The sequence below is a fragment of the Podarcis gaigeae genome (assembly GCF_964106915.1).
Source record: "Podarcis gaigeae genome assembly, chromosome: 12".
NCBI classification, from domain to species: domain Eukaryota; kingdom Metazoa; phylum Chordata; class Lepidosauria; order Squamata; family Lacertidae; genus Podarcis; species Podarcis gaigeae.
Window position 1 is genome coordinate 36,115,272 of NC_139688.1, and position 70,844 is coordinate 36,186,115.

General features: G+C 44.0%; 3 protein-coding genes and 1 long non-coding RNA gene across 6 annotated transcripts; 1 reads left to right on the plus strand and 3 right to left on the minus strand.

Annotated features, from left to right (window-relative positions):
- The first annotated feature begins 19,041 nt into the window (after window positions 1-19,041).
- LOC310828500 lies at window positions 19,042-24,944 on the plus strand. 2 transcript variants are annotated; one of them, XR_014556974.1, is made up of 3 exons: window positions 19,042-19,336; window positions 20,971-21,034; window positions 24,762-24,944. It is a non-coding gene; the product is annotated as an uncharacterized lncRNA (long non-coding RNA). The 2 variants fall into 2 exon arrangements; XR_014556975.1 differs by lacking the exon at window positions 20,971-21,034 and having other exon boundaries at window positions 24,718-24,944.
- A 3,848-nt stretch (window positions 24,945-28,792) lies between these two features.
- CYCS (cytochrome c, somatic) lies at window positions 28,793-32,383 on the minus strand. Of its 2 annotated transcripts, none has more exons than XM_083706145.1 (3): window positions 32,227-32,383; window positions 30,314-30,490; window positions 28,793-29,219 (listed from the first exon to the last, which is right to left on the minus strand). In XM_083706145.1, the coding sequence occupies exons 2-3, from the start codon at window positions 30,480-30,482 to the stop codon at window positions 29,071-29,073; spliced, it is 318 nt and encodes a 105-aa protein (XP_083562271.1). In that variant the 5' UTR covers window positions 30,483-30,490; window positions 32,227-32,383; the 3' UTR covers window positions 28,793-29,070. The 2 variants fall into 2 exon arrangements, with proteins under 2 accessions (XP_083562271.1, XP_083562272.1); XM_083706146.1 differs by having other exon boundaries at window positions 30,314-30,487; window positions 32,227-32,342.
- A 3,239-nt stretch (window positions 32,384-35,622) lies between these two features.
- Window positions 35,623-53,763, minus strand: SPMIP4 (sperm microtubule inner protein 4). Its single transcript, XM_083705946.1, has 9 exons — window positions 53,648-53,763; window positions 50,996-51,138; window positions 47,974-48,135; window positions 44,364-44,393; window positions 43,408-43,517; window positions 39,576-39,637; window positions 38,656-38,821; window positions 37,842-37,933; window positions 35,623-36,535 (listed from the first exon to the last, which is right to left on the minus strand). Exons 2-9 carry the CDS (start codon window positions 51,127-51,129, stop codon window positions 35,747-35,749), a joined length of 1,545 nt encoding a protein of 514 aa, XP_083562072.1. The 5' UTR covers window positions 51,130-51,138; window positions 53,648-53,763; the 3' UTR covers window positions 35,623-35,746.
- Window positions 53,764-55,224: 1,461 nt separating this feature from the next.
- NPVF (neuropeptide VF precursor) lies at window positions 55,225-58,450 on the minus strand. The gene is made up of 3 exons (XM_083706165.1): window positions 58,283-58,450; window positions 56,323-56,705; window positions 55,225-55,567 (listed from the first exon to the last, which is right to left on the minus strand). The coding sequence occupies exons 1-3, from the start codon at window positions 58,409-58,411 to the stop codon at window positions 55,480-55,482; spliced, it is 600 nt and encodes a 199-aa protein (XP_083562291.1). The 5' UTR covers window positions 58,412-58,450; the 3' UTR covers window positions 55,225-55,479.
- Window positions 58,451-70,844: the final 12,394 nt, after the last annotated feature.

The following is a 70,844-nucleotide window of genomic DNA, read 5'->3' on the forward strand; positions in this document are numbered from 1 at the left end:
TTGATCAGGTTCCTAAATTAAATGGGCTTAGATTTTCAAATGTTTCATGCCAGGCAGAAAGAACCTTGGCAAGAGGTTTTTCTCCTAAGACAAGGGGGCCCCATTGATTTATAGTAGAAAAACAATTCTCAAAGTCATAAAAAAGGGAGAATTACATATGCTGCCCCAAGGCTGAGAAAACACAATTAAAGGCAAGGGTAAATAGTAAAATAATACCAATGTGCCTCTCAGTAAAATGAGCCAGATCTTCTTTCCAAGGTTGAAAGGCCAAGAGCAGTGAAAAAGGCAACTGGCTTGGCTAGAAGAAAAAAGAGCATTTTTGGGAAATTTTCTAAAGCTGTTGGGAAGAGCTAATGGGAGAAGCATCTAGCTGGCTGGGAAAGGAGGGGGAAAGGGGGGAGGTGTAAACTGAAGAGGCTTCTTTTTAAAAGCTGTTTTTTACTGAGTTCCTTTTTACTTTACAAAGGCTTTATTCTTTTAAAAGGCTACCTATGATAAGTGAATGAAATATATTAGCTTAAATATATTGGCTTAAATGTAATTATGCAAAGGATTTAAGGAATGCTAGATTCTTATTTCATATGGTTGTAAGAGTTGTATTTATCCTGAAATTAAGTCAGCCACCAGCCTAGCCCCCCTGCTAGACAGAAGACGCCATCCAAGCACTCTTGATATATATATGGTTGACAGGCATTTGTTTAGAAACTTTCAAATGAAGGAAATCTTTCAATATTGATGTGAAACTCAAGATCCTTGACATCTGTTGAACATAAAAATGTAAGATTAAACATTTGTTTTAGAAGGCAATAGGGCAAGGAGGGCAAGGAGGGCAAGAGGTGAGCTGGTAATTAAGATTCCATGTAAGATATATTATTACTTATTTGTCATTTATATATAGCTCTTTGTCTCCCTTATAAGGGCAAGGAAGTGGGTGTATCTTTTGTGGGTGTATCTTTTGTGATTGGTTCTACCAAACAGCCAATAGGAATTTCAACCAGGCTGATTGGACAGAGGCAGCCACAGGAGGAGCAAAGGGGGCTGGATTAAGGGAATATAAGTGCTGGCCAGGATGGCAAGAGGCCAGGCCAGAGCTTGGTAACCATATACCACTGAGCCTCTCATTTATTTGTCTGACAAATAAATTATTATTTTAATTTCTCTATTGCTGCGTTGAATATTTCATTCCAGCTAAGCGTTAACCACAAGCAGGGTGCTACATTTTATGGTGCCACTGTGACTCGGATAAGTGGTCTGCTGGAACGCAGCCCCTTCGCCCTACTGGGCAGGGTACAAGAGAGAGGACCACTGCTTACCCAGCGCGCACTGGTAAATTTTTCCAGGGGGAACGCAGAAGACTCGTCTGTCTGATACCCTGCTCACTGGCGGCGACGGACCGGGGGAAACAGGGAACCAACCAAGGGTAAGTGCACAAAGGGATTTTTGGCCCTCCAATTAATTGGGAGGAAGAGAAGTCTTGATCAAACTTCTGCGTCTCAGTAAGGGGAAACTGAGTACGCTAGGTGGTTGGGTACATCAGATGTTGGTCTGGTGGAGGAAAAGGGAAAATTGGGAGGTAGAGTGTGGTGAAGTATCTAGCGCATTGTATGTGTGAGAAAGTACAGAGCAATCTGTAGCTGACCTGAGTGTGGAGTGGGCAGTACTTCGGTTCTTAGTAAGGCGACTTCACTAGGCAAGGAAACCCACAAAGCGTGTGTGTGAGTGACTGAGTGGATACTTCACAGGGCCATACAATGGGAGTTGGGGGTTCAAAGGGGGAAAATACACCTCTTGAGTGTATGTTAAATAATTTTAAGAAAGCCTTCTCAGGGGCATATGGAGTCAAAATGACGCCAGAGCGCTTGAGAACGTTATGTGAACTAGAATGGCCGAAACAAAATACTGAATGGCCATCTCAGGGAACTTTTGATATAAATTTAGTAAGCAAACTTTGGTCTAATATCGCCAAAGAAACTGGAGGGTGCCCAGAACAATTTCCATATATAGATTCCTGGCTGAGCACATTAAATAAAAATCCTCCATGGATAAGGGAATGCAAAGTCAAACGATGCAAATTATTGGCTGTAAAAGCTGAAGCTAGGAAAGGAATCTTGCCAAATAAACTCAAACCCATTTTTGAGGGACCAGAGGAAGAGGTGCTTCCACCTCCACCCTATGCTCCACATCGAAGGGAGCTTAATTCAAACACTCCGCCAGTTGTAACCCCAAGGCAAGAAAGTGGAATGAATAATGGGAGTGGAGTCACAGAGCTTGATTCCTTGATAGATTATGATAAATATCTTCAGGAGGCATTGGAGTCCTATAATAAAGCCCAAGCAGAAGTGGTTATTCCACCTGTGACTCCTAATAGACCTGCATCTACAGTCTCCTTTAGTGGAACAACTGATTGCCCACCCCAAACCCCTGTACATCCAAGTCCTAGAGAATTATTACAGAAGTTACAGGGAGACCTTAATCGGTCAGCAAGCAATACAGCCAGGCGTATAAAGCTGCTAAAAGAACGCCTTGGGACAAATACCATCCCCTATGATTTGAGGCCCCTAGAGCAAAGCGAAGAGAAAGATCACGTAGTAGCCCCTCTTAGAAGAGTATTTGATGCACTTGAGGAGCCTGCGCTGGTTAACGGGCAACCCGGACCACGGCCACCTCGAACTTCGACCCTGCAATATATTCCATTCACAACTACAGATTTGATGAATTGGAAAACACACACCCCATCTTTTGCAGAAAAACCTCAGGCTATGATGGACTTGGTGACTTCAATAGTAAATACTCATAGCCCTACTTGGACAGATTGTCGCCAGCTCCTAAATACTCTTTTCACCACTGAGGAAAGGAGAGACATAATTGAAAAGGCACAGATATATTTGCGTGAGCAGGCCAGAGTGGGAAATATTTTTAATATTGACCGTCATCTCCAAGATAACTTTCCCTTGGAAGATCCTAATTGGGATCCAAACAATGGAATTCATCTGGCCAGACTTACCACCTACCGCCAGACGCTTGTGCAAGGTATCCGCAGGGCATGCCAGAAGCCCACTAATATGTCTAAAGTCTCAGAAGTAGAACAGAAACCAAATGAGAGTCCAGGAGACTTTTTAGAGAGGCTGCAAGAAGCCTATCGTATATGGACTCCTTTTGACCCTGAAGCCCCTGAAAACAGCAGAATGATTACTGCTACATTTGTGGCCCAGTGCGCTTCTGATATTCGTAAGAAAATTCAGAAATCAGAAGGATGGGAAGGGATGCTGATGAGCCAAATTATGGCCATTGCACGCCGAGTTTATCGGAATAGGGATGAGGCTGAGAAGCAAGAGAAGAAGAAGTGGCAGAAGGAAAAGATGGTAATGCTAGCCACAGCAGTGAAGCAAGACCACCGCCCCTTAAATGGAGGGAGAGGGCGAGGAAGGAATCCACCACTGGGAAGGAATCAATGTGCAAATTGCAAGAAGGAGGGTCATTGGAAGCGGGAGTGTCCTGAACCCCTGAGGTTGGAAGAAGTACGCCCAGGCCCAGGCCCAGGCCCAGGCTCCGGCCCAAGAAACCAGGGACGGGGACGGGGAATGATCCGAAATGGAAGATATCAGAGACCAGGACAAGGACAGAATAGAGACAATTTCATTGGACTGGCAGAAGAGGATTTTACTCAAGACTAGGAACGACCGGACTCCATAAAGTTAGGCTTCCAGGAGCCCACGGTCACGATTCAATTAGGGAGCCATTTAATAGACTTTATGATTGATACTGGGGCTGAATACTCAGTACTCCCAGAACTATTGCAGAAAAAGGCATCCAAAAGTGTAGTCATTAAAAGTGCCACTGGACAGTCAGCTAAGAGGTCTTTCCTCCAACCTTTGGAATGCCAGATTGGGGGACATCGTTTAACCCATCAGTTTTTGTATATACCTGAGTGTCCAATACCTCTCTTAGGCAGAGATATGCTGTCCAAATTGCAGGCCCAAATCACCTTCACTCCTCGAGGTCCAGAAATGAAACTGCCATCAAAAGCAGCAGGAATAATTACCCTCTCAGTACCTAAGGAACAATCATGGCGCCTAATGTCAGCCCTGCAAGTCCAACCCACATTGGATACAGAATTAAACAAGCTCCTCCGAACTCTACAAGTGCCACCAGGAGTATGGGCCGAAAATAGCCCACCAGGAATGGCTAAGAATATAGCTCCAATTGTAGTAACCCTAAAACCTATGGCTACCCCCGTATCTGTAAAGCAATATCCCTTACCCCGGCGAGCAGCAGAGGGCATCCAGAAACATTTGGACCGCCTATTAAAATATGGTCTGCTTAAGCCTTGCCAATCAGAATGGAACACACCCCTTTTGCCTGTTCGAAAACCTGGGACAGATGAATACAGGCCAGTGCAGGACTTGAGGCTCGTAAACCAGGCTATCGAGACCTTGCACCCAAATGTACCAAACCCATATACCTTGTTGAGTTTGATCCCACCAGAAGCAACATTTTTTACTGTATTGGACTTGAAAGATGCATTCTTCTGTTGCCGGCTGGCACCACAGAGCCAACCTATATTTGCCTTCCAGTGGGAAGACCCTTTGACAGGAACAAAAGGCCAGCTAACCTGGACAAGATTGCCCCAGGGATTTAAAAATTCCCCAACTTTATTTGGCACTGCCTTGGCGAGGGATCTAACAAGTTACCCCTCAATACCGGGAGAAAAGGTGGTTCTGCAATATGTAGATGATCTTATACTAGCGGCAAAGGATTTTAATACCTGTAAAGAAGGGACAGAGGAACTGCTCCACTTGCTCTGGGAAGCTGGCTACCGAGTTTCCCAGAAAAAGGCACAGTTATGTTTAGAAAAGGTCAAATATTTGGGCTTTGACATCTCACACCAACAACGAGCATTGAGACCAGAGAGGAAAGAAGCTATTTGCCTTATCAAGGAACCTACCACAAGAAAACAACTTAGAGGATTCCTGGGAACAGCAGGGTTTTGTAGACTATGGATACCTGATTTCAGCAGTCTGGCCAAGCCCTTACATGAAAGCACTCGAGGTGCAGAAAAGGACCCATTCGTATGGGGACCTGAGCAGAAACAAGCCTTTTTAGTTATCAAACAACGACTTATGGAGGCCCCAGCCCTTGGATTGCCTAATTCGGAAAAACCCTTTCAGCTGTATGTACATGAACAGAATGGGATTGCAGCTGCAGTCCTGACCCAGAGATTAGGAAGTTGGAACCGCCCAGTAGCTTATTTGTCTAAACAATTGGACTCAGTAGCAAAAGGATGGCCTCCATGCCTAAGGGCAGTAGCGGCCACTGCAAGCCTTGTCAAAGAAGCTGATAAATTTACCTTCGGCCAGACGATGTATGTGAATGTACCTCATGCTGTTCTGACACTCATGGAATATAAGGGTAGTTATTGGCTAACGAACCCAAGGATGGCTAGATACCAAGGCCTATTGTGTGAAAATCCCAGGATTCATCTACGAGTAGTGAATATGCTCAATCCAGCGACTTTGCTGCCCCTACCAGAGGTAGATGATGAGGAATCACATGATTGTCTCCAAGTAATGGATGAAGTTTATTCCAGTAGACCTGATCTGAAAGATGAACCATTGAAAAATCCAGATGTTGTATATTATACGGATGGTAGCAGTTACCTTCATGAAGGTGCCAGACGAGCAGGATATGCTGTGGTCACCAATGAGGAAGTTGTGGAAGCTGAAGCTTTGCCTGCTGGCACATCAGCACAAAAAGCTGAACTTATAGGCTTAACTAGAGCTCTGCAATTGGCAGCTGGATGTAAGGCAAACATCTATACTGATTCTAAATATGCCTTCTTAACCCTGCATGCACATGGAGCTCTATGGAAAGAAAGAGGTCTAATAGGAGCCCACGGGAAGGCCTTGAAATATGGACCTGAAGTAGAAATCCTGTTAGAAGCAGTATGGGCTCCAGAACAGATTGCTGTAATGCACTGCAAAGGTCATGGACGAGGAAGGGATCCAATAACCAGAGGAAATCATGCTGCTGACAAAGCAGCCCGAGAGGCAGCCCAAAAGCCTGTGGGAGGATTTATAGCAGCCCTCATACCAGAGGTAGTTCCAGAAGAAGTTAAACCTCACTATACCCCAGAAGAGAGGAAGTGGGCTGAACAGGAAGGAGCGGTTGTGAAGGACGGTTGGATGATCCTGCCGGACAATAGGATTTATGTACCTCATCATCTAGCAGGCACAATTGTAAGAAATTATCATGAATCTACTCACCTTGGCGGTACTGCAACCAGAGAGAGTCTCAGTCGGAAGTTGTATATTATTAATCTATCACAATTAGCAACTTGCATTTCACAGAAATGTGTTCTTTGTGCTAAAAACAATCCCAGGCAGGGACCAGTACAACCTCCTGGAATTCAACATGTGGGATATGTCCCCATGGAAAGTCTAATTGTGGACTTCACAGAGCTGGTCCCTTCTAAGGGATTCAAGTATCTCCTTGTGTTTGTAGATACTCTTACCGGATGGGTTGAAGCTTTTCCCACCCGAACTGAAAAGGCACGAGAGGTAACTAAGAGACTCCTCACTGAATTGATCCCAAGGTTTGGATTACCTAGATGCATTGGAAGTGATAATGGGCCAGCGTTCATTGATCAAGTAGTACAAGATGTATGTCGAGTCCTACAAGTAAAATGGAGACTGCATGCAGCATATAGGCCTCAGAGTTCAGGGAAAACTGAAAGAATGAATCGGACTCTGAAAACCCAATTGGCAAAATTAACCCAGGAAACGGGATTGGGATGGGTAGATGTGTTACCCATAACACTGTTTCGTGTTCGGTGTGCACCCACAAAAAGACTTAAGTTGTCACCTTTTGAGCTCCTGTATGGGAGACCGCCCTCCTTTGTTCAGGATATTCCAGCTGACCTTAAACAAATAGGAGATCATGTGACACAGGGACAAGTGCAATCTCTCTCCCGTGTTTTTGTTTCTCTTAACAGGTGGGCCCTCGAACGCACGCCGTGCAGCATTGCCGAGCCGATTCATCAGTTCCAGGCTGGCGATAGCGTATGGGTGAAAGAGTGGAAACGTGATCCACTTGCACCAAAGTGGCGTGGACCTTACACCGTCTTGCTCTCTACTCCAACAGCGGTGAAGGTAGCTGAGGTGACCCCCTGGATTCATCACTCTCGTTTGAAGAAGTCCGAAGGCAGTTGGACGTGCAAAGGTGACCCCTCTAATCCTTTAAAACTAACTCTCTCCAAAAACCCCTGTATCTAGCCCTACCGGGAACGGGCTAGGTCACGGGCAACATTTGACGACCGGCCTGCTGCAGCCACAACCTGGAAGCTGGCTGACCTGCGCACGCCTGAAGCTTGAGGAGCGTCTGAACCAGCGACTGTGAACGGAAAGATTCTCTAATACAATTGATTGACTGCCCCCTTGTGGAACAATTATCAGAGATATTACTCATTGGGGATCCTCGGGATATATGTTTTGGTCTTGGTGGTACCCCATTTCTGTCACTGGGGGAATTATATTGGGGCTAATAATTATTTGCTATCACAATAAGGTAATCTTTTGTGGAAGGAATGCATATACTAGACATCAACATGATTTTATTATTAATCCTGATCCCTTGGGAAGGGGAAGGGTCCTTGAATCTGACCAAATTGGCTAAATATGGATTCAGCCATGACCACAATATGTGGGTAGGCTTAGCTGAGATGGTAGCCAATGTTGCAAATAGGACCAATTGCCTTGTTTGCTCTCTTGGGCCAGATGATTCAGAGGGAGGTATGCCCTTATTACCGATACCATTAGATGCCATTGGTATGGTAAGCGAAATGCCACACCAAACAGAAATACAGAATTTCCCCGGATGGAACTCAACTAAACCATTACGAGTTATACCTGTACAAGGGGAATTCTGTGTACATAAATCATCAGATGCAGCTGATTCTCCCATGATAGGCTCTTCTCATTGTCACTATACTTGGGATTATATTAAGAATAGTCATACCTGGGCACACGGTACTACCTATCGAACTCGGAATACCTTGCCCTGTGCACCTCCTTTTATTCACGCATGGAAAGTGGTGTGGAACATAACTGTGACAGAAAAAGGCAATCTAACATACTGCACTGTGAACTCTCTACCTCTTTTGGTATTTCGCCTTCTGTACTCCACGTACCAAAAACCTCAGACCCGATGGTTGTGGTGGATATGTGGAGAATGGGCATACAAAAAGCTCCCTTCCAAATGGAGTGGGACTTGTTTCTTGGGTTGGGTATTACCACCAATGTGGATTATGCCCACTAGTTCGGCCAGGCGAACACGAAGGAATGCTGATATTTCTCATATAGCAGGAGGAAGTACCCAAAGTTGGAGCGGTACTGATGATTGGCCACCAGAGCGCATTATAGCCTATTATGATCCTGCCTCCTGGAATCCTGGTGAGCTCATACAAGGGGCACGGGATCCTATTTATAATCTAAACAGAATAATTCGATTGCAAGCAGTAGTGGAACTTGTAACCAATGCAACGGCCCAGAGTTTGAGACTTATTGCACAACAGTTGGATGAAAGTAGAGCCGCCATTTTGCAGCTGAAAATGGGAATGGATTATGTACTTGCCAGGCAGGGAGGCCTATGTGGAGTCTTGAACTTGACAGGGAATGCCTGTTGCTTTAACATTTCAGATAATGGTGAGGCAATCCGTGTGTTGGCCACAAAGATGGAGAATATAGCACATGTCCCAGTACAAACATGGGAAGGATGGGATATGGGATGGCTCACCAATTGGTTACCTAATGTCACAGGACTCAAAGGGATACTATTGTCTTGCTTGTTTTTCTTGACAGTAGTGGTAATGGTTTTGTGTATGATGCCATGTATCATTTCATGTTTTAGAAGTACAATTAGCAAGATGGTTTCAAATGAAACTCTACCTCATATCATGGCCCTATACAGAGCTTTACCTCAGGAATATGATGAAGGTCAAGCTATCAAGGACACTTGGGATGAAGGTCCTTGAGCTTGAAAGGGGGGAATGTGGCATTTGAATATAGACTGCATTTTTAATCAAGACTTATATTGGCTTATATCTTGATCAGGTTCCTAAATTAAATGGGCTTAGATTTTCAAATGTTTCATGCCAGGCAGAAAGAACCTTGGCAAGAGGTTTTTCTCCTAAGACAAGGGGGCCCCATTGATTTATAGTAGAAAAACAATTCTCAAAGTCATAAAAAAGGGAGAATTACATATGCTGCCCCAAGGCTGAGAAAACACAATTAAAGGCAAGGGTAAATAGTAAAATAATACCAATGTGCCTCTCAGTAAAATGAGCCAGATCTTCTTTCCAAGGTTGAAAGGCCAAGAGCAGTGAAAAAGGCAACTGGCTTGGCTAGAAGAAAAAAGAGCATTTTTGGGAAATTTTCTAAAGCTGTTGGGAAGAGCTAATGGGAGAAGCATCTAGCTGGCTGGGAAAGGAGGGGGAAAGGGGGGAGGTGTAAACTGAAGAGGCTTCTTTTTAAAAGCTGTTTTTTACTGAGTTCCTTTTTACTTTACAAAGGCTTTATTCTTTTAAAAGGCTACCTATGATAAGTGAATGAAATATATTAGCTTAAATATATTGGCTTAAATGTAATTATGCAAAGGATTTAAGGAATGCTAGATTCTTATTTCATATGGTTGTAAGAGTTGTATTTATCCTGAAATTAAGTCAGCCACCAGCCTAGCCCCCCTGCTAGACAGAAGACGCCATCCAAGCACTCTTGATATATATATGGTTGACAGGCATTTGTTTAGAAACTTTCAAATGAAGGAAATCTTTCAATATTGATGTGAAACTCAAGATCCTTGACATCTGTTGAACATAAAAATGTAAGATTAAACATTTGTTTTAGAAGGCAATAGGGCAAGGAGGGCAAGGAGGGCAAGAGGTGAGCTGGTAATTAAGATTCCATGTAAGATATATTATTACTTATTTGTCATTTATATATAGCTCTTTGTCTCCCTTATAAGGGCAAGGAAGTGGGTGTATCTTTTGTGGGTGTATCTTTTGTGATTGGTTCTACCAAACAGCCAATAGGAATTTCAACCAGGCTGATTGGACAGAGGCAGCCACAGGAGGAGCAAAGGGGGCTGGATTAAGGGAATATAAGTGCTGGCCAGGATGGCAAGAGGCCAGGCCAGAGCTTGGTAACCATATACCACTGAGCCTCTCATTTATTTGTCTGACAAATAAATTATTATTTTAATTTCTCTATTGCTGCGTTGAATATTTCATTCCAGCTAAGCGTTAACCACAAGCAGGGTGCTACAGTCTCAAGGTGGTTCACAGAATAAAATCAAAATATAAAACCATAAAATACATAATCAAAATAAAAGCAATAATCCCCCCTCCAAAGAAAGCTAATATCAGGGGTCAGCAAACTTTTTCAGCAGGGGGCCGGTCCACTGTCCCTCAGACCTTGTGGGAGACTGGACTATATTTTTTTTTGGGGGGGGGGATGAACAAATTCCTATGCCCCACAAATAACCCAGAGATGCATTCTTAATAAAAGAACACATTCTACTCATTCTACATGCTGATTTCCGGACTGTCCGCGGCCGGATTTAGAAGGCGGATCCGGCCCCCGGGCCTTAGTTTTTCTACCCTTGGCTAATATAGTAATATCTCTTTAGAATTCTTTTTTTCTGAAGCATTTGAAAATGGCTTAATACATAGTGGCAGCCAAGTCCCTCTGAACTCATTTGGGCTTACTTCCAAGTAAACATATTTAGGATCCAGCTATCAGAGTCCATTTAATGTTATGTTGGTGTGTGGAACTGTTGAAGGTAGCTGGCAGGCTAATGCCTAGCATATTTCTTGGGAGTCAGTTGCACTGATTTTAATAGGTCTTAGATCCTAGTAAGTAAGATTAGGAGGAGACTGGGATGCCAGTCTAAAGAGACAGAATCCTGGCTTAAAATAATGGAAATTCTGTGCTAAAACCTTGCAAGTGACATTTTGAAGTGCATGACCATCTTATGACCTCAGAAATTATCATTAAAGATGTTGTTTGAGATTTCTGGAGGTGAGAATATGTAAATATTCTAAAAGAATGCAAAAGGACTTCTGTTAAGTAACTGCGAACATTAGTAAAACTTTTTCTTTTCTATTTCAGCAGGGACCTCCTCTGTTTTCATTAAGGCTAATCCTCCTTGTTCTCTCTGGCATTCCACTTATGAACCCTGGGTGTGCACTGCAATACATGAGGGACCTTCTTTTCTCATTTTTCTTTGGAGTAATCAAACCATTGCTTGGGACTCGGACACCTGTGGCACAAAGCAGTCAAGCACCAAGGCAACCGTCCTTTCTCAATATTTGTCCAAAAGCCTCATACCAAATGAAGTTCTGATTATGGAGCTCAAATATAATTTGTCCCATATATAATTCAGCTATTCTCTCCCAGCTACCACTCCTGCCCCCAAAACCATGGGAATTGACCATGGGGATTTAGAACAGGAGTACCTTGTATGGTACGGGACGCGGGTGGCGCTGTGGGTAAATCCTCAGCGCCTAGGACTTGCCGATCATCAGGTCGGCGGTTCAAATCCCTGCGGCGGGGTGCGCTCCCATTACTCGGTCCCAGCGCCTGCCAACCTAGCAGTTCGAAAGCACCCTCGGGTGCAAGTAGATAAATAGGGACCGCTTACTAGCGGGAAGGTAAACAGCGTTTCCGTGTGCTGTGCTGGCTCGCCAGATGCAGCTTGTCACGCTGGCCACGTGACCCGGAAGTGTCTTCGGACAGCGCTGGCCCCCGGCCTCTTAAGCGAGATGGGCACGCAACCCCAGAGTCGGACACGACTGGCCCGTACGGGCAGGGGTACCTTTACCTTTACCTTGTATGGTGCCATCCAGAGATTGGAATTCTGGAAACCAGAGGAAGGAAGAGTGAGTGATGCTGTGCTCAGGTCCTGTTTGCCGGTTTCCCACAGGCATCTGATTGGTCAATGTGTGAATAGGATGCTGGACTAGATGGGCCAATGGCCTGATCCTGGAAGCTCTCCCTGCCTCACACTCCCACACTCATCATCCCTGAACATTGGCTAGCTGGGACTAGGTATGGACAAATCTGACAATATGTTTTTCATTTTTTTCCAGTTTTAAGTTTCATTCTCTACATTTCCACATCCTATTTTTCCTATATATATATATATATATATATATATTTGCTTTCGTAGATTTTCACGGGTACAGGAATGCAGGTTTTGGTGTCCTCGGGTGTCTTCCCGTGTAAAAGTTGGGGTGTCTAGGCGACGTTTCGACGAGGTCTCACTCGTCATCTTCAGGCTGGTGCTTCAGCCGAAAGCACCAGCCTGAAGATGACGAGTGAGACCTCGTCGAAACGTCGCCTAGACACCCCAACTTTTACACGGGAAGACACCCGAGGACACCAAAACCTGCATATATATATATATATATATATATATATAATTATTTATTTGGTTTTTCAGATTAAAGTTTTACAGTCACATATCCAACATACAACACAGAAACAAGATTCCAAGGAATCTCCTGGACTTCCCTCCTTCCCTTTGCGGGTCCTATTGCCAATCATTTCCTCCTGCATCTTTTGTAATAATCCAGATATTTTACCTCTCCACTGTGTCCAAAATTCATCATTAAACTACAGTGGTACCTTGGTTTACGAACTTAATCCATCCCGTAAGTCCATTCTTAAACTGAAACTGTTCTTAAACCAAGGCGTGCTTTCCCTAATGAGGCCTTCCGCCTCCGGTGCCCTTCCACCATTCGGATTGCATTCTTAGACCGAGGTAAAGTTCACAAACCAGGACACTATTTCCAGTTTTGCGGAGTTTGCAAACCGAATAGTTCTTAAACAGGACTGTTCTTAAACTGAGGTACCACTGTACAAGTGTTATTCCAATCCTACTAATGATTTTAACTGTTTACAATGGCTTTTAAGATAAATTATAAATTTTCTCCATTCCTTATTAAAATTTTGGTCTTCCTGATTCCTGATTCTTCCGGCCATTTTAGCCATTTCAGCACAATCCATCAACTTGATCTGCCATTCTTCTCTGGTATGGACTTTATCTTATTTCCATCTCTGGGACTATAACATCTGCTCAGCTGCGGTCGCTTACATAAATAGTCTGTTCTGCTCCCTTGGGATTTCCACATCCTATTTTTCATTCATTTGGTAGGTTCGTATTTAAATGAGGACAGAACTGAATTTCTATCTCATCCCTAGCTGATAGTGGGGTTGTGTAATACTGTACTGCTTTTGAGTGCTTTCTTTCTTTGGTGCACAGTCAACAATTCTCAGTCCCAGCCACCTCTCCAGATCCCCTAATTTATCAGCCTTTCAAAATTAAAAATGAGGACGGAATGAGGACAGAAACCTGACATCTAGTCACTGATGCTTGTCCTTAAAGGATGATTGCTGTCCAAAGGGCCCTCAGTCTAGGATTTTAGGGCAGAAGCCCAGGGCCTCGCTCAACAGATGGTGCAAGCAGAGTAGGGACCTCTTACCACATGTTGAAGCAAGTTAAATACTACATAGGTAAAGGTAAAGGGACCCCTGACCCAGTGGCGTAGCGTGGGTTGTCAGCACCCGGGGCAAGGCAAGTAATTTGCGCCCCTAACCCGTGGATTTGCGCCCCCTAACCCTAACCCCCAGATGTTGCGCCCGGTGCGGCTGGCCCCCCTGCACCCCCCACGCTACGCCACTGCCCTGACCGTTAGGTCCAGTCGCGGACGACTCTGGGGTTGTGGCGCTCATCTCTCTTTAATGGCCGAGGGAGCCAGCGTACAGCTTCCGGGTCATGTGGCCAGCATGACTAAGCCACTTCTGGCAAACCAGAGCAGTGTACGGAAACACCGTTTACCTTCCCGCTGGAGCAGTACCTATTTATCTACTTGCACCTTGACGTGCTTTCGAACTGCTAGGTTGGCAGGAGCAGGGACAGAGCAACAGGAGCTCACCCCATTGCGGGGATTCGAACCGCCAACCTTCTGATCGGCAAGCCCAAGAGGCTCAGTGGTTTAACCCACAGCGCTACCAGCGTCCCTTTAAATACTACATAACGCCATCCTAAAAGGTGAGGCAGTGTCTGATTTCATTTTGACTAGTCGGAAGGGAAACCTCACAATCTGTGCTGGCTTTGTGCAGCATCACAAAGGCAACCTTGATAGGAACCCAAGGACTGCATTTCAGACTAGCAAAAAAATGCCCTTTTGCCCTTTGAGCCCAACACCCGGTAGTCATCATAGAAGGGTGCCACAATCACTAATCTTCAAAGTGGACAGAGCAGCCTTGGAGGGAGCTTGCACTTTGTTGGGGCTGGAGAGAGTTGAGCCGGGAGGCCAGACAGCACTGCAGCAAAGAAGAGGAAGGAATTATATAAGCAGTTTGCAAAGAGAAGCCAGTAACGGTACTTTGATCAGGGTAGAGGGAGGTCTATCCATAGCAATGCCTGAGAAGTACAGCAATCTACCAGCAAATGAGGCTCCTCCTGATTGGTGCTTTTTATGGGCGCATTATGCAACATGTCGTTGATGCATTGATAGCCCATTAGTGGTGGGTTTATCCTGGACTGATCACATGCAATCCATCTTTATTTGTTGTTCTGCAATGCTTCTTGAGTGTGGCTACTTGAATGCCCTCTGGAGGGGCGCTCTGACACTATCGCACAACAAAAGTGGGACACATACAACAATCCAGAGCATTTGTGGGATGAGAAGGTACAGGATTTCAGCAGGAAGCTATGGGGCATGCACCAGCTGGAAACGAAGCAGTATGTCCACCCTGAGAGCCTTGCAAATGCAAACAGTATTGAAAGCGTGATTGTATTTATTAACATCCTGAAAGCATCATGAGTCTAAGTCATCATGAATGTCCAGCAGAAAGGACATCTGGAGAGGCCTTCAGGCAGGCTGAAGTTCATTGGCTGCAAATGGCTCTAAGTGCATTTCTCTCAAGTGCATTTGACTGGGAATTTTGTCTTTCTCTTCATCTTTATTGCTGCATCCCAACATTGAAATGTTTGGACTTTTCTCATGTGTGGTATTAGAAAGCCCACCCAAATAAACTCTATATTTTCTCTATACTGGAGCTCTAACATGAAAGAGGTGAATGAAACGATGGTTTCAAGATGATGCCACCCCTTTTGTCATTTTTTTTTTAAATAACCAGCAGCTCATTGACATTTGCCAATCTCATTCTTGCCTTCCTGTAAATACTAACTTTTTAATGCCTTGAAATGAAGTAATGCCTTGCTAATGCACTTTCAATCTGATTCTCCAGCCAACTTTGTCTTCCAGTGGAATCTATATCTTTCTGTTCCAACACTGTGCTTAAATTTTAGATCAGTCATTAAACCCGAATGCCGCAGAGTGCCCTAGGAAAACAGCAATAGTGTGTTCCTTCTATTTAATTGCAAGTGCCATTATTCCTGATATACTTGACAGAGGAGCAGAGGGCATTAAGCACCACTCAAGTCCAAGTTATTTTTCAAATGTGCTGGGAAGGAAGTTTGCTAAACTGGAGTAAAGGATTCTAAATGGAGTGACAGCAGGAGGGTACCAAGTGATTCATGCATCAAGCACGTTGCTTCTCAAAGCCAACTTAACAGTAGCCACTTTGGAGTAAAAGTGCAGACTTTTTATTGTTAAAAATTTAAATATCGACTTTTGTCATTAGCATATTAAATCCTGATCTTCAACACACCTAAAGGAGAAGATGGAATGCCAACCAGGGTCACAGAAAAGATTTTTATTTTTGCAAAGTCAGGATTCATAGATGGCTATTTTAGGGATGCTACCCTTTGATAGCAGAACTCACCTACACAAACAGAAATTTCCATGAGATTGAGTCACTTTCATGAGTCCTATGGAAGTGTCACAGAGGGGATGATCTGATCCCAAGAAAGTAGATAAATAGGTACCACTGCGGCAGGAAGGTAAATGGCATTTCTGTGTGCTCTGGTTTCCGTCATGGTGTTCTGTTGCTCCAGAAGCAGTTTAGTCATGCTGGCCACATGACCTGGAAAGCTGTCTGTGGACAAACGCCGGCTCCCTTGGCCTGAAACGAGATGAGCGCTGCAACCCCATTTGACTGGACTTAACCATCCAGGTGTCCTTCTTTTACCTTAACTCACCAGGGCAAACAAAACCATGTATCATGATCTATCGGGCGCTCACTCCTTTGTTTTTGCTCCTTGCTTGGCACTATAGAATAGGAGGTTCTTTGGACACCTGGCAAGCCCACGGTACATGAATCGTGGACTCTGCATTCACCATTGCAGGTCACATCTTGCACAGGCATAGAGATTTCACAGGATAGGTAACACTGTGTTTTTAAAAAGTCATTTTATTGGCTTTTTAAAAATGCCAATAAAATGTCATTCATTGTGAATTAAAAAACCCAAAGCAGACTTTCTATTCATCACTCCTTTTTATTTGTTCTTTTGTGACACTTCCCCAACACTGCTGCACTGTTGACATCTGGAGCGGAATTCTTGTGCTATAGTGTACCAAAGCAATACATCCCACCCCCCGCACCTGCCCCCGAACATGTGTGATTTTTATCAGGAAATTATGGGTCATGTGCCTGAGGCAAATGAAGCAGTACGACTTCTGCAAAACAGGCGAAAAGGGTATTCAAAGTGGGGTTGTGTATAACTGCCCCAATAACATCATAATCACAAATTGTGATGAATGCTCTGATTACGCAGGTATTTGGAGGGACCTACACTTTTGATTGTTTTGTAAGCTACCTTGGGCATCCTTTGGATAACACAGGATCTTAACCATTGCAGTAGTAATGACCGCTCCCTAATGGGGGGGGGGTGCTTTTTGCGGGGTTGCGTGCAGCCCCTTGATCCTACACAATCCCTGGCAATGTAGCCTGTCTTCGCCTCCCCAAGCTGGATACCTGGAGGTTCCCGCCCAACCTCAGACAGTTAGCCATCCCCAGCTGGGGAGGTGTTGCCAGGGGAGTTGACCTGGTAGGGTTAGGACCTCCCTGCACACACAATAGAGGGTGGAACTTACCTGGGAGTCCTCAGTTGGCTCCAGAGCGTCTCCCACCCTGCCCTCCCTCCGTTTATGCCTTCCTTTTGCAGGTTAACCTCTTCTTTACAGGTATGCGGGCGCTGCTACGGTCACTGATGGTTGCTGTTGAAGGATCGGGAAGGAATTTCCCTGCATTGGCAGGTTTTGCCTTCCCCGTAGCAAAACGTCACAACTTTGGCAGCTTCAGGCTTTGGGCGGAATCCTTTAGTCTATCTTCCCTAAATGGATGTGTGTGTGTGAAGCGGTGACCCACGCCCCCCCCCTCCCCGTGGCGGTGATCCCAGGGTTCCCTGTTAAAGGGGTTGTGTGGAAGGGAGTCACTGGCCATATGCCATTATGTTGTCAGTGCTCTCCCCTGCGTTGCGGTGAAAAGGGGGGTGGGCTCTCTGCTTAAACATACATTTTCCAGAGCCAGCCCAATCCCCACACAGTTTGGATAACCCTGATGTTCTCCAGATCCCCGGATGGGGACAGGGAGAGATAAACGCCCCATGCCTAAGCCAAGGTCTCCCTACATCTGAAAGCTTAATAAAATTGTAGTCAATTTTAATCCCATAACACGTTGTCATGAGTCATTATTCCTCATGGAGGTTGCCTGGGGTTTGGGGTGGCGTCTCTGCCTGGCCACACAATGATTAAAAATTGTGTTTACAAGGATCCCTAGCTTGGGTCTGACTTCAATGAAAGCACATGGCTATGTGTCTCCCTACAGACTAAGTTGCTACTACTGCTATTCTTGTTTTCCCTGCTGGCACTGAGTTTATGGGTCATGCCAAGCTCAGCAAAGCATCACGGAGCAGTTCTTAGAACTGTGCACCATTGGATGACTCAGGAAACAAGTTTCTAGGTCTTTTCCTCACGACTGCTCAGGAAGTACAACTCAGCTAAGTCACTGAGTGTTCTGGGTCACAAAGATGATTTGCTGCTGTGCAGAAGCAAGCAATAGAAAAAACACACCTGACTTACTCCACCAGAGTGCTTTATCTTTTTAATTACAAAGGTCATGTTTCTTGGCTCTGAATCTGACCCAGCCTCATCTGCTTTCCAAGATTGGACTGGAACATCTAGTTCTAGGAAGTTAAATGGACAGGCAAATGAGCCTGACAATAGTTTTGCTGGGATACATAAGGGTTTCTATTGCAAACTTTGAGGCTGAGAGCAGTTATAATGCTACCTGGTCCTCTCATCATGGTTTAGAAAGTGAGGGCTTTGGTACTTACTACTCCTGCTTTATCTTCTCCCTTTCATTTTCAGAGCTAACCATGGATAGCATAGCTGGTATCTAAATGCGGCTAGTTGCAAACTATGGTTAGAAGTAGGTGCTTAAAATTAAAAGCATGATTCATAAGCTCCAGTGCAAAGATAATAGTCGTTAACCACAGTTTGCACCCAAAATGAAGGGGAGAGTGGGATTCATCCCCAAGCATGGAGGCATAAAAGCCCACAAGGCATTTCTAACAGTTATTTTAATGGTTTAGGTAGGAGATTGGGCATTGTTGTAGCGTACTGGAACTGTGGCATAGTGTGGGTTGCCAGTGCCTGGGGCTATGCAGATGGGTGGGGGAGGGAAATGGATGGAGTGCGCATGCACATTCAGCTGGCTAATGGCATCCATGTCACCCAGGAGATAGCAGCTGCAGAGATAAGAAGAGTCATTCCTTGCTCTGTCATATGCTGGTTTGCATCTTGGCAATAGCTCCTGACTCCACTCTTGACAGATGCCCGTAGCTCATGTGTAGGTACCATATTTTTTGTAAGGTACATTTGACTTGCTATGAACATTGTGATGGCTTTAAACAAAGACTTGAATGTAAGCCTTTAGCTGTGGGAAGAGGAATCATCTTCTACAGATACAGGGTATATGAGGCCTGTCACTTGGCAGTTAAACTGTCACAGTTGTTCACTGTTGCTAAGGTGATGGCTTGGTTTGGCCTTTCATACACAGCACCCAAAAACGGTCAGTCTGGTTGGTCATTTGGTGGACATTCCATCCCAAGCTATTGGTCCATAATTGTAGGCCAACAAAGGTTTGGAATTTGGAATTCCATCAGATACGAATTGATTGGCTGGAGGTCCCAGCTGAGGGGAATATAAGGCCGGGATCAGCACTGTTTGAGGGGTCAGTTGAACAGTCGTCGGTGGACAATAAAGAGAATGGGCAAAGAAACATTGAAAGCCAAAAGGAAGCCGAGAGATTGAGCCCAAAGCAAACTGAAGAAAATGGAGAACCTCCGCTGGATACTGAAATGATTTGAGGTGAGAACTAAGGAGGACTGTGGCAGCAGTCTTGGGGAAAACTGAGGTCAAATTAACAACAAGTAGAAGCTGACCAGAGTGAAGACTTTAGATGACGATCTCGGTAAATGGAATGGAAAGGTACCCTAGAGCAATGAATCCTGAGCCACGCTTCTAGGAATGCCCTCCAGATAAACCTATGAGTTAACTGGCAGGGTGTGGGTGTGTGATTGGAGTTGGAGAGTAATTTGCTAAGGCGGTTATCATATACTGACAGGTACTAGAGCTGGCCTCTATCTTCTTTAAGGAGTAGCAAAACCATTAAGTACTACTAACACATTGTACCTAATAATAAACCAAGTTTTCTTTTACAACTTACCTCCAAGTAAATAAGTTATACAATTATTAAGCTTTCATATACAGTGGTATCTTGGTTCTCAAACACCTTGGTTCCCAAACGCCAAAAACCCGGAAATAAGTGTTCTGGTTTTCGAACGTTTTTCAGGAATTGAATGTCCGATGCAGTTGTCAGCTATTGTTTCCGGGGCGTCTGCCCCAATCAGAAGTTGCGCCTGGGTTTTCGAACATTTTGGAAATCAAACGGACTTCTGGAACAGATTGTTTGGCGCTTTTGTTTTTGTTGTTTATTTTGCGTTTTTGCTTTTGAGACTTTTTGGGTTAATTTTCTGTGTGTCTGTGTGGAACCAAGTTCAGCGACTGGTTGATTGATTGATTGATTGATTGATTGTATGACTGCAGAAATGGACAAAAGCCCCCCCCCATCCAAACAATGACCATCATCAGTGCAGGTAAGAAAAAAGAATAATTTTAATTCTTATTGTTTACACTATTGTCTTATTTATTTTATAGTACAGTACATTGATTATTGCTTTCATTTTATGGATAAGTGGTCTCGTTAGATAGTAAAATTGCTGTTAAATTGCTGTTTTAGGGGTTGTTCGGCAGTGCGATGCAGGTGCTTGGCACATGTCGCGCTGCCGCTTTTATACTTTTCCCCACAATCACCCTTCAAAATGATTGGGCAATAGCCCTGGGTGATTGTGGTGCCACCCTGGCATAAGGGTGATAGCTCCACCCACCCCAGGGTGGGGTGGGGGGAACCGGTTTGAGGGCCTGCCCGCAACCAGGACCATCTATTAAGATGATCCCATTTGTGGGAGAGAGGGAGGAGAGGCTTTGTGAGCAACAGAAGCCCTCGGGGTGCCTTTGTATCTATGGGTGCCACATTGAAGCAGCTATGACTAGGGTCACCAAAGCCCTGTATGTGGTACTAAAAGCATACAGTGTCCATTGGTATCCAAGAGATCTGTGGATCATGGCACATCTTCAGAACTGGTCATATTTTCCTATGGGGAAAAGCACTTTCAGTGCCAATGTAAGTTTTTTTGCTGCCTGAAGAAGAGCTGAAATGCTATTCATCTAGGGCTAACACTTTGTATGATACAGGAAAGCGTTGTTTATATGCCAGTTCTTGCCTTCGCTTGTTCCCCTTGAAACTACCACCAGAAGCAGGTCAATCCACTCTGCTGCATAACAGGGCTGACAACGTATTTAAAAAACAAAAACAATTTTATTCATATTTAATATTAATATTAATAACTAATATTTTCTGCCAATCTTTGTACATAATCCAGCATAGAATCAGAACCTAACACTTTGGTTGTGACCATCTACCTTGTCCTCTCAAACCAATGGAACGTAAGTCTAATGCCATCTGCAAAATTTTAAGTAGTCACCAGAACCCATCCCTAGGGATCCAGAGATAGTCACTTAATCTACCGTGTGTGTGTGTGTGTGTGTGTGTGTGTGTGTAATGTTCTTATATACAGATGAAAATGAACACAGGTGCTCTTTGAGGGCATCAAATTTTGCAAATAATGCTTTCTCCTCCCCAAGATTTGAACTAACAATAGTGTTCTATAGAACATTGCATGTCTTCTGTGCTTCATGACAGTGTTCTGACACTTATCACCTTGGACACCATATGAAACATCAGTTTTATTTTACTGTTGTGACAGACTGAATGAATATCAGTTATCAGTTGTGTCAAGACATCCGCTTTGAAAATCTGGTTGACCGATCTGTTTATATTGTGTCTGAATTTAATGAAAAAGAGAGAGGAAGATTTCCCTCTGGTGGCTAGACTAGGGCATTGGAGAAACTGAGAAAAGTGGTGAAAATACAAAGTTATTTGGTTTGACTAGTGGCTTGAGGAGTAGATCACGTTATTTTGAAAATTTTAAGACTCATCAGGCTACATTAACATTCCATAACAGCAATTATTATTGTTGTTATTTATTGAATTTATATACCACCCTATACCTGGGGGGGGGAAATATGGTCTGAAGCGCAACATCAAAAAAACTAAGATCATGGCCACTGGGCCCATCACCTCCTGGCAAATAAAATGGAGGCAGTGAGAGATTTTACTTTCTTGGGTTCCATGTTCACTGCAGATGGTGACAGCAGTCACGAAATTAAAAGATGTCTGCTTCTTGGGAGAAAAGCAATGACAAATCTAGACAGCATCTTAAAAAGCAGAGACATCACCTTGCCGACAAAGGTCTGTATTGTTAAAGCTATGGTTTTCCCAGTAGTGATGTATGGAAGTGAGAACTGGACCATAAAGAAGGCTGCTTGCCGAAGAATTGATGCTTTTGAATTATGGTGGAGGAGACTCTTGAGAGTCCCATGGACTGCAAGAAGATCAAACCTATCCATTCTTAAGGAAATCAGCCCTGAGTGCTCACTGAAAGGACAGATCGTGAAGCTGAGGCTCCAATACTTAGGCCACCTCATGAAAAGAGAAGACTCCCTGGAAAAGACCCTGATGTTGGGAAAGATTGAGGGCACAAGGAGAAGGGGATGACAGAGGATGAGATGGTTGGACAGTGTTCTAGAAGCTACCAACATGAGTTTGACCAAACTGCGGGAGGCAGTGGAAGGTGAGTGCCTGGCGTGCTCTGGTCCATGGGGTCACGAAGAGTCGGACACGACTAAACAACAACAAAATACCTGGGGGCAGAATGGTAAAGACAGGACCCAATAGGATGCACCTGTGCTGGGCCCAGGGGTTAACCTGAGCAACACGGTCCAGGTCCAGTTCCGAATCCAAGGATTCCACGAGGAGTCAGTCCAACAGGGCCAAGGCAGGAAACCAGGCTAGGTCAGGCAGAGGGTAACAGGCAGGTTCCAGTAAGCAGCAATGTTGCTCCCGCAACCTGGGGCAGGGTCTGGCAGCCATTTATCTCTGACGGGGTAATGGCCGGTCCTGATCCCCTGGTGACTCACCTCCCTGTCTCGCCCGAAGGCGAGCACTCCTCCTGCGAGTACTCAGGTCTCTCCTTCTCTCAGACCTGAGTCTCTGCAGCTCGGGAGATGTCGGTGGGTTACCAGACCCAGAGGCCGCCTCAGCCTCTCCTGACCCAACTGGTAGTGGAGCAGCTGTACGTGATTGCCCAGCAGAGGTCAATGAGGTAATCCCCACATCTGGAGCCAGGGCAGCCTCAGGCTCCTGACTCGGCCCAAGTGGTGCTTTTTGCAGGGGAACCTGTGCAGACTGGGGCTCTTCAGATCAGGCCCCAGATTTGGTTCAGATGCCGCCTGAGGCAGAGGATCCAGTGCGGACCGAGACTCCTCCGGTTCCGAGTCTGAGCCCCAGTCCCAGGCCATCACAGCACCAATGTAGCAACCTTTTTTGTTGAATCAAGAGCACAAGTCCATCTTGCCAGTGTGGTATAGCAGCTAAGAGCGGTAGATTCATAATCTGGTGAACTGGGTTCACTTCCCCGCTCCTCCACATGCAGCTGCTGGGTGACCTTGGGCCAGTCACACTTCTTTGAAGTCTCTCAGCCCCACTCACCTCACAGAGTGTTTGTTGTGGGGGAGGAAGGGAAAGGAGAATGTTAGCCACTTTGAGACTCCTTCGGGTAGTGATAAAGTGGGATATCAAATCCAAACTCTACTCTTCTTCTTGCTGTGATGTGATGTTTGTCAAGTGATGGAATTCAAATAGAAAAGATTAGTACCAAATATTCAGAACATAATTGTGTCATAGTGATGGCTGAAATGCCACTATGTATTTGCTTTTTTGATTCGGTTCATTCTCAACTCCTTTACCCATGTGTTGTTTCTCTTCATCCCCTGACATTCCCACTGACTTCCGCCACTTCCATTGCCTCGTTCCTGCACCCTGGGGCCTCTGTGATGTGGGGCTATTCCCTCACCCCACTTGTATTACATCTCCTCGTAATATGTTATATAACAGCAAAGATATGAGTTGAGTTTCCAGCTCCTTGCAAAATAGCAGAGAGCAGCGTTAAATCATAATTAAAAAAAAAAAACAGATTCAGAGAAAACCCTTAAAACGGAAGTCTTTCATCTTCATTGCCACAGTTGAAAGCATATATTACAGGAATTCTTAGAATTATCTCTCCCAGAAGTAAGAGCTTAGGGAGTTTTATTAGAAAATGTATATTTTCTAATTCTTTTGGAAGCAATTATGCAGCCTCACTATACACACTCATCTCCGAGCAAGAGAATTTTAATTATTTTGATTTCATCAGCAGAGTTCCATAACTCTTGCATAGCAGGAGTCTATTAAGGAAAAGCTTGCAAGACAGTTTATATGGAGTGAATTTGCTGAGAGAGCCACTCCTGGGTAGTGAGCTTGCTCCTCAATCCTGATTTATCTTTTTGTCTTGATTTACTCTTCAATCCCAGCTTCTGGCTTGTCACAAACAACTCTTGCCCTCACATATTGGTAGAAGGGCCAGCCTAAGACTCAGCAGATTCTGTGCTGCTCCAGCTCCTGTCACCTTCACTCTCCACCTCCAAAACACCCAGTTGCATGGGTTACCACCAGCAGTAACTTCTATCTGGTTTGGCAGGTGTATTGGGGCTCTCCGTGGGGGTTGTTAAGTATAGTGCAGTGGAACCTTGGTTCTCAAACTTAATCCATTCCGTAAGTCCGTTCGACTCCCGAAACTAAGGTGCTGCTTCTGATTGGCTGCAAGAGCTTCCTGCTCTCAAGTGGAAGTTGTGTTGGACATTCGGCTTCCAAAAAAGTTTGAAAACTGGAACACTTATTTCTGGGTTTTCGGCATCCAGGAGCCGATTTGTTCGTCAACTAAGCCGTTTGAGAACCAAGGTACCACTGTAATTTAATTGACCGAGATTATAAATACTTTTAAGCATGACTATGTGTTTAAATTTGATTGGTTGGTAACTGAATTCTAGAGAGTTCTCTAGTAGTCACATGGGAGGTATCTAGTGAATGAGAGACTCCATTTAATGTCAGGCAAGATGACTGTGTTTTAGAATCCACTGTGAATACTGCTAAGTTGAATAGAATGTTTGAGTGCTGCTTCTTTGCTTGAAAGACAGAAAAGCAGAAGGAAAAGGTAAAAGTGGAAATCTCTCATAGGAGCTGCAAGGCATGGCCTAACTGAGATACAGAAGGCTGAGTACTGAGCTCTGGAAAGGGATTAAAATACAGTTTGTTTGGAAGCTAGAAGAAGCTCATGCTTGGAGAAGCACGTAACTGTAAATATTCTGTTTTAATTCATTTATAACTAAGTTTCTGCAAGTAAAGTTTTTGAATGTTAAAGTATTGACATTGGTTTAATTTCCAAAGAAGGGTGTCAGTCACATATACGATTTGAGCTTCTTAGCTGAAATTTCACTAACTTCAACAGGGGTTCCCATCTCCCAGAGTTTGGCAGGTCTGGGTGTGAAACATCTCTACTGCATCCAAACCCCCTCCAGCGTTGCAGACCAGAAGTTTGGCTTGCTCTGTTCAGAGGCGTTCTGGATTATTTATCCCGTGAATGTTAAAGTGAGCCACAAGTGCAATCCATAGAGGCAGTCTCCGTTTTCTCTCCTTTGTTTGCCTGCCTGCTGCTCAACGCAATAAGCAAATGCAGACACTGTGCCACGCAGGTAAATACTTGATCCCAAGCAGAAATCAAAGGATAACACTGAGGGTTCTGAAATTCAATCATACCATCTAATGGAGGACCCAAGAGTCTAGCATTTCACAAGAGGGATCAGAGTCTGAACTCCACAAAACCCCGCCATTTGATATATGCAGCAAGCGACAGTCACACTGTTGTTTCGCCAGCCACTTATGATTAGGCAAACAAAAATGAACACAGGAGGATATCAAAAACCACGGAATAAAAGAAAGGCCAAGAGTGTAAGATGGATTCTCTGTAGCTGCGGCAGAATGCTTCCCTGCAGGGTGAATTTTATCTCATGTTTTGGCTGCGTAAGTAGAGTTCTTGGTAGTACATTTCTATTGAAGCTTCTAGAGCATGTGCTGAACTGGCTGCACTCCCTTAAGAACCACTGAAATATACTCAGAGTTGAGAGTGGATTTCATGCTCTTTATTCAGCTCATAGTGGTGAGGAGGAATGGAAGTTCCCCCAGAATGTCTGCTTTATATACATTATTTGCACAATGGGCCCCACGTGATTGGCTAATTCCAGGATTCTCCTTTAGGCCAATCAGGCTGCGGGTTCACTTCCACCTGGAGCTGGATTGGGTGGCTCCTGTGGACCAATCAGACTGCTGCATTCTGGGTCATTGTTCTAGGACCAATCAGACTGCTGCATTCTGAATCCTATTGTTCTAGGACCAATCAGACTGCTGCATTTTGGATCCTATTCTTCAACTCAGTACATAACAGCCACCCTGCTGGATTAGTCCAAAGGCCCATCTAGTCCTTTGTCCTTTTCCACAGTGGTCAACCAGACACCTAGCGGAAGATCACAAGGAGGCAACAGATGCCTGACACTATTGCCAGTTGTCTTAACCCTCCCTGTCAGATGGACTGGAACTCGTGACTCCGGTTTTGCTTTGAATTTCAGATTAGAATGGTACGAAAAGTAAATCACAGGTTGCAAGACTCAGCAGCTGTATGAGAGGCACGAGCTAAGATGTTGAAGCAACAAGTGACACCCCCTCTGCCCCCTCCCAGGGATGGTCTATAAAATTTCAGAGGTGCCCGGTGTAGAGATGTAAAATATCCGGAAATTTTGAAGCCCTGAGGGGGGAAAATGCTTCAAAGGCTTCAGGCGGCTATCCCTGCACACCGACCCCTCTCCCTCTCCAAGCTTCAGCAAAAGCAACGTGTAGCCTCCGGAGCGCAGAGGGAGCGTTCCCTCTGCGCTTTGGAGGCTTCGCGTTGCTTTCGCTGAAGCCAAGGAGCCTGCATTCGCTCCATAGGATGCACAAACATTTCCCCTTCATTTTTGGAGAGGGAAAAGTGCGTCCTATAGAGCAAAAAATACAGTATTTCATATAACTGTAGAGTTGGAAGGGACAACAGGAGCCAGTCAAACTCTCTGCAATGCAGGAATCTTTTGCCCAATGTTGGGCTCAAACACACGACCCTGAGATTTAGTCTTATGCTTGACTGACTAAGCTATCCCAGCTATTTGAAGATGGCTATAATATCTCCTCCCAGTCTCCTTTTTACCAGGCTAAACATACCCAACTCCCTCATCTGTTCCTCCTAAGTTTGGTTTCCAGACCCTAAGTTTGGTTTCCAGACCCTTGATCATCTTGGTAGCTCTCCTCTGCACACATTCCAGCTTGTCAATATCCTTCTTAACTTAAAATTTGTTTTTTAATTATTATTATTTTAAAACCAGAAGCATTTTTACTTGGTATTATAGGCCAGGACATTGATACGCAAGATATTAAATTGTTTTTATATGCAACAACTGCGGTAAGAGTATTGTTAGCCCAGAAGTGGAAACAAGAAGAAATTCTGATGAAAGAATGGCAGAGAAATTAATGGACTATGCAGAACTGGACAAAATGACAGGAAGGATTCGAAACCTGTGGGACCAGAGATTTACAGAAGATTGGAAGACATTTATGAATTATTTGAAGAGCAACTGTAATCAACAAATTACGCTAGTAGGACTACAAAAAGTTTTGTAAGGAGAAATATACGAAGTGTTACAAAGTAGAAAAAGATTGAGATATTGGTTATGAGTTTGAAATGTAATAGGGAAGATAAGAAATGCATACTGAGAGATTGGAAAATTTTCAGACAGGATTGATGGAAGTCAAAAATTAATAAATAAATATAAATCCTTCTTAACTTGTGGTGCCCAGAACTGGACACAGTACTCCAGGTGTGGCCTGATCAAGGCGGAACAGAGCGGTACTGACATCCCTTGATCAGGCACGGTAGTTTAATCTGGTTTGAGTATGTCTTACCTCTAAGCTATATAAAGAAGTCAATGAACCTTTCAACTCAATTATGATGAGTTCGGTGATAAGGAAAAAGAATTTGGAAGTAAAATGGTTGTGTTAGTTGAGAGGTGAGGCACCTGTGGCCTCCAGCTGCTGGTCTGTAATTTCCTTCATCACTAACCGTTGGCTATAATGGCTGTGGTTAATGCTGGTATAATTACTACATTGCTACAAGCACTTATCTTGTAGTGCCTTTTCCTTCAAAGCCCTCAAAAATAGTACTCATAAAAACGCAAGAACCTGCCGAAACAGGCCAATTGCCCATCGTGAATTCTGACCAACACACTTCCCCAGCCAGCTGCCCCTAACCTTTTAGAAACTAAGATTGTAATGTATCATGGCATGGAGTGCTGCCATTCGATATACTGTGTACATTTCTTGCTCAGTATAGACACATAACACTCCAGGGTAAAATCTAATTGGTGTCCTTGTATACCTCAGCTAAAAGAATGGGAGGGAATGCATTTTTCTCACTCTCCTTTCCCCCTGCAGCCCACTTCCTCCTGTTTTGGATGGCATCTCAACCCTTAGGACTCAACAGCCTTTTGGGGGAGGGGAGAAGAAACTACAAGCTGTCGGAGAAGGGGAAGATGGCAATTATTCTTATTGCCTATCTTCTTCCATTAGTGAAGACCTTTGCTGGCTCTAAAGTCCTTCTGTGAGCACAAGCGCACCAACAGGACTCTACTCATGGCTTTTACCACCACTTCATACCAACTTGCTACTTTTTAATAACTGTAGCAGCTATTATGCTGCCTGCCTCTAGAATAAGCCTCTGGAGAGCCAGGGGTCAAGGGCAAGAGGTTATGTTCCAAGTTTTGTAGCTAAGTTTACATTTTAAAAAAGTTTGTGTTTGATTTGTCGTATGGGGAGAGGCAAACAGGGCCATGGACTTGCTTGTGATGAGGTTATGGAAAGCACCATGCTCATTGCTTTCAAATACAGTGGTACCTCGGGTTAAGTACTTAATTCGTTCCGGAGGTCCGTACTTAACCTGAAACACCACTTTAGCTAATGGGACCTCCTGCTGCCCCCACGCCGCCGGAGCACCATTTCTGTTCTCATCCTGAAGCAAAGTTCTTAACCTGAGGTACTATTTCTGGGTTAGCGGAGTCTGTAGCCCGAAGCGTATGTAACCTGAGGTACCGCTGTATGCTTGAACTCGGAAAGAAAAAGCAGAAAGACACTTTGACAGGGGTTGTTTGTTTTTTAATTACATGATCAAGAAACGCTACAGTCACCCTGACTGTACTCATTCAAGCCTGATTTCACAATTCTATAAATTATAATACAAGAACAAGTACATATGTTAGGAACCATCCATGATCAAAAGTTCTCTGGCTGACGAGAAGGCTTTTTGAAGTTGTTACAATATAATGCATGTAAAAATAGAAAGTTTAAAAACCATTCTCATCAGAGAGTCATTTCCATTTGTATGGTGAAATAAATAAGGCAGCAGAAGCCATTAGTTAGAAGTGGCCTCCTTCAGGTATGCTATTAAATCTGCCCTCTCCCCCTTCTTCTTAATGCCAGCAAATATCATCTTGGTTCCTGGAATATACTTCTTGGGGTTTTCCAAGTAAACCATCAGTGTATCTTCTCCCCAGGTTATACCTAGGAAACAACAACAGTATTTAACAAGATGTTTTCTATATAAAGAATCCAACAACCCCCCCCCCCCCCATTTCAATACTTTGGTCCAATGTTGAAAACCATGTCATATGGTTCATTTTATATTTAAAACCACCAGCAGATTTGGACAGACAAATTAGGCAATCAGGACATGAACTGGTAACTTTTAAGACCAGTCACTGAGGCATTACTCTTAAAGATGTTGTTACTGGCCCTGAACTGAAAGCACACGATGGGAGTCCACACTTCCTGCTCAACCCTGCTTGTTTGTACAGTCATGATGCTACCTGTAAAATTCCATGCTATATTAGATAAAAGCCAAGACACGCATAGGCAGTAAATTGCCGTGCAATGCATGGCAAAATCTTCCCCTAAGTGGGCATTTGTTAAGATGAGGTCCTGAGTATTTTTGTTTTAGGAACTTTGAAATTGCTCATTCTCATGACAGTGAAAACCTAAAAGCCTGCCCACTGCATGCAACCACTAGGTGGTGTTTCTATGGCTCTTTACTTGGCAAACAATTTTTTTGCCAGCTAACCTGTACAAATAGGTATGGAGCTGGGAGTTGCAAGAGAGACACTAATCTAGTGTGGGCTGTCTCATGATTAAATGGCAGCTCAAAGCTGCTGCAAAGAGGAAGTTAGGAGGCTGACTCCAGAGAGAACAGAAATTAAATGGCAAGTTAATTCTTGGAAGCAGGCAGGAGTGGCAGCAGCATGTACCTGGACTCCTGCCACACCACTGCTGGGACAAGGTCAGTTCTCTGTGGATGCACCAGTGGAGCCAATCCAGCACTCCCACTGGTGCCATGCACACAGAGCCGACCTTCCTCCTCTGCATCCTGATAAGCTGCGGTTGACTCCCTAGCCACCTTTCCTTGATGACCTAAAAGCAGGGCACATAACAGGCAATGAAGTGGGACTGGTTGAGTTTTGGAAAGATGCAGAGCACATTCCAGAATGCCCTGGTCATGGGAGTGAGCATGCATTCTATGTTACAACTATGTCCTCCCTATTGACTGCTGCTAGTTTTCTTGCAATCTGATTTGCAAAGCTAACAGGACACTTCCATTTTACCTTTGCTTTTGTTGGCGTCTGTGTAAGAGAAACCTTCGGCCTGACCAGTCTTTCGGCCAAAAAGACCATGAAGGTTAGGGCCAGTCTTGTGCTTGCCTCCCTTCTCAACTGTGTGGCACTGCGAACACTTCTGAACAAAGATCTTCTTGCCCTTCTCAACGTCTCCCATGGTCACTGCTGAAGAAAAACAAGAACATCATACAATCTTAAACATTTCAAGGTCAGTTGGGCTCATCTGAAGTGAATGAGAAACGCAGTAAGAATGCAAAGATCCGGGTACTTCTAAAAGCGGCCATAAAGAAAACAAAAAACCAAGCACAAAACAATGCATTTTAAAGCCAGTGACTATGACCAGTAGATCAACTTTCAAAAGCTATTAGGTTTTACTAATGTTACATGTTAAAGAAACATTAAAGAAAAAAATGGTCTGTCCCTGGGGTTCAAAACTATCTCAGGAAATTTTTTTGGAGCATTTGTTCTAGAGTAAGATAGCATAAGTGAATATCAAAGAGCTTGTCTGCATAAAACAAGGTATCAGATATATTCAATTCTGTCTGATTCATAGTAATCTATATTCCTGTAGTGTCATCATACCCAGGATACAATCAGGGCAAGCTAAGTTGTTCGTTACACTGTTATTGTGCAACGCTACAATCCTATGTACTTTACTTGGGAGGTTCTTGCTTCCAAATCAACATGCACATGGCTGAAATTATTAAGCAAGAGTTGTTCCAACATTAGTGCCTTATTTCCTCAACAGGACCCACTACTGCCAAACCTGTTGAGGAAATAAGGGTCATGCCAAGTGTTATTTCTCATCTTCCCTCTCAGTTTGGGGGCAGTCTCAAAAACTGTGGTTAGGACAGTGACACCAGGAAAATTGTCCGTGTTACAGAGGTAAGTGAGAGAGGCACTGTAATGTTGGAACAAAGCATGCCTTCCTTCTCAAGTCTCCTGTTTCACAGAGTTAAGGGAGCATCCACAAGATCACACTGAACAGCAGGGACGAGCAGTCTCTCTTTGCCAGCCACCCTCACAAATATGGAGTTGGTAAACAAAAGGATAGATTTAAAATACATATAGCACATGTATATTTGTATATATGCATTTAATATTTCTTCTTTTAAATACCAACCCCGTATTTGTGAGTGGCTGGCAAATAGAGACTGCTAACCCCTGCTGTTCGGTGTGATCATGTGGACGCCCTATATATTTAGGGACCAAGTTCGCCCTGTGCTTTTAGCCATGCTTGGTTTTCGGCGGGAAGCTCCAGGCCGCGCGAAAAGCTTTGCTTAAGGGCGGGATGAAGGGCACGAGTTCACGCGGGGGGTCAAACCGGGGCGCAGCAATGTTCTTTTCTCGGGCGGACTCTTTCATTGGGGTCAACGACCTGTGCCTTCCTTTCCAGCATTATGTGGAGCTTCACAAGGTCGAAAGATGCCCAGCAGCAGCAGCAGCAGCAGCCTCTTCCTTATCTTGCATAAGGGCGCATGCTCGAAACCTGATAAAATCGCCGCCGCCAAAGCCTATGAGTCAGCGCTGCGGGGCCTCTGGGGACGCCGCGTCCCTCCGGCAGGAGACACCGGCGTCTCCACCGCCCGTGGAAGGGAAGGGCCGCTGCAGGGCGATGACCGGGGGGGGGGGGGAAGGCCATGAAGGGCCGCGATTCCGCCGCCCGCCGCGCTCCTGCTCCAGGCCACGTGGAGGCGGCCCGGCCTCTCTCCCAGGCCTCTCCCCCCGGGCTCACCTGCCTGACCTTGGCCTTCCGCACAGCCCGCTCCCGCCTCGACCCGCTTCTCCTCCCTGCCCGGCCTACAGCGCAGGCTTCTGCTTCTCCCCTAACCCCGCTCCTCCGGTTCGGGGTGCCCCCCTCCATTCCTCACACGAGAGGCTCCCGCTCCCCCATTCATTACCACGCAAAGTAGAGGTAGGGATGCAAAGCCGCCGCCGCCGCCGCCGCGCGTTCTCCCGTCAAGAGTTCCGCAGACTGAGCCCAAGGGCACCCCGTACACAGCGCTATGTAACCGGTGTCCGCGCAACCAAGTTTCCCTCCGGAGGCCTGCCGCCGTCTCTCCCAACTGGCCAATCGGACGCCGGTTCGGAGAAGCTCTATTGGCCCAGCCGGACGCCTGTCAGCGTGACTAATCTCAGCAGGTTAGGTTGAGCCCGAGGGGATCTCGGGTGAGCCGGCTTTGGCGTTGCGCAAAGGCAGGGACGTAGGGAGATGACGACAGCGGCGCATGTGCAGAAGAGGGATAGCGGCAAGGTCAAGCACGCTTGAGGATGCTGGCTTAAAAAAAAAAAGGTCATGTGATTGGATGCTCCTCCCTACAGAAAGTGACGTGCATGGGAATTCCGCCCAGTGTGTGATTGGGCGAGGATATTGCAGTTCCTCTTCGTACAATGAAGGGGGATGCCCCATTCAGGTAATGATGGTGTAGTCACAAAGTTACAGGTAAATGATGCAATTAGAGAGCAAGACAAGTTGGAACGACGCTATTAACCTTTGCACCCTGAGCAAAGTATTAAATTGTATAGTCTGAGGATTATTATGCCACATTTTTTTTAAAAGGGCTAAAGGTTGTTTTCTCACCTGAGTCTCTCTGAGTAAATATTCAAACACAGAATAAGAAAGAGGTGGGATAAAAACAGTTTAGCATACAGCCATATATTTTTCTGGGAGCAAGCTGCATTGAAATCAATGTGATTTGCTTCTGAGAAGACATGTATAGGTTTGCAGCTCTTGAAATGAAATGCATATTCTAGCTAATGTAGATTTTACATTAGGGATATCATATAATAATTTTGTTTTTGAAGAAGCCTTTTAGTGCCCTTTGTGACAGTGCTGGATTGTGTCGATATGACATTGCAAAATTTAGTGCCACAATTGTATATGCCCCAGAACACCTCTCTTACTGCCTTTGAATTCCCACTCAAAGCTCACCTTTTATGGGATATCTTGTGCAACCTCCCAAGGTCCTATGCCTTACAACAAGGATCGCCAACATGGCACCCTTCGGATGCTGCTGGACTACAACTGCCCTCAGTTGCAGGCAGCATGGCCCGTGGTCAGAGATGATGGGAGCTGTAGTCCAACAAGCTGTAGTCCACCTAGTGCAAACTGCAATGACCCTTACTCCAGGCTCAGTTACAGTGAGGCAGGGATAGCCTAACTAGATGTTATGTCAATCACATGGATAGTGTCCATATCAAGGGATTGACAAAAATTTAATTTTAGGCATGGTGAGTAAGAGGATTTTTTAAAAATGAGGCCACATTGCATGGGAAGAGCAGCTTTAACTCTTTCGTATGAAGTGATAGGATCCTCTAGAAAATCACCCACCACCATCATAGTACAGGCATGGGTGCTTTTTGCTAATTCAAATTGCTGAGGTTTTGGTCAGGCAAGGGAAGGGTTAAGTCTCCCCTCCCTGTGCATTGCAGCCCTGATAACAATTGCACACCTCCCACCTAGCATTATATTGATTTTAAATCCCATGATGTGGTTACTAGCCATATAGTTAGCTGGAAAATGCTGGTGGGTGGTTAAAGGTCACTGATGTGGATTTACTGAGTATTCTCAGTAAATGCAAATACACGTTGCATTCTGTGTATTTTGTGTCCACCATAATAAATGAACCGAAAGTTCCACTTCATTGCCTGAACAAGGAAGTTAGAGTACTTCTACAGCTATGCAGGCAAAGGTTGTTGGCTCCTCCCTTTTATGGAGCTCTTAAAAGCACATGATCTCCATATAGTTTGACAGGTGAGTAGCAAATTGACTCTTCCACTATATTTTAAATTAATTAATTAGTTGAAAATATTTTTTCTCTCTGGGGGGATTTGTGCATATAGATGAGGAGTGGGGAAAACTTCTCTGTTGTGGGCTGCACTTATTCTGGGGTGATCTATCAGGGGCTGTGTTCCATAAGTAGACAGGACAAGAGCCCAAAGTGGGTGGGGTCACCCCCCCTCTTTTGCCCTTCCTCCGCCTTCCTTCCCAGTGAGCTGTTAGAGACAGGTTTGGTCTTGCCACAAACATATCCTAATTGCTTCCAGAGTGCTTCCCCCTCATTCCACTTTCCATCGTTTGATTAATTTTCCCTCCCCACATTTTAAATCCTTCCCTCTCCCTTCTCGCTTGGTGCTCTCAACATGTGCAAGAAATTAGGCCCTTCTGCTCTCTCACATGAAGTTGAATACACGAAAGAGATCCTTGCATATGCAATACTGCATAAAGGAAAGGAAAAGCTCTCTCACATTCAGTAGAACACACACATGTCAGGGTCATAGAAAGAGAGGTGTGCTGATGACAGCCAGTGTGGCGTAGTGGTCAGAGCCTCAGACTAGAGCCTGGGAGACGAAGGTTCAAATCCCCACCCGATCATGAAGCTCACTGGGTGACCCTGGGTCAGTCACTGCCTCTCATCCTAACCTACCTCACAGGGTTGCTGTTGGGATTAAATGAGGAGGGGGGGGAGAACCATGCGCAGCGCCACCTTGAGTTCCTTGAAGAAAAATGCAAATTAACAACTACAGTGGTACCTTGGTTCTCAAATGCCTTGGTTCCCAAACACCGAAAACCCAGAAGTAAGTTTTTGAATGTTTTTCGGAAGCTGAATGTCCAATGTAGCTGTTGGCTATTGTTTCCGGGGCGCCTGCACCAATCAGAAGCTGTGCCTTGGTTTTCGAATGTTTTGTAAGTCAAACGGACTTCCGGAAAGGATTAAGTTTGGCACTTTTGTTTTTGCTATTTTGCATTTTGTTTTTGAGGCTTTTTCAGTTAATTTGTTTTTGTGACTGTGTGGATTGATTGATGGTGTGATTGCAGAAATGGATAAAAGCCCGCTATCCAAACAATGACTATAATCAGTGCAGGTAAGAAAAATAATAATTTTAATTGTTATCATCTGCAATACTGTCGTATTTATTTTATAGTACAGTACATTGATTATTGCTTTCATTTTATGGATCAATGGTCTCGTTAGATAGTAAAATTCATGTTAAATTGCTGTTTTAGGGGTTGTTTTCAGAAGTCTGCAATGGATTAATCCATTTTGCATTACTTTCTATGGGAAAGCGTGCCTTGGTTTTGGAATGCTTTGGTTTTAGAAAGGACTTCTGGAATGGATTAAATTTGAGAACCAAGGTACCGCTGTACCTCATAATATTAGAGGCATGGCTAGCAGGTGTGGCCCTAGGTGCAAAGAGGCTTTATGTCTTGTTCTCATTTGATTCCTCCCAAACCACTTCAGAGCTGCCTCAACCTGCCTTTGGACGACACTGAATCAGTACTTCACGCAAAAAACTGAAAAACTAGGAGAGTGTTTTATAAAGCACAGCAAGCTAATTCAGAAGCCGCAACTGGAGAAATCGGCTGAGATTATTTTCGCCCTTCTCTTTCACTTTTTTTTGAAAGGGTGAGGACGTGTGTCAGTTATAGTGATAGGCATTCACGCCGTAGAATTTGTGCCTTCTGCCTTTCCTGTCGTGATCCCTCAGGTCCCTTATTCCTCCTCTAGTTAGATCACTCAGGCGCTTGATGGCTTCACCCTTCCTAAAACAATACTGCATATCGTTTAATTTTGTCTGAGGCCGAGCTATCCCGCAGTTAGGAATCCATTCTGGGAAAGTGGACCTGCTTTCGATCCCTGGGAACACATTAGGTACACATTGAACACCCGGGATGTCATCACAGGTTTCAAAGCTCACCTCCGTTGGGCCTGGTTTAGAGAGGCTGATGGGATGGTGCCACACAATGTAATTGCTTAAGCGGGAGGGGGGCAGATCTTCGTAGCGAAGGGATTCAGCGGGCTTCACAACAATCTCTGGTTCGGGGGGGACAGCAAGCTGCCTTTGATACAACTTCTCCGTCTTCCAAGTATCTGTAATTTTCTGAAACCTGCTCCACGGGAGTTTTGTATGTTTCATGCTTTCTCTTGGGTTACCTACCGGACGATCAATCTGATTTTGTTGGAAGTCTTCAATTCTCTTTTTTGCTCCGCTGTCTGTTTCCGGAGGCATTTGCCCACTGCTGCTCTGCACTGCATCTAAACATTTGCGTATGAGTGACTCGCCTGTCCATTGAGGTGGGTGCTCACAAATATAGCCAGGATCCTGCTGCTGAGGGTCATAGGGGCGAATTGGTTTGCCTTGAAGTGCGCGAGCAATACGTCCTTCTAAGGGTCTTACTTGAGTCTCAGCTGACGGAAATGAATCTCTCTGAAAAACAGATAGCTTGGGATTGATAGCTACCCTTTCTGTTTACAGTGAGGTTCTCTAAAGACAACTCTCAGAGCAGCAATGGGGAACTTTTGGCCCTCCAGATGCAGTTAGATTCCCAACTCCCATCAGCCCTAGTCAGCATGGCCAATGGTCAGGGGTGATGGGAGTTGTAGTCCAGCAGTATCTGCCATGCCAGAAATACCCCATTTCTGTTATAGGACCAAACTAGATACTGTATATCATTTGCTTGATGATTTAATATTTAAATAAATTGTCCTTCGTGCAAGCAAATTCCAGGGCAGTGTATGATAATATCAGCAACAAGAGAATACAAGAAACCAAAAGACAACATCTATGAAACGAACAAACAGACCGGAGGACAGATGTAACCCTTTAAAAATGTGTGTTCAAAGAACAGGGCCAGGCGATACTTGGTTTTCAACAGCGTGATATATCACCAGCTAAACATTGCGACATATTGATATATCGTGATGTCTGAAATAAGGATGGAGCTATGTATAAAGGCATTGTCTGGGTTCACGGTTTTCCCCACATTGCGATGTTTTGCATAGCACACACAAACGCACATCAAGATTCATGATATATTGCCAGGTCAAAAAGTATGAAGCCGATACCACAATATGGGCTTCACACTGGTTTTGGACGATATAGTGACATGTTGCGCAGCCCTATCAAAGAGGAAAGTCTTAACCTGGTGCTGAAAAGATCGCAACTTCAGTGTCATTGCAAGATTAAAAGCCACTGTAGGCATTGCAAGGTGACAGCTATGTCCAGGGTATTACCTTTTTTTACCGTTTATTTCCATTATTATTAGTAATAACATTTTATTTGTTCCACTCCATTAAAGAAAAGCTTTAATGAAGACATTTCATCACCACAGATCAATAAAAAGTGTCTCATCACGAACAAAGCTAATGCATAGAAAAAATGTGCCTTGCAACAATAAGGTTGCAGCATGGAATGTCGCTGTTCAGAATTCCAGCCTCTCCATTCCATTCTCCTTCCCACCTGGTTTTCTAGGACAGTCAGCTGGCTGTTCTATGAAACTGAGCATGCTCAGTTCTCATTGGGCTGCTTTGTGGTTTCCCCCTTCCCTTAGAGACACGTTTGTTTGTTTTTGCATTTCTGCAACCACCGTGCCCACCTCCCAGCTTGATATCTCCCTCTTGGGTGCTGTGGGTGGGTGCTGCCCTTCGGGCTACATAATCAATGGCACTCACAGCCTGAACATCAGAAATGGAAGGGAACAATCAGCTTGAAAGGTCCTAGTTGCCATACTTACGAGTTCAACATCCATGCCCAGTTCTCCAGTTGCTCTGCCAATCATCTTGGGATCATGGTCATCCAGCAGCAAGGGGTTCATAGAACCTTTACCTTAAGCAAGACAATGTTGACATCAGTTTAGGAAGTTAATATGTAATATGTGGTATGCAATAATATTGTTATGTGTTACCCCAGTCTCCAAGCTGGTAGAGACTCCAGGGGTACCTGTGCTTAACCCAGGATTTAGTTTCCTTGGAATGAAAGCCAATGGAGATGGTGGTGTCTCCAGGATAAATGGTTTTACACACATATATATCCCAAGCATAGGATGGAGTGGCTCACAGCAACAACACCTACCCCTGTAGTTTTTGCTTCCCCTTTAAGCTTCCAGGGGAGACACAAAGTCATGTCTCTGTGTCTGCAGCTTCAACATCCAGCTCCCACCTCACAGATATACCAATTTTGGGCATTGTTCTTCTACTGTACCTAGGATCATGTGGCCTTTAGTCAGGTGAAGGGAGTGGGGAAGATGCCTATGGCCCCCTTTCCTGGAGAATAGCATCACTTAGCTCGTTCTTTGAGATGCTCACGAAGGCTTCACTAAAGCCATTACCATGATAAGTTTGACCCATTCTGCAGGTTCCCTCGTATATATTCCAGCCTTACAGGTACAGGTCCCAAGTATTGGGACCCCAGGTATCATCAAGACTGTCCCCCCCAAAAAAACCTCCCCTCATCATAATATTTTGGAAAATGCAGAGCAAGTCTCAAGATGATTTATCTTAGGTATTTTGTGTTCCAGCCTTAATCTCTCACGTTTAAAAGGTGTGTACCTGTGTAGTCACGCTTGTAAGTCGACAACCAGAGGGCCTTTTTGACATTTTCCAGCATGTTGGCAGCTCTGAATGAAATGTCAAGCTCCGGGGGTTTGGAAGTCTTCTTGCGGCCCCCCTTTGGGGAAGCATTTGGGTCGCCTGCCTGACCATTTTCATCACCATTCTGACAATAAAAAGTAGAACAGGCATGTTAAATTCTCCTACTTGAACCATGCAAGTGTTTGCTGAGAGGGTAGGAAGGACACAACTTTCAAAACTGAAGCTGTCAGGGTTTAAAACATGGTTTTAGAAATCTGTCTAATTGGGAGCAAATGAATGAGGATGGTAAAAGTTTGGATGCACTTTCCAGATAAGAGTCTAGGGCAGGGATGGGGAGCTGTGTTCAGCTTGAAGGCCACATTCCCTTTTGAGCAACCTTCTGGAGGCCATGTGCTAATGGAGGTCAGGACCAGAGGCAAAGAGGATGGAGCCATTAATATGAATGCTACCTTAGTACTGTGGGATATTTTCTACACACCTTCTGCCACCCCCCTCCTCCATTCAAAGAAGGCATTGCCTCTGCCATGGGCGTGTCTACTTTGTATGATTAAAAAATAATAATTTCCTCTCATTGTTCTGTTTTAAACTTTTTTAAAAAGGTCATTTTTAATTTGTGCATCATCTCGAGACATATATGTGGAAGGCAGTTAAGAAATAACAACAACAATAATAATAATATTATAGTCCATGAAGCTGGCTGGCAAAGGCTGGTCTACTCTGCCAGAGCTGTCTCCAAGACCTCTTTGTTACTTGAGCTTTAAATATATATATATTTAAAAGATGGAGATAACCAGGAATTGAACCTGGTTCTTTTTGATTGCTGAGCTGTAGCCCTCCCTCTAATGTTAACATCCCCAACCATAGTTGTGATTACCTACAGGAAAGTATCCAAGCCGTCTGTCTAAAGGTTCGCCGGCTCTTTCATCTCTTTCGGGGCCACCTTTAAAATTCAGAAATACTTGATTGCATAATATGAAATTCAAGCAGCTCAGGTAAGAAGAAGAATCTGACTTGGAAGGGGGCAGCTACTTTGCTATAGTCAAGAAATGCTTCCTCATCCACTGCAAATCAGAGATCTACCAGGAGGTCTTGGCCTGTGTCCCGGTTGGGCAGAAGGCAGAAGACTACTATCTTTCGCAGAGCACTTTTTAACAATGTTTGTGGAAGAGGGGCAAAATTGGCTGAGTACACACCATACAGTAAAAGCACAATCTTGGGCACAGTACTTTGTTAAGGGTGCTCTGTGGAGGGTCAACTAAAGTTCCCAGGTTTCTTTTCGGGTTGGTGGTGGTGGTGTGTGTTTTTAATGTATGGTACACACTCTTGGTGTACAGTCACAATTTTGCTGCCAGCACCTGAATGCAAAGAAGGAACACAGCTGAAGAATTCCTCAGAGAAGGCCATAATTCTAAACCTGATAAGCTTTGCTTGGAATAGAACTTGTCCTCTGATGGTCCCTTGCAAAACAAAAATAGAACCACACATCTTTCCATCTTTGTACTGCTTAGGGCCAGTCTAGAATGAAGTATGGGCAGACAAGAGAAAGTTTAGAAGGAGGAATGCTAATCACACTATTGTACAATAATGTCTTACAAGCCTCTTTTGTTTACTAGGCAAAGACCCCACAATGTGCTTCAGCATTCGTATTCAGCGTTGTAGTGATGGGTGGTTGGAGATAACAGCTCCTTAACTCAACTTGACCTGTTGCTTAATGCCATTACTTCCCAATGATTAAAGCTTCTTAACACTGTGTGCATTTAAACTGGACAAATGTTCTGTGACTGTAGTAGTCTCATGAGGTTTTCCTCTTACATTACTTCCCTTTGCCTGTAATCCGTTTTGCGTTATTGCCAACACGTTTATAGAAGTCTGAATGCGCAGTATGGTCATTCATTCATTCATTTATTTAAAAGATGTTATGCTACTTTTTCAATGCATTCAAAGTGATTTGTGGGGAAAGGAGAAAAATTAAAACTGGAATAATAAAAATAAACATGCATATACATTGTGGTGTGCTCTCCCCAAGGAGGTTCATCCAGCACCTTCATTATAACGTAAAGATAAAGGACCCCTGGACGATTAAGTCCAGTCAAAGGCAACTATGGGGTGCAGTACTCATCTCGCTTCAGGCCAAGGGAGCTGGCGTTTGTCCACAGACAGCTTTGGGGGCCATGTGACCAGCATGACTAAACCGCTTCTGGCGCAATGGAACACCATGACAGAAACCACAGCGCACGGAGATGCCGTTTACTTTCCCGCCACAGTGGTACCTATTTATTTACTTGCACTGGCGTGCTTTCGAATGGCTAGGTTGGCAGGAGCTGGGACAGAGCAATGGAAGCTCACCCCGTTGCAGGGATTTGAACGGCCAACCTTCTGATTGGCAAGCCCAAGAGGCTCAGTGGTTTAGACCACAGAGCCGCCTGCATCCCCCTACCTTCATTATACATCTTTAGGCACCAGGCGAAAACATTCTTCTTCAACCAGCCCTTGGCTGATTAATATTCTACAACCTTTTAAATGTGTTTGCAGAAGGAGGGGTTATAGTTTTGTTGTTTTTGTTTTAACTATTTATTTGTGCTTTTGCTTTATATTTTATCTTGTTAACCACCCTGAGATCTTGGGATGATGGGCATTATATAAATTTAACAAACAAACAAAGAAACAAACAAACAAACAAACAAACAAACAAACAAACAAACGTGTGTGTCTTGGCCAGTTGAAAGCATCGTAAGGGGCAAACCCCAATAGATAGATAAAGAAGGGATGGCTTGTCTGAAAAATCAGGCTGAGAAGAACAATCCCTCAGTTTTAGAAGATATTGGGGCCACAGCTGTAAAGGCCTTGCTTTCAGTGGCATATATTTGTATTGCATGGACAGATGTATAAAGTAACAAAAGCAGGACTGGCCGGATGAAGGAGGCTTGATAATGTTACTACATTACAGCCTAATCTCCAGGATCTCCCTGCCCCATTTCCTTGGAACAGGAGAAACCCTGCTGCAGGCCTCAGTTAAAAGCCCCAGCAGGAACTCTGTGGAACCCTGCCAATAAACCCATTATGTTATGAGCACCTATACAGAGCTTGAATTCAAAAGTCAAGGTTCAGCCATCAGGATTGAGTCTGTGGCTTAGCCTCCTGTGACTCAGTAGATTTGAGTCTGATGGTTTTTTCACCAGCAGATTTCCATTGATTCCAAAACAGTTTTGTGCCTTACATGGATCTCGGAGTCAGAGGATGTTTAGCATTTGGACAGAAGTGTGCAGACAAGGGGGAGATGGACAAGCCCTGAATACAGAGATGGTCAATGTTTCCTCCACATACCAGATATGTCATACCTTTGCTTTTGGGAAAAGGTAGCATAACAAATAATAGAATCACAGAATGGTAGAGTTGGAAGAGATCCCAAGGGACATCTAGTCCAGGAGTCAGCAAACTTTTTTAGCAGGGGGCCGGTCCACTGCCCCTCCGACCTTGTGGGGGGCTGGACTATATTTTGAAAAATATATATGAATGAATTCCTATGCACACTGGGAAGAATGGGGAAGGGGAAGGGCAGGCGTAACTCTTCATGGCAGGTTCTCAGGCCAGATTTAGGACCCAGGGAGGCCTGATCTGGCTTGGAGGCCGTAGTTTGCCGACCCCTGATCTAGTCCAACCTTCTGCACTGTAGGAATCTTAACTAGATCATACATGACTGGTGGCCATCCAACCTCTGCTTCAAAACTTCCAAGGAAGGAGAGTCTGCTACCTCTTGTGGGAGTCTGTTCCACTGCTGAACAGCTCTTGCTGTCAGAAAGTTCTTCCTGAAGTTTAGTCAGAATCTTCTTTCTTGTAACTTGAAGCCATTGGTTGGACTCCTACCCTCCAATTATATGGAAATATTTCTGCTCCCCCTCTTCCCCCAAGATAATGCACAGAACTGCCTTAAAGCTTCTAAATAGAGAGGTCTGCTAGCTTATATAGTTGAGAATATGATCTTCTGCAGGCGTGGGGAAGATTTAGTGTTCCAGATGCTAAACTACAGCTCCCATCATCCCTTAGCCATTGGCTAAGATTGCTAGGGCAGGTGGGAATTGTCGTTCAGCATCATCTGGAGGGTCCCTGGTTGCACACTTCTTTACAGCTATTCTAAGAGCAGGTTTTTAAATTAAGTTTCTCTAGCTGATAAAATAATAATAATAATATTTTTATTTATACCCCGCTCTCCCCAGCCAAGGCCGGGCTCAGGGCGGCTAACAAGCAATAATAAAAACAAGTTGAATGAATACAACTTAAAAACAAGATTAAAATACAACATTAAAATATTGAAACATTAAAATATTAAAATGCAGCCTCGTCACAGGAGGAGAAAGGAAAAAGAAAAAAGAGGGGGAGGGAATCAAATTGGCTCCAACCCAAAGGCCAGGCGGAACAACTCTGTCTTACAGGCCCTGTGGAAAGAAATCAGATCCTGCAGGGCCCTGAGCTAGAACCTCAATGACTAGAACATTCCACCAGGCCAGAGCCAGTGTTGAAAAGGCCCTGGCTCTGGTAGAAGCTAATCTAACTTCCTTAGGGCCTGGGAGCACTAAGGTGTTGCCATTTATGGACCTTGAGGCTCTCCGTGGGGCATACCAGGAGAGGCGGTCCCATAGGTACGACATGAGAAAAAGACATGAGAAGACACAAACCAAAACCGCACACAGGCACAAATGAATAGTGCTTTACCTGTGATGTCGATGTTATTGTGGACGTAAGGATGAAGTGGCCGGTGACGGCCGGCCACAAGATGAGTCTCTGGATTGGCTGGCGACTTGTGCCTTAGATACTTCTCATATCTATCAAATACAGCAGAAAGTTTTTGACAGGGACAAAGAACATTGTATGGTCATGATACATCTGAAGGAGCGTCTCCATCCCCATTGTTCAGCCCAGACATTGAGGTCCAGCTCCTTCTGGTGGTTCCCTCATTGCAAGAATTGAGGTTACAGGGAACCAGGCAGAGGGCCTTCTTGGTAGTCCCCCACCCCCTGTGGAACACCCTCCCATCAGATGTCAAGGAAATAAACAATTATATGACTTTTCATAGATATCTGAAGGCAGCCCTGTTTAGGGAAGCTTTTGATGTTTGGTGTTCTGTTGGAAGCTGCCCAGAGTGGTTGGGGTACAAGCAATAAATTATTATCATTACTCAGCATGAATTCTTTCCCTTTTCCTAGGAAGATGACCCCACCCCTGCCCTTCTCTGCACCCGGAGTGCTAAATGCACACACTTGTTTTCTTTCTTTCTTAACTTTTTTTTGCACTTCAGGAAGGGTAATGCAGAATTCTGGAACGAGGTCCAGTGGAGAGCTTGGGCCATCGTTTTCTAGCCAATAAATTATACAGAAACTAATTTAACAATAAACCAAAGGGAAGGGCAGCGTCTTCATCATCAGCAAGCCTTTGTGGTCATCTTCAGCTCTTTCTGTTTCCTCAGGGAACCTGGACTGTGGCATCAATTGCCAGGAACTAGATGCTACAAACTCCTCCATATAGTCCTAATATATTGTATATTTTGAACTGTAAGCTGCTTTAGAAGCCAGTTTGGCTGGGAAATGGATAAAAATGTCAGTCATACTTTTCCTGTTATCTGAATAAAACACACACAGATTTTAACACAGACGTAAGTTAACTATACTTACTCCTCTGAATTTTCTGGCAAGTCAGGAAGTCTGTAATAAGAGAGAGGTCAGCCAGTTACATCAGTGTATAGGATACCCTATACTTCCAAAAGGCAATTGTAATTGGACTATTCTGATTGCTGCAGCTGAATCTGGCCAAATGGCTTTAGGATATACTTGAAGCTTTGTAAATTTCACCCATCAGTCTGGAGAGGTCTGGAGGGTAGCAACATGAGAACGGGCCTTCTCTGCAGTGGCTCCCTGTCTGTGGAATGCTCTCCCCAGGGAAGTTCGCCTGGTGCCTTCATTATACACTTTAAGGTGCCAGGCAAAAACGTTCCTGTTTAATCAGGCCCTTGGTTGATTTGATTGACATCCTATGCCCTTTTAAATTGTGGGGTGGTTTTTTTTTTTGGGGGGGGGGGAGGATTATTGTGTTGTTGTTTTTATTTTGATTATGTATTTTGTGATTTTATATTTTGATTTTATTCTGTGAACCACCCTGACACCTTTGGGTATAGGGTGGTATATAAATGTAATTGATGAATGATGATAAAATTAGATGATGATAAAATGTCCTTCACGTTTTGGACATGGATTGCAACATGATGCAAACAGCAGCACTCTGCATTGTTAGGAGTCAAAATGAGGAGAACCTCCTTGGATGGATCTACTTTAGGAGACAAATGTTATCTGGAATCCATCAGTTAGTATTTTGTCTGCACTGTGCTGAATTATTTATAGTTGTAAAATATTTACGTCTGTGGTTTATTGATTTTGATAATTATTCTGGTATTAAACAGTGTATTTTGTATTGTATTTAGAATCATATAGAATTGTAGAGCTGGATGGGATCCTAAGGGTCATCTAGTCCAACCCCTGCAAGGCAGGAATCTCAACATGCAGTTTCCCATCCAATTTGAAACCAGACCAGACCCTGCTTAGCTTTGCAAATGTGCTAGCAGTTTTGTTGCTGCACCACTAGCAGGTAACTTCTATTTGATTATTTTTGCCCACTGCCCTGGGATCCTATGGGCTGAAGGGCACTTTTAAAATGAAATTACTAGGCTTGCATGTGTGCAGTAAAATGAGGCGGTCGACTTCTGAGGTGGTAAAAGAGACTGTGCCGTTTCAAACTGCAGGTGGTATATCACATCTTTTAACCCTCCCCGTACATAAACAACTCACTGGAAGTAGTTCAGTTCTGTTCAGTAAATTTATTGTGCTAGCCAAAGGACATGACAAAACCATATAACACAGGCAATATAAAATATAAAGCAAAATCTCTATTTGAACAAACAGAACCATGTGTTGCAAGCAAGACTGTGAATGGGGAGCCTCCACAACCACATACAACATATTTCAAATTAGAACTCCAAATCTTCCTTACAATTTACTGTTATTTTGTCCAATTCCTTCTTCCTAATCTTTTTTGCCGCTAGTGGAAAAAGGGTGACTTTATGAGCCTCACAGGTGTTAGAGTTACTCAACAATCACAGAACTCTCTCCGCTGAGGAGAGACTTGAACAAACAGGGGATTTAGGAAGCATCTCCAAGTTCCGTGTATAATGGGCAATAAGACAAATAATGAAGAATGTCTTCGACCCACGTTTGCCCACATGTACAGAATCTACCTGCATATGGCATCTCTGCAAGTAGAAAGCTAGGGCAACATGGAATGGGCCCAGCTAGACAATCCTTTCTTCCAGATGTGCTTGGTTTTTCACTTGCAAGATGAGCAATGTTATGAAGGGGTGCAGTTCTAAACAAACTACTTTGCTGAATGTGTAGAGCAGGTTTAATCTATCTAGTCTGTTCTTTCCAGCTTTCTGGAGGCTGGTTTCCTGACATGACGTGTGTCCAGACATAACCACAAACATTACAAACACTGTTCCAGTTACAGATAGGTAGCCGTGTTGGTCTGCCATAGTCAAAACAAGAAAAAATCCTTCCAGTAGCACCTTAAAGACCAACTAAGTTAGTTCTTGGTATGAGCTTTCGTGCGCATGCACGAAGTGTATCTAAAGAAGTGTGCATGCACACGAAAGCTCATACCAAGAACTAACTTAGTTGGTCTTTAAGGTGCTACTGGAAGGAATTTTTCTTGTTATTACAAACACTGCACGGGAAGGAAGTATGTTTTAAAATAAGGAACCATTGCTTCCCTACACCAACACCTAATAGGGGAGGGGCACAGCTCAGGATCTCAACTGGACTCATTATAATATCTGGATTTGAAGACTGAAAAAATATTGGGTCATAAAATATAGAATAGGTGGATGTTAATGAGTGAATACTCTATTTAGCTGAAGGACAGAAAACCGGAAGTCTTTTTATCTCCTCCCCTTTTTCTTTTCCTTTTTCCTTCTTTTTCCTTCTGTTCCTTTTTAGATTTGATTTTTAAAGTATTTATTTTATTCTGGTGTATTATAAAAGATAATTTGTACTGGGAACGAACCTTTGTATATCTTTGGATTAGTATAAATGCAAATAGATACATTTTTAAAAAAGGAACTCATGTGGGCTGCAATAGTTGCTCTTGGAATGTATCCTAATTTTTTCATTATGCTGATAACGCAACTGTGTTTCTTTCTGAACGAAACAGGCATTCAAACAAATAATTATGTTTATTCCAGTTCTGAAACGTGCAGCAATCACTTTTTGTGTTTTGGTGCCATCAGGTGGCAAAACTATAGTTCTGCAGTTCTAATCCCACAATGCTCAAGTTTCTGTCAGCCGGCTAAGTTTTCATATGGGCAATGAGAGAACCTTTTCTTCAGTTATTAACTTAACCGCTAGCTCTCTGCAAGGACTGAGAGCCTGCATCAAAATCTAAAGGCACAACCACAACAGCACTCGAGTTCCATGTGCTATTTAAAGACAGTCTGATCTTAGCTGGGAACAACATCTTGAGAGACAACCATGTTAACCTGTTGCTGCAAATATAACAAAGGGTGCTTCTAGACTGCCATTATTTTCAAGTGGAATTCTGTCATCTAACCTCCCCAGAAACAAATCAGAACGAAAGCTTATCAAATAGCCAAAGTTGTCTAACCTTCCTCCATACCAATAAGAATGGAAGCCAAAGCTGTTCATTTTTAACACACAAGCCTTTATGAACTGAGACGGAATCCAGTCCACAAAAGCCCATTTTATAATACAGTTGCCTTTAAAGGGGTCACAATACAATTTGTGGTTTTAATCTGAGGATATATGTGATCTGACTTGTGATGCTGAATAAAAACCCATTCAACCAACCTAAATGGAAAGCCACACAAGGTATATAGGAGTGCCCTGTGCTATGGCACTATTGCCAGAATAATGACATACTTGTTAATGTAGTGATCTGAAAACTGCAGAATTTCAGGATATAGACACCAATACCTCATTCTTGAACGCTGCAGGTATTTTAAACGTGAGCTTAGTGAATCATAGATCATAAAAGCTCTCTGTTCACCTTGGGCAGTCTCTTTTGACCATAGGATGGAGGGAATGTTTTTATAAAATAAATATTCTTCCAGGTTTAGTCCTCATCAGTTTTTGGCTTTCCGAGAGACACCAGCATTTCTGAATTGGCTTCTGGATTTAAACACCAATATCCAGCCATCCAGAGAGAAAGCAGATAGCCTACCTTAGCGGGGCATCTCTGTTACTGCCATAGTACTGGTGTTCCTGATCAAACTTGTAAGGTGGCTCATAGATTCTGTGGGATTCTGGCAACAGGGGTTCAGATTCTTGTTCTCCTTTCACGATGGGCTTGCGCAGCTGGAATATTTCCCTTAGCTCTTCATATCTGAAATCAGATCAAGTGTTCTCAAAGAGCAGCTGCAGCAATGATACTCTACCTGAGTGAAGCTTGCTTCATAGCTGGGATGGACACTTAACAGACCGGAGGGCAAAAGAGGACACAGATTTGCATAGCAATTGCACATGCTGATTAAGATGCATTGGTTCACATTTGGAAGCAATTGCTGCAGTTTAAATATAAATACAATGCATCTTGCCATAGAGGGCATGACTGCTGACCAGGCTCTGACTGTTGAGAGTCAACTTGAAGGCTCTCTCGCCTTCTTCTCAGAGTCCTTTCTGTGTATATCAGACTTGAAACAGACAGCCCTTCAAACAGAGAACTGTCCCTCATAAAGCAGGACACATGGACACCTAGCTCATCGTGACTAACAGTGCAAATCTAGCCATGTATACCAGGCATTGGCAAACTCGGCTCTCCAGTTGTTTTGAGACTACAGTTCCCACCATCCCTGACCACTGGTCCTGTTAGCTAGGGATGATGGGAGTTGTAGTCCCAAAACATCTGGAGGGCCAAGTTTGCCTATGCCTGATGTATACTCAGAGGTAAGCAGGGCTTTTTTCCCTGGCAGTACAGTGGTACCTCGGGTTAAGAACTTAATTCGTTCTGGAGATCCATTCTTAACCTGAAACTGTTCTTAACCTGAGGTACCATTTTAGCTAATGGGGCCTTCTGCTGCTGCCTCTCTGCCACCGCACGATTTCTGTTCTCATCCTGAAGCAAAGTTCTCAACCTGAGGTACTATTTCTGGGTTAGCAGAATCTGTAACCTGAAGCATCTGTAACCTGAAGCGTCTGTAACCCGAGGTACCACTGTACTCAATAGTACGCAGTTATCAGCACCCCTCCCCAATCTTTTGATAAGGTAAATGGAGGGTGAGGAGAGCAAGCTAGCAAGCATAACTCAAAGGGGGATCGCAAAAAGCAGGAGATGGAGTAGGTGGCAGTGAGGAAAAGGAGGCCTTTGTTTGGGGCTGCAGTTGCTGCTCCCAGTCAACAGGTTACACCAGGGGTAGTCAACCTTTTTATACCTACCTCCCACTAATGCATCTTTCTTGATGGTAAAATTTCCTTACCGCCCACCAGTGCTCGATGGAAGGAGGATTCCGCTTGTGCCGTAGAACCCCCTACTGCCCACCTAGAATCCTGAAATGCCCACTAGTGGGCCGTAGGGACCAGGTTGACAACCCCTGGGTTACACCGTTCCCACTTGGCTGCCCCTGTAGGGCACGCTGTCCCCCTGGGTGTGCTGCTATGCCGCTGCCTCGCTGCACCGCGAGTGACCAGGCGAGCCCAAGCACCACTTCCTTTTCATCTCTCCTCACTCTTTCCATGTCTGTGGGGCTGGGAAGGGAGGGAGAGAGAGAGAAGGGGAGAAGAAAGCAGCCTCTGCTGCTAGTGCTGCTGAGCTGAGTGAGTGTGAGCAGACAGGGAAAGGTGGGGGGGGGGGAGAAGTTGAAGAAGGGGACGACGACCAGGAGAGATGGAGAGAGAGAGAGAAAAGGGGGGGGGGGGAAATCATGGTGAGCACTGGCACTTTTCTAGGAAAAAAGCCCTGGATGTAAGCCCTATTGAACTGATTCAGTCTTAATCACAGGTAAGTGGAGTTAGGACTGCAGCCTCAAACCCTTAATTTCTCCTTTCTTCCATGTCATCAGCCTGTTTCAAAACTCCTGGCTAGTCAGCTTGTCCTGCACATCAATTTAAAGTTCACAGCCCTTCTTGAGTTATTAGAACATGTTTCTTGCACCCTTAAACTGAAACATCTATGCTGTGGCTGTGCTTTTTAAGGTTACTTTTAACGTTCCATACAACAAGGTTCATTGAATGCTATTGGCACAGAGATGCTGGACTAAGTCAGATATCCTACCTGCCAAATTCCTGGGGGAAATCACTCATCTGAGGCTGCTATTTGCATTGAGAGGAACTAGCACAAACGCAGACATATTTCACATCATGACTAGTTTGGTCCCTGCTCAGTCCATGTTAACTATCAACTGACATGCATGCAATTTCTGCTATTTCATGGGTTGCTACTTGCAAAATGTGTAGCCCGGTCCTATGTGTTGTTGTTGTTGTTGTTGTTTTAAGGTAAAGGACCCCTGACAGTTAAGTCCAGTTATGAATGACTCTGGGGTTTCATCGCTCATCTTGCTTTACTGGCTGAGGGAGCCGACGTTTGTCTGTAGACAGTTTGTCCGGGTCATGCAGCCAGCATGACTAATCCGCTTCTGGCAAAATCAGAGCAGCACATGGAGACGCCGTTTACCTTCCCGCCAGAGTGGTACCTATTTATCTACTTGCACTTTTTTGCGTACTTTCGAACTGCTAGGTTGGCAGGAGCTGGGACTGAGCAATGGGAGCTCACCCCGTCGTGGGGATTCGAACCGCTGACCTTCCGATCGGCAAGCCTCAGGCTCAGTGGTTTATACCACAGCGCCACCCATGTCCCTATATGTGTGTTTACTCAGAATTAAATCTCATCAAAGTCAATGAGGCTTAATTCCAATACACAGCATTGTGGCCGTAATGAGTATATTCATACTACAGTGGTACCTCAGGTTACAAACACCTCGGGTCACAAGCACTTTGGGTTACAGACTCCGCTAACCCAGAAGTAGTACCTCAGGTTAAAAACTTTACCTCAGGATGAGGACAGAAATCATGGGGCAGCGGCAGCGGGAGGCCCCATTAGCTAAAGTGGTACCTCAGGTTAAGAATGGTTTCAGGTTAAGAACGGACCTCCGGAACAAATTAAGTTCGTAGCCAGAGGTACCACTGTATAAGACCTAATTCAGCTACATAGAGATATTGGAAAAAAAATAGAGTGAATAGCTACTTCTTACCTTTCTGGTGATATAGGTGGGCCTGGGGGAATATGCAGTGGAGTCAGGTGATTCGCAGATTCCAAGGTTTTTGTTACTAAGGCTGTTCCATCTTGAGCATCATTGTAATAGGTCATACCCGTATGCATTTCCATCTTTAATAGCTACAGAGTAAATTTATACACAGAAAAGTCCATGATCAAATCAACTAGCATTCTGCTTAGTTTGAACAGATAAAATTCTGTTTCAATAGGTAACTAGAATTGACTTAGCAACAGCGCCAACTTCATTACTGAACAAGATCACTTTTCAGATTGCAATATAAAAATGAGAGAGTCTGGACAAAATAGACATGACAAAGAATTTCATGATGAACTAGAAACATTGAAAACTTGGGATTTTGGAAAAGAAGAAGCCAATTTTGTTTTTTCAAAGCGACACAGTATCATATTAAAACAAAGTCCCTAAAAAAAGTTGGAAGGGACTAGAGCAGCCTCTTCCAACCTGATGCAGTCCAGATGTTTAGAACTGCCATCCCTGGCCAAGCTGGATGGGGTTGATCGGAGTTGGAGTTCAGTAACATCTGGAGACACCATGTTGGGGGAATGCTGGATTAAAGTTATTTGTATGAGGGGAAATTCTCTTTCAACTTCTGGGTATTGTACCAAATGGTATGTGGGAAGAATATGAGTCAGTTTCTTCTTAGCAGCCATTCAATAAACTCTAGCACTTACTTTGATTTCCCTTAAGATGTAGTTCATGGCAGAAATATAATTGTACCATGCCTTCCACTCTAATGTGATCTACCATTGAACTTTGGCAAATTCATACAGAACTATCACACATTTCTGTTGTGTTCCACTTTTGATAAATACATGCAGTTTTGTGAGTGTGTTTGCCTGCTGGATTACACCAGAAGTTATGCTCCATATACCAGTGCTATGGGTACATGTAATGCCAGGATGTGACCACAGTTGGTTCTATCCCTATTCACTTCTTCAAATGACACTTCAGTGGATGAAATATACAAGCTGAGCATAAGGCAGGGATGGCAAGCCTGTGACCTTCCAAATGTTGCTATATTATTCCTCCCATCATCCCTGCCCATTGACCATGCTGACTGGGTCTAATGAAAGCCAAAGTCCAACAACATCTGGAGGGCCACAGGTTTGGCACAAGGAGAAGCAAAGAGGTCCTCTTCCAAGGCAGGAGATGCGCTACCCCATAGCAGATTCCCAAACAGAGATATCTTGCACTTCCAAGATGCCCTCAGCCAGAAACCAGTTTTCTTTCTGTGTCCCTTTCTTCCAAATGGCAAATAGTCTATGTTTACACAAACTGTTCACATCATCCTCCGCCTCTCCGCTGGAGGGGTGGTTATAGGTCACCTTCTCTGTGCTCCAATGGGTACCTCATTCAAAGGCATAGAAAGCATCCCAGCTGTCAGGGACTGGACTGAGGGGGAATGGTGGGGACCACCCCCCCAGCACTTCCCAGAGAAGAGGGAGACAGTATAGATTCACAACAGTGGTTTGCAGAAGGTCATAGTTCAGAGGCTGTAGAGGGGAGAAGCTGGGAAATATTGGGAGAGGAGCAGGAGGAGGAAGAAGAACCAGGGGAGGGACAGCAGACAAATTCAGTGTCTTTGGAAAGCATTCCTGATCCCCTCCTCCTCGCAGGACCTGGCGAGCATTGAGAGTAGGAGAACAGAAGGCAAAAAACACAGATTAGCTGATGCAGGGATGATGTATAATAGGAGAGACGGAGGGGACGGGACTTTACTCGCAGCAACGCCATTATCTGAGAGACTGCATCCTATGTCTATCTCTGTGAATATTGAATAAAACACCTTGGTAAGAGCTTCTTGTTTTTCCCCATTATGGTGGTACCTCGGGTTACATACGCTTCAGGTTACATACACTTCAGTTTACAGACTTCGCTAACCCAGAAATAGTACCTCGGGTTAAGAACTTTGCTTCAGGAAATTGTGCAGCAGCAGCAGGAGGCCCCATTAGCTAAAGTGGTGCTTCAGGTTAAGAACAGTTTCAGGTTAAGTATGGACCTCCGGAACGAATTAAGTACTTAACCTGAGGTACCACTGTACTGGCAGCCTGCTGTGAGGGAGGAGGATCAGTTTCCCTGCAGACTGACACCAGCTATCAACCTAGCCATTATCCCTCATCAGCCACCCATTCTGGACTATTAACTAATAACCTGCTCTGCCTCCACAGTCAAAGGTGGTAAACTGTCCAAATACCAGTTGCAGAAAACCGCAAGAGGGGAGAGAGTGTTCTTGTGCTTGGGTCCTGCTTGCGAGCTCCCCATTGACCATCTGGCTGACCACTCTAAGAGGAGGAAGCTGGACTAGATGGGCCTTTGGCTTGATCCAGCAAGCTTGTCTTATGCTCTAACTTGCTCAGCGCCATCCATCAACAACCACAACACCATGAATCGTGCAACACATGTCCACTTTCAAAGTTATTATTATCATTTATTAAATTTGTATACCACCCTCTACCTGCAGGATGGTTGAAGATCCATCTTTGATGCTTCCATTAGTCTCCAGGTCTTTCCCCCAACCCCATGCAGTGTTGAAAGTTAGATAAGAATGGCTAGAAGAGAGGAAACAGATGGAAGCGGACATAAAAGTGGAAGTTTGAGCCTCAAACCTACCTTTCTAGTTTAAGGGCAGTGCAGTATATTGTTCTAGTTTCCTGCCCTGTCCTGTCAGTGGTATCTGACATCACAATAGAGGAGATTGTCCTGATTGTTTGCTTTCACAGTTTCTGATGGAAAATTAGCTTGTTGAATTTGGCACGTTATATTTCAGTAAAATAGATGTGGAAAAGTGAAATATAGGGCTTGATATCGAAACCAAAATACCACGAATGTACTTAAAGGAAGTTTGGCTAAACGAAGGAAAAGAAAACCCTCACCTAATTGTGCTTTGAAAAGCAACCTTTTATGCTCCTTCTTGAAACAAGGGGGAGATATCTGAGAGTGACGGCCACATTCTCATTAAACCAGTGCTTAGTTTTGTATTCTCTATGTTTTGACAGAATGAAACACATTCTAATGTTCATAGTCACTGGGAACAGGGCAATATTCTCCACTACAACGGAAGGCAGCAGGCTTAGGGGGTGCAGGGGAGGCCACATGGCACACCACATATTGCTATCTCCTCCAACATCTGGTCACCACTCCCCATCCCCTAGCGGTGGAGGTTAGTCCATTCTGGCAAATGGGGGACTGCCCCACCAACCTTAGTCTACCCTCAGCCAGTCCCCACCTGCCTGCTTTCTTGGTTATACAACCAGTCAGGGGATGGCTTTGACTCTCATTGGCTCTGGCGCCACCTAATGTTGGTCCTCCTACTTTCTGCCCTACAAGTCCAACCCCTGACCACTGCCTGCCAGCATCTAATTCCTGAGGTGGCCAATGATAAAAATACTTTCCTCTTGGTACTTAAAGGGGGGCAATTATGACAATTTCAATCAAAACCATGGTGGGTGAGGAAAGAGTTGAAGCTCCCCTCCCCATGTACCTGGCCCTGATGAAAAGTAGGGCTCCCACACTTAAAAAGCCAAAAACTGAGATTATTAGCAGTGACACAGTGCAGTATGTTGTTTAATTTGGCCCTGATTTGTACATGAATGCAACCGCAGTACAATCCTGCAAGTGTCTGGACTCACTTTAGAACTGCCAGCTCTTCATTGATTCATCTCTAACTTCTTGGCCTAAGTCTAGCAAGAATATTGTGTTCTTGTTCTTTTGAAAAATAAAGGGCTTAGGCACCAACACACAACTTGTGTGAGGAACAAAGAAGGTTGGGAGCTCCTGCAGCTTCCTGAAATCCATTCCTGTAGGTTTGATTTATTCCAGTCCTTCCCCTGCCTTTCTCCCCAGTTCATGAATAATATATATGCATGGATAATAAATAATCGACAGATAGCCATACTTGTGTGTGTTACCTGCCTAGAATTTGCTTGCAGCTTCACTTACTAGGCAGTGATTATTTCCTTGGCTCCTATGCTATAAAACCAAAGAGAAATTTGCATTGCACAGCATCATGTCATTCCCACCCCATTTATTTATTTATTTATTTATTTTTGCGGATTTCTTCATCCACAGGAATCAGGAAAAAAATTCCAATCCTTTGGTACATTTTCTTCTGCACAGCTTTTATAGAAGCAAGCCCCAAACATGTTTATTTCCACATCACTTTTCAGCCACTTTGGTTACAAGGTAGATTTCTTGTGGTGACATTTTTTATTTTGCTGACACTGTTTTCAGCTACATGCAATACTACTATATGCTATTTACAATTGACACCAATGGTACAGAGTACAAGAGAGATTGAAACCCGCAGCACAGCTATGGAAACAAACTAGTACAACAGGCACCATCACCAGTCTACAAAGGCCTCCTGATGGAAATCATAAATTGAAGACTGGTGGCTTTTTTAAAAAATTGCCCCATTTCTTTCTCTTTCGTTGTATCGCCTTTTAGAATGGAAATTCTCCCAGAGCCTTCCAAAGTCTTGCCTCTTCATCATCAGATTCCCTTTTCATATTATTGTGTAAATGGCCAAATCTGAAAAGAAAGAATCAACCATGAATGATTCAGCGGCACCAATGATTCAAATGTGGATGGATGTAAAGGAGAGAGCCCTTCACCACCCTTTAGATCATTCTTCAAATTAAATGTGCTTTTCAAGGGTACCATTCAAATGATTAAAAAAAAAAAAATCCTCTCCACCACCCTATTCCAAAAATGTGTTTTGAATTGTATGAAATGTCCAATTATTATTTTTGGGTTTTGGTGATGGAGAATGGAGAATTGGATGGTGGAGAACTGATAGAGAATGGTTGAAATATAATGCAGAAGAATTTTTAGGCACAACTCTAGATCTTGACTTTGGAGAGGAAAGATCATTTTTGTCAAATGCAGAGAGGATGCTTCCAGAGTGGCCTCATTGCTTTAAAAATATCACATCTCTCTCCATCATACTTTCCTCCTTCAAGTTCAGACGGCAGGTCCATTAAGATTTTCTCAAGCCACAAAGGACAGACTTGGACTTCCAGGGAATATTTTATTCACATTGACCTGGCAAATTCATAACGGTATATTATTACATCAAATCAGATTGGTAATGAGGTTGGGATTAGAAGTTGTTTATTGAATGAATAACACATAGAGCAGCTTTCTATGACCTGGTTCCCTTCAGCTTTTTTGGATTTCATCATGGACACACAATCTGTGGTTGGTGGGAAGTGTTGTTCAGATCATGGAAGGCTGCCACAGAGCGTTCAGCACTTCAATAAAACAATGGATTTAAATTTATTTACTTGTTATTGCCTTGGTCAGGGTCTTTGGCCACTTGGGGCAGACTGAAGAGAAGCGACGTCCCAATTCTCTGTGGCAAGTTGGCGGGAGAGTGGAAGGAACTTTGACCCGAAGGAGCTCTCTCAGATCTTTGTGACAAAGGAAGGGTGTGCCGAACAAGGCTTCCGGCAAACGCCCTTCCAAACCGGAGAGGCAGGTTTGCTGCAGGCTTGATGCTTCTCTCTTCCTGAAAGTTTCTGCCAAACCTCAGGGGCAAATTCGCAGCTGAGTTGGGCACCTTCTTTGTGGTGGGTGTCCTCATCTTAATGATGTTCTTCAGCCCCCAGTCCTCCAGTTCTTCAAGGTTCAGGCTTCTCTGATTTTCTTCTATAATGTCTTCACTAGACTAAAAGGGGGAAAAACAATAACACAACTTCAAGGCGAATAATATACTGGTTACATGCTGATAATTAAGTGTGATTCTGATTAGGCTTTGGCCCTCTCCAAGTCTTGATTCTCTGCCAGTCTCAGATTTTTCTGTGGAGAGTGAGAACACTTCAAGAGTAGTTGGGGGAGGGGGAGTCAAATACAGTGGTACCTTGGTTTACAAACTTAATCCCTTCCGGAAGTCCGTTCTTAAACCAAAACCGTTCTTAAACTGAGGTGTTCTTTCCCTAATGAGGCCTCCCGCCGCCAGTGCCCTTCCACCGTTCAGCTTCCGTTCTTAGGCTGAGGTAAAGTTCTCAAACCAAGACACTATTTCTGGTTTTGCGAAGTCTGTAAACCAAATCATTCTTAAACCGGACTGTTCTTAAACTGAGGTACCACTACACTCAATTCATTCTGAAGTTGTCTTACCTTCAGATTGGCTGTGCACTTACCCCGGTGTGGGCTAATATCCTTGGCTTTATTACCAATCCACTTTCCTAGTTTAATCCTTAATTTTTTTAAAAAATAGCCAAGTGGCTGGAACTGGCCAGATTTTTTGTCACAGACACCAGGAAGGTGAAACCATCCTGCTAAGTAATGTCTGATGGATAATTTCTACCTTGATGACTAACGTCAGAGCTGGAGCTTATTTTCCAAGAGAGAAAAGCACGAGGTTATGATTTATTGAATAAGTAACAGGCAAATAAATGCAGACTCTCATTTTATTGAGACGTGCTGGAACTCACAAAAAGAAGTATCTCACAAGAACCTGGAGAAATATTAATTTGGGGACAATCCGAAATAACAATAAAGGAAGAGTCATATTAGACTGATTGAGTGTCAGAACTGGAGATGCTGGAGGCCTGCAAAGGGAATTTGAAGTAGCACCATTAGCAGATGGCAGAAAGCTGTATACCACCTACAGCTAGGAGCTATTCTGGAGTGTATCTGTTAAATATTGGAAATAACTGTATTCTATTTAATTGACAGATAGAAGAGAAGAAGTACCTCTTTTTCTTTTTTCTTTTTTCTTACTTAGTTTTTGATAGTATTTTATTAATATTAAATAACATTACAGTACTTATAAGCCTGATATGAATGATATGATATGAAGATACATAAAGAGAGAATATTGGTAGAAGAGATTTGTGTGAGAGGCAGAATAGACTGGTTTTTCTCAGGGTGTGAGACTGCGAAAGGCGGAAGCTGGGAAGACATGGATCTCTGTGAACTGAAGATAAAGATAGAAGGTTGATAAAATATAAAATTGTGTGTGTGTGGCAGCAGGAGGTCCCATTAGCTAAAGTGGTACCTCAGGTTAAGAACAGTTTCAGGTTAAGAACAGACCTCCAGAACAAATTTAGTTCTTAACCCGAGGTACGATTCTTGGAGGGGCGCAATTTTCTGATTCGCCTCAGGTGCCAAAATGCCTTGGGCTGGCCCTGATTGATCCACACATATGCTGTTTGAACATTTTCTCTGTAACCCTCTTTGTATACCAATAGCAGTGCAAACACAGACATAAGGATAATATTATGTCAGTAAATTTCTTACCTCGGAATAGTTATCATCACTGTATTCTTCTCTGCTCTGCAAGCTGGTCATTACCGATTCATCACGGCAGAAGGTCTTTGAGGCTGAAAGCAAACATGTAGCTAAAGTAAATAAGATTAATCTGTTCATTTGAAATACTGTAATTTTCAGTTCTCCTAGATCGTATTTACATCAGAGATCGAAATCTGGACAGCAGAAAAAGTAGCATCTTTTTATACTACCAGGCAACCAAAAAAATAATAATCTTACCATGACACCGATTCCAAACATCTTCATTTTAATATTAATTAGAAATGTGATGTTAATTATGTATGGGAAGTATGCAGAGAATTTTTGTGAACTTGTTTAAACAAAAGTGTTTCCGGTCAAGAAATGCAGATGGCATTACCAAATATTTCCCTTGCCTATTAACGAGCTTTAATTAGGGCTACAATAATCTGGAGCAAGACCTTATGCTTAATTACCACGTTTGAAACGAAACCACTCTGTTCTTGCATCAGCCTCAGTCATCAGTGCTTGAAAATGAAATGTCGGTGCATGCCATTCTCCCAAGTCTTGTGGGAGTTTGTTTCTTCTTAGAGGTGCACCATTGGAAACAGACTCCCTTACTGGGTTGTTGGGAACAGTAGCTCTGTGAGCAGTAAACTTCACTGCCCAGAATTCTTTGAGGATGGAAATGTTTTTTGAATATGCTTTAAAGGTGTAGTTTGCCATTCTGGATTCCACCCTGGGCATTATTAAAGACTTCTATAGCAATTGTATTTGTTACATTTATAGGTAAAGGTAAGGTAAAGGTACGTTTACATTTATAGAGCACCTTTATCTTCCAAGGATCTCAAGGTGGTGTACAGTGGTACCTTGGGTTACATACGCTTCAGGTTACAGACTCCACTAACCCAGAAATAGTGCTTCAGGTTAAGAACTTTGCTTCAGGATGAGAACAGAAATTGTGCTCTGGCGGTGTGGCAGCAGCAGGAGGCCCCATTAGCTAAAGTGGTGCTTCAGATTAAGAACAGTTTCAGGTTAAGAATGGACCTTTGGAATGAATTAAGTACTTAACCTGAGGTGCCACTGTACATGGTTCTCCTCCTCTCTATTTCATCCTTGCAACAACCTTGTGAGGCAGGTCAAGGTAAAAGACCCCTGGATGGTTAAGTCCAGTCAAAAGTGACTATGGGGTTGCGGTGCTCATCTCGCTTTTCAGCTGGTGTTTGTCCACAGACAGCTTTCCGGGTCATGTGGCCAGCATGACTAAACCACTTCTGTTGCAGCAGAACACTGTGACGGAAATCAGAGCACACAGAAACACCGTTTACCTTCCTGCTGCAGCGGTATCTATTTATCTACTTGCACTGGTGTGCTTTTGAACTGCTAGGTTGGCAGGAGCTGGGACAGAGCAACGGGAGCTCACCCCAACGCAGGGATTCGAACTGCTGACCTTCTGATCAGCAAGCCCAAGAGGCTCAGTGGTTTAGACCACAGCACCACCCACATCCCCTCCTGTGAGGCAGGTTAGGCTAAGAGATGGTAAGTGGACCAGGGTCACCCAGTGAGTTTCATGGCTGAGTGGGGATTCGATCCCTTCTCTCCCAGGTCCTATCCCAACACTCTGTCCAACACTCTACAACTGTTTTGCAGGATATCGTATCCTCTGTAAGATTACTTGCTAATATATAATTTATTGTGTTTTATTAAATAAGAAGTGTAATGATATCTGAGCTCAAAACCTGACGGATATTAAACAAATTCTTCTTTATTTGACTACTGTGCAACAAGTGGCAATATCTGTTTGATGATGTCAGCTTCATTGAGGGACAACTTTCTGCTCCCACGTAGGTTCCATTGCAATGAATGAGGACCATGCAGGAAACTCAAATGCTGTGATGAACTCTTGGCCTGGAGGAATGCATGCTTTCATATTAAATGGCATGAAAATCTGATCAGTAGTAATGAAAAGAGCAACTTTGTCTTCTAAGCGAATCCGCCAGTGTGCTGTAAATCACTTGATTCCAGCGGAAGAGCAGGTTTTAATATTGTTCGTTGCATTTCATATAATAATATAATGATAAATCCTTATTCATTATTAACAGTGCATTGTGCAGAAAGGATATGCATTACATGACTCATGTCACCAATAAGTATCGAAGGATTTCCATAAAGATGAATAATTCATTGCATATTCATTTTGCCTCAGTATGTAATGACCTATTTTATGGCTCATTTTGAAATAGCATGATTTAAAAATGCATACATTTTTTCATTGAAGAATTGGCCCAGTCATTTTTCATACATTCTATGTATGCAGCCTTCTTACTGAACTGTGTTCGATATTTCTTTGGTCTTAAAAATGCAGCTCTATGTAAAATTTCAAGCAGATGTTAACAGTTATGCTAGTATCCTGATATGGTTAGGGATGGATGAATCATTTGCGTGAACAGGCAGAGACCCCCCCCAACCCCAGGACTCTCTAGGAGTTCTGCATCACTCTCACACCTGCATATGTCATCCTATTTCTGCGTCAATTTGTGTTTTTTGTTTGCTTAAGATGCATGAAAATTCATATTTAAATATGTACCTAAATCCTACATTTGAATGTATTTTCTCTCAAAAGACACCTTTCTAAATATATTTTATCCTAAAATACACAGTTTTATACACACTGTGGTATGTAGTTTGAGTCAAGAACCATATCTCAAAGTTTGGAGAACTACAATGGAAACCTGTGATCCGATTTGCATGTATGTGAAAATTCAGAATTTGCAAATTTCAGAATATGTGCAAATTCAGAATTTACAAGCAATATATTGCAGAGAGGCAGGGAGAACCTCCTGCAAGAGTTTGGCAAGCTGTCTGCCATGGAGAATTCACAGTAGTGCGTGGAGGAGTGTCTGGGGTTCCTATGAATTGTCATAGTCCCATTGCTGAGCGACAGCATGTGAATCTTGGTGGAGTGTGAGGCCAAACAACCAGAAGAGAAGAGTCTCTTGAGATACACTTGGCAGAGTCAGCAGTTGAAGTTAAGTCTGTTCTGAGGGTTGGGTAAACAGTTGGGAAATCCAGCAGTCAGGGAATCTGATGATTACAAATCCTAGGGTCCAAATGTAGAGCAAGAAGCAGCAAAGTAGGGCCGGGAACCACAAACATTGTTTCCAACATCTGACTGCTGCTGAGAGCTCTTTTTAAGAAGGCCGAAGCCAGCTGGTTCTCCTCTTCGTCCTTGAAGGCTGATCAGCTGCAGGTGGAGTCCCACCTCCTTCTCCCCCTTCAGGCTGTTGATCAGCTAAAACAAAGCTGACTCCTGGGCCCATGACATGAATCTGGACTGTGTAGACCAGGGTGGGGATCATCTGGTCAGTCTTCTTGGGGCCACATGCTGGTGGGTGGGTGGGGGAAGAGTCAAAAGTGGGCAAAGCAACAAATGCCCAACAAAAGCAGGGTACACTCACACAGCAGGAAAGAGGAAGAAGACAAAGAAGACGAAGAAGAAGAAAAAGAAGAAGAGGAAGAAGCGTTTGGATTTGATATCCTACTTTATCACTACCCGAAGGAGTCTCAAAGCGGCTAACATTCTCCTTTCCCTTCCTCCCCCACAACAAACACTCTGTGGGGTGAGTGAGGCTGAGAGACTTCAAAGAAGTGTGACTAGCCCAAGGTCACCCAGCAGCTGCATGTGGAGGAGCGGAGACGCGAACCCGGTTCACCAGATTACAAGTCCACCGATCTTAACCACCACACCATGCTGGCTCTTTCTCACCAAGCAAGAGTCATGATCACAAGACACATTTCATCCAGCCAAAAACTCTCAAGGAGGATAGGAAGCAGGGGCAGTGAGGGGTGTGGCCTTGGGGGAAGGGGTGTGGCATGGGGGTAAATCCTGAGGACCATATGGAGAGGCTTAGAAGGTAGCCTTTGGTGCTCGGGTGTAGACTAGCCCTGGTCAGAGGCACAAAGCAGACTTTGTCTCTTGTAGACCAAGTTATGGGATACTGTCGGGGACTGGGCAGAGGAGGAATGGTGGAGAGCACCTCCCTATCCTGACGCTTGCAGGGAGGAGGAAGAGGAAGACAGTATAGATTTACAACAGGGGTTTGAGGGAGGTCGCAGCTCAGAGGCAGATGAGGGGGAAAGTTGGGAAATCATGGGAGAGCCAAAGCAACATGTTGTCATTTTAAAGCATTCCAGACCCTCCATCTCCCAGAAACTGGCGAGCCTTAAAAGTAGGAGAGCAAAGAACTAAAAGACAGAGGGCACATAGCAGCACCCGTAGAAGTGACAAATGAGAAAGTGGGAGCGACAGGGGTGGAGATTCAGTCGGGACAGCGCCATTATCCAAGAGGCTGAGTTCTATAGCCTCTCTCTGTAAAGTCTGAAATAAAAAAGGACTGTAAGACACTTTCCCTTGTCTTTATACTTTCCTGGGCAATCAGCCGGGAGCTGCTGACAGCATCCTGACAGGTACTGGGGCAGCAGGGCAAATTTAGCAAATTGCAACGGGGCAGCTTTGGGCAGTTTTGGGTCATAGATGGGGTTGACAGTGTCTGGGTCATTTCTCCAATGATATTGCAAAAGCAGGGCACTGGCCATCTAAATGGCGCCCTTATTTTGACGTTTTGACCCTGCTCAGACACCATTCTATTTTCCCATGATTTGGGGGAGCCTGGATCTCAGGGAACAGATGATACAGAGCCTTATAAAGTGGAATTGTTGAGAAGAGCAATGGCTAAGCACAACTGGAGTTTCGTTTTACAGTCTGAGCATGCTAGGGATGCGGGTGGCACTGTGGGTTAAACTACAGAGCCTAGGGCTTGCCGATCAGAAGGTTCGTGGTTCAAATCCCCGTGACGGGGTGAGCTCCCGTTGCTCTGTCCCAGCTCCTGCCCACCTAGCAGTTCGAAAGCACCTCAAAGTGCAAGTAGATAAATAGGTACCGCTCCGGCGGGAAGGTAAACGGCGTTTCCGTGTGCTGCTCTGGTTCACCAGAAGCAGCTTAGTCATGCTAGCCACATGACCCAGAAGCTGCCTGCAGACAAATGCCAGCTCCCTCGGCCAGTAAAGCGAGATGAGCGCTGCAACCCCAGAGTCGGCCACGACTGGACCTAACGGTCAGGGGTCCCTTTACCTTTTACCTTTATGAGCATGCTACAGGTTTAGCTATGCTATTCAGGCTTGCCACATGATATTTGGAGCGTTTATCTTTAAGACCAATTTTGTTTGTATATTTAATAAATAGTTACCATATTGCATAAAAATTGTCTGGTCCCCCCACCCCATTCCTTTTATGACTTTTAAGTTATGCATTATTTTCTCCGCACTAGCTGATTGACAAATATTTATATACCATAAATCCAGGAATAATCATGGCAAGGCCTTCCAGGTTTCAGCTATCAATAGCCAACTGGCCACTAAAAGATTAGTAAATCCTCATGCTTTACACCAGCCTTTAGGCCCTCAAAGGGGGACAATAAACAGAATTGGAGTGAGAAACCCACAATCTCCTAGATTATTTTGGACAGTTGCCCCAAACACCTGTATTACCAGGCAACACATCATAAGTGATCTTAAGTCCTCTTAGGACTGCATCATCAGCATTGTGGTTGGGTTGTGGGCAATATATGGGCAAACTAAACTGGTGTCCAGTACCACTTTTTCAACAAAGTCTTCATTTTATTTTTGATGGTATTCTTTTATTGTGGACGTGCTTTCCACCTTGGGAGGAAGGGGTTAGAGAGAAACTGGGTAAATTAAATAATAAATGCAATATAAGTGAGGTCAGTCCTAGAATGCAAAAGTTCCTATTTTCTGCCCAACCTTTGTTTGTTCTTATCTAAAGTTTGGGGAACGCGCTTCATACAAGGAAGGAGTGATTCAGGGAATGCTGCTGTTTATAAGAATCTATGAATCAATCTTTTTCTTTTTCATTCTTTTTCTTGACGAAACAAATCTCGCAAATCGATAGAGACCTGTAATGTTTATGCTGCTTTTTTTCTGATGGTGGAATAAGGAGAAGCATTGCAGAAGTGGGGCTTGGTGAAATGAGAGCAAGAGACCAAAGACAATTATATTTTCTTAGTAAAAAAAAGAAGGAAGAAAAGAAGAGGAAGACGTGAGAACAATAATTCTAGGCTGGACAGGTTCTTCAATTATGCATCTGATTCTAGTAATAAAACAAACATGTCCTCAATAACAGCTTGAGCTATAAATGTACTCGTACTTTTTACTAACTCTTTTGAAAAGAATGGTACTGTACTTACAAATGTACTGCAGCATGCACTATCCCTAACTCTCTCTCTCTCCTATTAAAAATTAAACTAATTTAACATACATTATTAAGGGGAATTGGATTGGTTACAAATCAACAGCCTTCATAAAGGCTTAGGGGAGGGAGAAAGAAGCTGATTAAATCTGGATTCAGAGGTAATAACAAAGAACACAGGAAGAAGAAAAAAACACTTCCATAAATTTAAGTTTAAGAAGTCTTTCTGGAATTTTAAAGAGGCATTAGCGTTTTAACTAAATTAACTATTAACCGAGGGCCTTTCAGTATAGATACTCATTACTCTGGAATTTATTAGAATGTGATTTCCTATAGAAACTGATCAAATTGATTAGTAGAGCTTTTAATTTCCCTGTTCCCTCTGAATATTTGTGTCTTTTGTATTACTGTGTATAGTCCAGGGATGGAGAGAGTCTGTGGCATTTGCAGTGTTGCAGGATTCCAATGCCCGTCAATCCCAGACCCCATGACCAATGGCTAGGGATGATGGGAGTTGTAGTCCAGCAATATCTGGAGGGTCATAGGCTCCCCAGCCCTGATGAAGCAAAAACTTTCTCATACCTTCAAACACTAGAGTGCGGGAAATTGGATCATGACCTCAATGGAGGCTGCCCCCTTTGCACTCCAGCCCAGCTCCACCATCTCTTGGTGCATCCCCCTACTCCTCAGTGTCTTCTTCCACCACAGCCACTGAAGTGCTTCCTGAAGCTGGCACCACTTCCAGAAGCCTGGCCCCAGCTTCTAGAAGTACGTGTCAGGCTTCAGGGAATTGGCTTCCTTCCCCGTGGCAGTAGATAAGAAGATCAAAGAAAGGAACGTCTTACCAGTTAGAAACTTTAATAATCACAGTGAGAGAACAAAGAACACATCTCCTAGAAATGGCGGTGCTCCCAATTAAGGATAACATCGCCTTCTGTCCCTATTAATCTACATCACTCCTACGTTTTGTCACCTGAGTTTTTTAATCTCTGTGCTTTCTGTTCTGAGACTTTCTGAGCTCTTTGTGACTCTGGGGAGACAGAGGAATGCTGTCCGATGACTGAATCTGTTAACCCTCTCTCTTCCAGTGTTTCTTCTCCTAGCTGTTCCCCACCCAGCATTTCCCAGCTTCTGCCTTCTGAACTATGTCCCTCTGCAAACCACTCTTCAAAATTTATACTGTCCTCCTGCTCCTGGGAAGATTCAGGAGCAGGAGCAGGGGGAGGGGGTGGCTCCCACCACCCTTCCTCAGTGCAGCTGTCCTCAGAACGGTCCCTGACAGTACATCAGCTAGTAAGTCAGAGGAATAAGAGTGGGTGATGCACAAGGACAGGGTAAGCTGGCGCATCTTTTGGTTCCATGCTCTGGCGCGGCCAGAACACAGGAGCCAAAACGGGACATTCATGATTGGGATCAGAAGCCAGGGCGGCTTCCTTAAATATGAGATAACTGGCTTAAAATGGGGCAGTTGTGTAGCATGCTTTCTACACGTCACCCATTTCTCTGTTACTTGGGCCACATATAAATATCATGCACATTACAAGTTGCCTCATAGCCATACTACTGATGTATTGAGCCTCGTGCAGTCCATTGCAAATGAGAAGAGCTTCCTGAAGTGCAAGGCAAAGACTCTTTCCTGGCTCCATTAGCTGTCAGGGAAAGATCTGGATCAGAGAATGTATTATCAGGCAGATCAGCTCCTCTTGGAAGAGGAGGGGGGAAGATTTGCCCTCCTTATCTCCAGTGGTTTCAAGAGCAGAGAGAGACACAGACACTCAGCCATTTCCACAGGAGTTGTCTAGTTACAAGATAGTGGAAGGAGAGAGAGAAGGGAGGGAGCAGCTAGCAGGGACATCATTGGAGAGCGTGGGGGACCCTCCCTCCCCAAGAACTAGGAGGTCTGTCTGTATTAGAGAACAGAGAATGCAGGGAGGAGGAGCTTCCCACTGGCACCCAGGATGTTGCTGGGGACGTAAGAGGGAGGGCTGAGAGTAGCCAACTACTCTCCTTGTGGAGAGGTGTGGATTTTTGCTTGCAACCAGATGACTGAATAAAAAGGACTATAAAATATTAACTGCTCATTATTCTCTTCTATAGAGTGACTGAGGGGGAGGAGACATTACCTGAGATTAACTGGAGTTGTCAGAGATTTTAGCTGGGACCTCTTGGATGCGATGCTGAGCTCAGGCCCCTCAGTGAAGGCTACATGAACATGCTCAGAGTGCCAGCAATGGGAAAAACCACTGACTCAGATCCTGAACAGACACTCCCAGTCCAATACTGGACAAAATGGGCAAAGAGTCTCCACACATCCTATAGCTGGGACAGGCCATAGATCAGATATTCACACCTTATACTTTATAACCCCTAGTACCATAAAATTTCTGGGGCCTCTATAAACCCATCTATCTGTCCCTCTATGTGTTTCCATAGGCTGTTTCCATTAATGCTCATTCCCCGAAGGTAGCCTCATGTGCAGAGGGATATGAGTGCACATTGAAGCTTTCTGGCTGCTGAGTACAGTTCCCTATCCTTCACCTCTGTCCTGGGAATAGAAAGGGATGCGGGTGGCACTGTGGTCCCATTGCTCTGTCCCAGCTCCTGCCAACCTAGTAGTTCAAAAGCACACCAGAGCAAGCAGATAAATAGGTACTGCTGCAGCGGGAAGGTAAACAGTGTTTCTGTGCGCTCTGGTTTCCTTCACGGTGTTCCGTTGCACCAGAAGTGGTTTAGTCATGCTGGCCACATGACCTGGAAAGCTGTCTATGGACAAACGCCGGTTCCATTGGCCTGAAAGCGAGGTGAGTGCCGCAGCCCCATAGTTGCCTTTGACTGGACTTAACCATTTAGGGGTCTTTACCTTTACCTGGGGATGGATAGCCCGATTGCCTCCTACATCCATGTAAATCATGTGGGATCGTGTGGTTGATTTCCTAAATGAATCAGGACATCAGACATGATGGCCCTGCAGAATTTGTATGCACCTAGATGGCATTTGGATGAACTGCCCACAGGGATGGCAAAGGCAGGGGTGGCGCACCATGCGGGCTGAAAGAAAAGCCACATGCATTTGCTCTTCTCTGGCAGAGATGATTGAATCATGAGAACTTACTTACAACACACATACATCTGCAAATGCTACACGACGTGCCCTTTGTTATCCCGGGTGACTCTTTGGTTTTTAAAAATCCATGACATTAGGAGAGTGCTCATGACCATTGTTGTCATTGGATTTTTGCGGGGAGAGGATATATATGTGACATTTTACTTTACATGCGCACATACACTCTGTCACATAAACAGCTGCTTTGTTAGGGCAAAGGGACCATCAATTCCAGTGGGATTGTCGACGACCATCTGCCACTTAACTGTTTATTTTGCTGGCAGGGAACTCTGTCTATAGTTTCTAATCACTTTCATTGAATTTAGTGGTTCACAGCTTGCTGGCTTCATGTTGAAATATTAGTCACAAATCTCACACTAATTTTGCATTTATTACTCATAATGCCGGGAAACGCAGAAAAAAACCCTGGCTCCACCATTCCCCTTTCCTATCAGGTTTTCCAACTTATATTCTTTATACTGGTGAGATTTAGGTTCAGGGACTTTGTTTTTTTTTTTTTAATAAAATTTTATTAGGGTTTTTTACAGAATAAAGTACAAAGACAATAAACAACCTTACTTTTATCTCAACAGAGTTTCATAACTTCTTTGGACTTCCTCACATCTCCCACTGCCATTTTCATCATCATAAATTTTTTCCAAGCAATTTATCATCTAGTTTGCAAATTTTATAACCGCTTATTTAAATATAGTCCTCTGAAAATTTGTTTCTCTTAGTCTCGCTTTACATCCCATTCCAATCCGATTTTGTGATGGCCAATTATTTATGATCAAACATCCTACTTAACTTTCCACCAAATCACAATATTTTTGTAAATAAGTCTTAAATTTCCTCCAGTCTTCTTCAACCCTCTCTTCTAGGTTCAGGGACTTTGAACTACACAGTGAGAGTAAGGGCTGAAGAGAGTTTCAGCAGTGTGTGCAAACACCTCCAACTGATTGCAGGGAATCCAATGATATGGACTCCAGCTCCCATCATTCCTGGCCATTTGCTGTGCTGGCTGTGGATGATGGGAGTTGTAGTCCAAAACATCTGGCGGGCACCCAATTGGCTACCTCTGGACTAAATGGTAGCAAAACAACCATTGCAAATATATTCGATCATAAGCTTTAAGAAGATACTATGAAAATAGGACCAGCTGCTCACACTGCCCTAAATCCAGTGCTGCCCATCTTGCACATAGTCTGCTCCCAAAAGGATCATGGTGGGCAGAGAGGAATCTACTTCTGAAGATCCTTTTCCTCCAGTGATCTTCAGCAGTGGGTTACTGTTTGTTCCTCCTACCTCACACTGACCAGCCATTTTTAGACTGTGGCTTTTTTACATATCCATTTTGGAATCAACCCAGACATCAACACCTCTGCTGATTTCAGTAAGCGACTGAGATTCGTTCTTAAGAGCCTATGAAGAGCTCTGCTGAATCAGACCAAAAGTTCATTCAGCTCAGCATCGTATTCTCACAGTGTCCTTTTATATGTTGCTGTCCAGCCGGTCATGGCTGTGAACCAATGCCTGGCCGGCCAGCAAGAAACTCCCCCACACCCTGGGCTCTGATTGGCCCGTTTGAACCCAGCACACCAGCCAGGAAGTCACACTTCCCCATGGCTGCAGCACCTGAAGGGAATTCCCCATCGGCCAGCGACCCTGAGGGTCCAGCTGCTGGGAAGGAGGTGGAGAGTAAGGGTCCACAACTGAGGGTCTACCGGGGAAGCAGTGAGCATCAGTTCTCAAAGTGTCCAACCTCATAAATATGGGAAACCATGTTTTTAGAAATAAGTTAAGATACTTCCCAGTTTTGTAGGGGGAGCTCAACTTATTTCTGTGCCAGTCTGATGCAAGCCTGCGTTTGTGGCTGCAGTGTGCCATGTGCTTGTGCTAATATCGCAGGCACCTTCTTAGACATTCCTTCAAAACCAGTAAATGGTGAGCTGCACATTGCTGTCTTATGCAAGCATCATTTTGTAAATTTCTAAGTTTTCAGTTTTTTAACAACAGCAGCAGCAACAACAAAATCTTCATTTGTGTGCTTGCTCCTTTGCTGCGCTGCTTTTAGTTTTCAGCAGACTTGCAATTCAACCACATGGGGGCATGAGATGTTTGCTTAAGAAATTTTCGGAGGCCCTGGAGCATCACACACAGACTGAGGTTTTTTTCTGGGAAATGGAGGTTAGGTTACTACCTAGTGTTTGCTAACTTGCCTACAAATTATGTATGACTGAAAACTATTGCAAAACGGGCCTTGTGTGAAATAAATCTAAACTCAATTACAAAATATAGCTTTGTTTGGGAGAGGAAATGTAGAAAACTCCACTTAATCTATCTGGTTCCTAAATACCAGAGCTGAATTTTTCATCATTCATATACAGAGAGTGTTCCAAAAAGATATTCAACATAAAAAAATAATAATACAGACTTGTCTGTATTTAACCTTTGCATTTTCATCTTCTGCTTAATTTTATTCTATGCTTATATCACTACAATTTTAAAGAGATGATTTAATTGAGCTCAGTTATTCATAACATTTTCCTGATGTGAAAAAGATTATACTTGCTCATGCAATTTCTATTACACTAGCTAAAGTTAATTATTAATTTTAATTGACTTGGAAGAATCCTAATGTTATGCTCTCATAACTGAACCCATTTTTCTGGTTGCACTTTGCTCCTCTTTAGGGTACTGCGTCTTGCATTTTGACAGGGCTGTCCTGTAAGACCAGAAAGATAGGAAAAATAGCCTTTTAATTAGCTATACGGTTTAATTTGAAATGCAGTATTGCTTTGTACTTTGTTTTTGTGGGAAAAAAAATACATGTACATGTGTCCCCCTGGGGAGAAAGATGACTGAACCTATTTATCTACTTTGGCAGATGAGGGTATGTGATTAGATTGGTTTGGTTTGCTTCCTACCTAAATTTGTTCATTTATTGTTTTGGCTGACCTTTCTTAATTTGAAAAAGCACAAACTGTTTTCACAAACATTTCAATCTCTTTAGAAAAAGACCAAGTTATCCTTTTAAGAATTCCTAATTGAAGGGCTCACGTTCAATGCGCTCAGATTTAGGACCAAGCTACACATGACATGTTCTGTTCTGTTATTGTGTTTTGTTTTGTTTTTACAACTTTTTCTGCAGAAAGCAGCTGTGGGAATCTTCAGGTTTGGGCATGATACACGGTCACCATATCTTT

What these genes read in the sequence shown, in the direction of transcription:
- CYCS (XM_083706145.1), bottom strand. Translation starts at nt 30,482, where the DNA reads ATGGGAGACGTTGAGAAGGGCAAGAAGATCTTTGTTCAGAAGTGTTCG. An exon ending in AGACGCCAACAAAAGCAAAG is followed by an intron (nt 29,220 to 30,313) that starts GTAAAATGGAAG and finishes GTTGTTTCCTAG; the next exon opens with GTATAACCTGGGGAGAAGAT.
- SPMIP4 (XM_083705946.1), bottom strand. Translation starts at nt 51,129, where the DNA reads ATGGAAATGCATACGGGTATGACCTATTACAATGATGCTCAAGATGGA. An exon ending in TTGCCAGAAAATTCAGAGGA is followed by an intron (nt 43,518 to 44,363) that starts GTAAGTATAGTT and finishes TGTATTTGATAG; the next exon opens with ATATGAGAAGTATCTAAGGC. An exon ending in TGGGCATGGATGTTGAACTC is followed by an intron (nt 36,536 to 37,841) that starts GTAAGTATGGCA and finishes TCTGTTTTTCAG; the next exon opens with AGAGATTCATTTCCGTCAGC.
- NPVF (XM_083706165.1), bottom strand. Translation starts at nt 58,411, where the DNA reads ATGAACAGATTAATCTTATTTACTTTAGCTACATGTTTGCTTTCAGCC. An exon ending in GTGATGATAACTATTCCGAG is followed by an intron (nt 56,706 to 58,282) that starts GTAAGAAATTTA and finishes TCCCCCTTTTAG; the next exon opens with TCTAGTGAAGACATTATAGA. An exon ending in CCTGACCAAGGCAATAACAA is followed by an intron (nt 55,568 to 56,322) that starts GTAAATAAATTT and finishes CTTTCTTTTCAG; the next exon opens with ATTTGGCCATTTACACAATA.